At 36.7% G+C, this 72089-nt stretch overlaps 1 protein-coding gene across 1 annotated transcript; it reads left to right on the top strand.

The window, feature by feature from the left end:
* The first annotated feature begins 12449 nt into the window (after positions 1–12449).
* On the top strand, positions 12450–35144 carry LOC120083358 (uncharacterized). The gene is made up of 16 exons (XM_039039088.2): positions 12450–12764; positions 13031–13075; positions 13159–13199; positions 13291–13372; positions 16727–16771; positions 17311–17367; positions 19142–19201; positions 19291–19418; positions 20437–20701; positions 20799–20865; positions 22136–22206; positions 22286–22375; positions 22644–22752; positions 33915–34006; positions 34182–34287; positions 34735–35144. The coding sequence occupies exons 1-16, from the start codon at positions 12639–12641 to the stop codon at positions 34821–34823; spliced, it is 1473 nt and encodes a 490-aa protein (XP_038895016.1). The 5' UTR covers positions 12450–12638; the 3' UTR covers positions 34824–35144.
* The last annotated feature ends 36945 nt before the right edge of the window (positions 35145–72089 follow it).

The following is a 72089-nucleotide window of genomic DNA, read 5'->3' as shown; positions in this document are numbered from 1 at the left end:
TGTGTAGTGAATATGTGTTTTTAGGATTTGAGGTGGAAATGTAAGAGATAAAGTGCAAGTTGCAAGTGATAAGTTCGCTGCTACTCACGATGTGCAAGGTTCATATCTTGCAAAACATATTTCATGCACAAACACTATAGCTACACATTTTTCATTTTTTTTTTTTTGTTATCTTACATTCATTTAATGTCCTTGTTACAAGTGAAAGGGTTTGTATATGATGAATTGAAAATGATGTCACCTTTCAAGTCCTTTGCCAAAACAACTATAGTTCCCAATCTGATCCTGCATCATAATATAATTCTTATTACTCTTACTGTAAAGTAGATCGAGTTCATATCCAAACGAATGAGCCATTATTCTAGTCCCTACTTCAATCTCATTGCCCACCCTAAGTGATTTGTTATAGTCTCTTCAACCTTTACTCTAACTCAATCTCAAATGCCAAGTTTAAGAATGGATGCCAATCTAATCCCAAATCTCCTAAAGCCTACCAATCCAATTGTATTTCTTTTCAGTAGAAGCCATTCCCACCTATAATCCACCCATTACTATAAATCCTATTGAAACCCTTACTTAGATTCCTACGTTAGATCACAATCCAACCCCTACCTTGACTCTCACAATTGAAACTCCAACCATAATTCCAAGTCCAACTCTTACGACTCCTAACACACGAACAATCCAACCACCTCTCGTTGCCATTCAAGTAAGCTCTTATGCGCTCAAACATGAACAACTGCGGATGAGCATTAGACAACGTGTTGAGTTGTAGTAGTATACACCCCAATACACGTGGGTAAGAAAAGTAAGGTGGAGAAGGATATCACAAATTTTCCAATTGGACAAGCCTTGGGTGGATTGAGTTATTATAGCCTACCCAATGTTTTACTCTCCTATTATGATACTTGAACTTCCAATTATTATAACCCACACTTAGCTACAATAAAACTATTTGAAAACCTTCATTATTTATTGTGCTTATTGTAACCATCCTTTCTCCTTGATTGTGACTCCGATTAAAATAGTATGCACCTCAAAGACAAAATATTATAATTGACATGCTCGAAAAAGAGTGTCAAATCCTCTCTCTCGTCCTACTAAATAAAATTTATAAACTTTGGACACTAGCTAAAATAGTAGTAACAGTAGTCCAGGTTGATTCACATAGAGTGCTTGTATTTTCTTTTAATCGATATTCAAATTCCTTAAGGTAATGAGTGGGGGATTTTGTTGTGATAGCAAGTTGTGAATGTAAAAAGCCTGGAAAATAAATTGCAAGAATGTAAATGAGCGAGAACTGTAAAACAAACTACTACTTGAGAAAAAGCCTAGCCTAGGAAGTCGAATCCACCCATTTGATTAATTTATTATAGAAGAGTAGAGATTATTGCTTGTTAATTCATGTGCTCAATCTACTTGCCACAATTGCATTCACAAGTGCCCAACTTGATTACTAAATTCTTAATTAAACTGAAGGCTCGATTAATTAGGTTTAATAGTGTCTGTAAAAGTCAAACATCCGCATTAAGACTAGGAGATTTCACTAAGACGATTAGACTCGGGTAGCCTAAGTTCCTATTTGATTTTGTTCTTGAATTAAACCAATCATGCAATGTTGTAAATAAACCATTCGAAACATCCAATTTATCTATATATAAGCATGTTTTGATTTGTGCTACTTGACGATTCATACAAAGTTATATGTCACATACCAATAAGGAATCTCTAGCCTAACAATGAAAAGATGAAGGACGATCAAGTCATTCATAGATTTAAAGTGAAACACACCTAAAATGTGTGTTATTTATCTCTTATTTAGAGTAATTTTTATTGGATATAATGTATTTGCTAGTGTTTTTCAGAGATTTATCAAGAAAACGAGTATTGGAAGCCAAAATAACCAAATCGAGCCAAAACAACAAGAAAAAGATAAGAAAAAAGTAAAAAACCCTTAAACAGGGTAGTGTTGCAGCGCTGGACTGGCGCTGCAGCAGAATCTTGCACGAAGGGTTAGAAATTGAACAGCACTGCGATGCCAGTTTTCCTAATTTGGAAATTTGACATTTTTGGAAAAATTTTAGGCACCAAGTTTCAATTGTCTATATATTTGGAGGTTGATAAGCAGTTTAGACCATGAAATTTCGTAGCCCTAAAGTGTGTTTTTGTTACAAAAGAGAGTAGAGAGTTTGAGGAATAATTCTTGGAGGCTATTCGAGTTCCTGAGGTGAAGATCAAGGCGTTCTTGGACGATTAAAAAAGATGGAGGCTTCGATAATAGTTTCTCTTCAATTTCCTTTCTTTATTTACTGTCTATGCTTGAAATTATGTATGAAAATATGTTGTTGAAAGCCATAATTGGCTAAACTCGTTTGTTTTAGGGTGTTGTCAAAGTTGATTATGAAATCAAGTTAAGTTTTGGTGCTTTCATGGATGATTATTGAACTTTATGCTTTTCAATGATATTGTGTTTAATTCTTGTTGATTGGCCTTCAATGAATGTTAGATTAAATGCTTGAATCGATAAATTGAATGTTTAACCGAAGTTATATCATTGGATCATTATTAATCTCTCATAAAAATAGTTAGGTTAATAGTGAAGGTTGTTGCTTAATTTGACATCAAGAAATTGATTATCATTTAAGTTACATGAGAAAAGGTTCTTTTTTAGAGAAAGTGATCTTTATTTAAGTTTTTAGACTTAAGTATATTGTTGATACATGATCTCATGAACTGGCTAAAATAGATCTAATGAAGTAATGAATGAATTTGATACCTTAGAACACTATCTTGGATTTTCAAAACTCTTTTATTGCTTTAAACATTTACAAACTCAAACTCAATTTCATCTCTTTAATTAAAATTGACACGATTCTAAAGTAGATAAACGAGAATTGTTAATTTGATCCTTGAGGACGATATTCAGCCTTTTTTTAATTACTATAACTTGACCATGTACGCTTGCTTGTATCACATCACAAAGCATAGAAGTTATAATGCATTAAAAAACCACGAGAATTTAGCAAGTAATCCAGAAAATACAAGTTTTCCCAACCAAATCAATGAAGGAATCAAATTCCAGTAGAGGCGATTGATCGCCATGCCATTAATTTTGATTAAGAATTCCAAAATACAAAAAAGACAAACATAAAACTTAGGCATGTCTTTTATAGAGAAGAACTACAAGGAAAAAGGATTACCTTTGAAGATAATTCTTCAAATCTTCTTAAATTCTACAAAAACAACATGGTATCTCCTTCTCTTCTTGGATCTCGAACAGGACACCACCACAAGGCCTTTTCCAGCCAGGACTGGTTTATGAGAACCATTTTTTTTTTTAATTTTTAAAGATTAAGTTTTTTTTTTTTTTTTTTTTTTTTTTTGCTAAAAAACACTTTCTCTATGAGAGTATCGAGAAAGTGAGAGAGATAATTGAGAGAGAGCATGAGAATTGAATTTAAAAAAAAAATCAAAATGCATGGAGATTTCTATGTAACACGAGAGGGGAGTCTTCATTCTTTTATCTCACCTAATTACTAATTCATAAATGTCCCGAAACTAGTTAATTAAGCAAATCATTAGAACCCTTCATTATCAACCTTCATTGTTATCTTGTTACACTAATATGCATGATCTAGCCTAAAATCCTCCTATTAGAGCAATAAATCATGAAATCAATTAATTAATGATCAAACACTCAAACACAATAAGAAAAATCATATTAAAAAGTGTTTAATGATAATTGAAATCCAATATCGACAATTTAATTTATGAATAATCCACAACTAGGTCTAACCCTATAACAAAAAGAAAATTAGCGAAACATGGCTTCCATAGAAAGAAACATATTCATAGTACCAAAATTATATAAGAAAATTAAAGACAAGAAAGGGAGATAAAGCATTGTCCAATGATCTAACTCCGACTTTGAGGTAGAATTGACCTTCAATTGCTTCGTTATTGTCTCTAGCTTTAAATACTCGACCTTAAAGGCCCAAAACTCGATACCATAACTTAAGAAAATAAAAGAAATATATAGTTATGAATATGCCATAGCATCACGAATTAACCTAATGCATCATAGTGTCGCAGTGCTGCATGCTGACTGATCCTTGCAGCATTGTGATACTATATTATATTATAGTGTCGCGATGCAGTCTTGTTTTTGCTCAAGATTTACGATTTAACTTTTGGTTTATTGTTATCCTACTCTAGTAAATAAAGTCCCAGCAAAGACATAGTTTTTTGTATGGATGACCTCATTTGGGAGGCCTAAATGAAAAATGGCATCTTGTAGAGAAAGTAATGGAAAATGGCTTTCTGCTTACGTTATAAATATGTGATTTTACCAATTCGTCCCTAAGATGCACCCCTCGCACCTGCCAATATGAATTTACTCGATCTTTGATGGCTCGTCACATGTTCCTCGATGGATCGTCACACATACCTCGATGCACGACCACTCGATACCTAGCTTCATGGTCACTCGATACAGCTGCAATTGACACGTGTATACTCGATCTCCACATCATACTCGATGCTCGATTACTTTATACTAGATTATTTTGAATTCATAACCCGTTTGAAGGTCATTTGATACCCAACTTCATGGTCACTCGATACGGCTACAATTGACAGGTGTATACTCGATCATATCAAAATCATACTCGATGCTCGATTACTTTAGACTCGATTATTTTGAATTCATAACCCGTTTGAAGCCGTTTGAAATCCATTATTTCACCACTTCCCATGAGCTCAGACTATTCTCTATGTTCATCTGATTGTATATCCTTTGACGACAACACCTCTACACTCAAAACTCCATTATCTCTGTGTCAGGTAACATTCTTCTCCTTGTTTGTAGTTTGACATCATTTACTCGAAAGTCAACTATCATCAGGTAACATTCTTCTCGTCTTTTGCATTTTGACATCATTCACTCAAAACTCGACTATCTCTGCATCATGTTCCTTGATATGCGTTTGCATGTTACTCGATACTTGACTGACACGATTTTCATTTCTGTTTTCATATCTTGTATGTTTGATTGGACGTCGAGTTGTTTCGTTTCAGTTTTCAAATTTTTGTTATTTTGAACCGTCTGGAGTTTAGGGTTTGAGTTGGATAATACATGAAGGTGGAAAATCAAACCGAATGCTCGACAATCGACCATCTAGTCACTTATAATGTAGCGAGTAAGGGACACCATGAAACATGTATCGATTATAGAAAAATCGATTATCTTGTATCATACATCGAGGAACGTGCATCGTGTATTGAATATTGAACAGAATTCTTATTTTTTTTCTTGTTTTTTGTTATTTTGTGCATTATGGCTAGACAATTCAAGATTCCTCCCCATGATCGTTTCTCAAGACAAGCAACCAACCTATCCTCTCACATTGGAATGGCTAACGAGATTGTGAAAGAGAAGATTACTCCCACTCAGCTTGCTCTCAGGAAGACTGTATTTGGGTGATTTGTGAACATGGACATTATCTTCAATAGTCCATTGGTCCATTATATTTTATTGAGGGAAGTTGAAGACCATGGGAAGGATTCAATGACATTCAATTGGAATGGTACAGTTGTAACATTCACCAAAAAGACTTCTTATTGGTGACGAGATTGTAGTGGTCACCTAATCCAATAGTTGTGAAGAGGGCTGAAAGAACTGAATCTCTATGTAATAGGTACTTGCAGAATGATTTCACTGGGGACATCCATATTGGTACCTTAGAGACAATGTAGAAGAAGATGGAGTTTGAGAATGATATGGATGCTGTGAAGATGATATCGGTCTACTACACTGAATTGGCTATGATGGGAAGGGAGAAAACGAAGGTCGATGTCGATAAGACCTTATTAATTGACGTGGAGGATTTAGATTACTTCAACTCCATGGATTGGGGAAATGTTTTGTGGGAAAGGACGTTACTTGGACTACAAAGAGGATTGAGTGGCAAGTTCGAGAACTACCAAAAAAGGTCTAATATCAATAAGAACTACATCGTCAAGTACAACCTACTGGGGTTTCCTCATGCTTTTCAAGTAATATCCATTCATTGGTCATAGGAGATCTACTAATTTTAGTGTCAACGTCACTTACTACTTATGCTTATCTTATATTCGTTTATGAATTATGGTAGGTGTGGGCATATGAGATCATTTCAACGGTTTCCAGAAAAGTTGCAACCTTACTCAATGGATATGTCGTACCTCGATTCCTGAGGTGGGAGTGTACATACTCACTCCCAACTAAAATAATAGTGCGAGACGTGTTTGAGTCCATTGAGGTTAGTGTATTACATCATTTCACTTGGATTTAAGGTGAATGATATATATAACTAACAAATTATTCGTTGTTTTGTATAGACAAGATCACACCCATACCATCGATCATGTCCAATAGGGAGAGATGGTATAGGGATACTAGGGTCGATGAGCGACATGTATACGAGCGCATTGATGTTGAGACGACATCCTTAGAGACACATAAATCACACCATGATGAGGATGCTCGTAGTCACTCTAATGACTACAAGAGTCACGAGCATCACATCTACGAGCCAAAACTCGATGAGCTCAGTCTCACGAGCTCCCTATCGATAAGTGTGAGATTCACCCTCTTCATGACGAGTCTCACGAGCTCCCTACTAATGAGCTTGTGCCCCTAACTGAGGAGTGTGGGCCTCCTCGGTTGAATACAACACATTTTGAGCCCATGAGAGGTGTGGGCATTCGCACATCGCTCCGTGACATAGATCAGAGAGCGACTATGATGGAGCATAAATTGGACAATGTACAGTCATACTTGAAAAATGTGAAGTCTGACTTGAGTGTCCTTCAGAGCGAAGTACAGACAATCATAGCCTACTGTGGTCATTGTGTCGGGTACGTAATATCATCTTAAACTTATTCTAATATAAATCTATATCATGTTGTGTTTGACCTAACATACTTTGAAAATTATATAGGGTTTACGCATGTAGGGTTTACGCATGGAGTCCACCAAGACTATTGACCCTATGCCTCCACATTCCACTGAGACCCGTGACCCAACCCCTTTAGCAACCACTGAGTCTTGTAATCCAGAGTTCCAAGATCCCATTCCTCCACCCACCGAGACTAGTGACCCCATTTCTCCACCATCCACTGAGTCATGTGACCTCATTCCTCCATCAGTCATCAAGATCTAGAACTCCATTCCTTCACCTTCAACGGAGCCTGTGAACTGTGAGGGGGAATAGAGATGGACAAGTAGGAAGAGGAAGTCAACACAACCATATACCCCTTCAATTGACACAGTAAGGGTGATTGAAAAAAGAAAAAATACATTCAACTCAGTGAACGCTCGATTGACATCATCCCCTACGACCCGACACACGTTATTCCAGATAACTTGATGAATGAGTTCATAGTTTGGTTGAACAGCATGGACATAGGTCCTCACTGGCCAGGGAATGAAGTCCTATTCAGGACGAATTGAACGATGAAAGAATTGTTCCGGGAGCTGGCACGTGATAGTAATTGGGTTAAGAATGACGTAAGTTATCATCCCTTATTACATTTATATGCTTGCTAATTACTATTCCCATTCTTTGACTTAACTTTCCAACTACAGTTCTCGATTTTTTATTCATGTTTCTCCGATGAAAGTGTATTAACCGGTCGGAGATGTGTGCTCATCGGTTCACGAAATTGCCACATGGCATATTGGTATGTATTATAAAGTGTTTAAATTTGAATGTACAATTTTGCATTATTGATATACACTTGAATCTATTGTTATTTATTTTACAGAGTCACTTGAACCTCTAAGGTCCAGATAGCATGTTCGAGGCCATATGTGGGAAAACGATGGAAGAAGCTACTAAAGTATGAGAGAAAAAGCACATGTATATCTGATTACATGCTCGGATTGGTACTTGAACATCAACCCGAATAGGTAGATGTCGATTACATCTATAGCTCAGTCAACTACAAGTAGCATTGGTTTTCATTGGTCATGGACATGAATATCAGATGCATCCTTTTGTATGACTCATTGCCCAAGTACATCACAACGAAGGATCTACTAAAATTCTTGGTGCCCCTATGCTTTACTCTCCTCTCGCTAGCACAATTATGCGGCCTATATGATGCAAACCCGACCTTGCACCCAGTCCTTGGAAGTTGAGTCGTATCAAAACAGGGGTCTTATAGGGGAATACACTGGATTGTGGGATATTCAGACTCGAGTATTTTGAATACTTGGTGATCGGGTCGAGTATAGAGAGCTTACGATAGGATGAGATGCATGATTTCAGGTTGCAGTATGGTGCCGAGTTATGGGTAGATCAATTTTTTTTTATTAGGATAAATTAATTTTTCTATGTAAATTTTGACATTATTTATGTGAATTTTTACACCATCTATATGAATTTTGACATTATTTGTAAATCAAACCAAATCTGAACTGTATATAGTATGATATCGAGTTGTGGGCAGATCAATTTTTTTATTAGGGCTTTCCATGTAAATTTTTGCATTATTTGTAAATCCATACCATCTATGTAAATTTTGACATTATTTGTAAATCTGAGACATGTAAATCAACCATCTATATAGTCCATGCTTATCGAGTATTGTTGAGTATTGTGTAACATGCATCAAGTATATAGTAGTCAACCATCTATATAGTCAATGTTTATCGAGTATTGTCGATATCGTGTAACGAGTATATCTTCACAAGTATCGAGTATTTATCAAAATGTCTCTACATTTCACCGAGTATATAGTACATGTAAATCAACCATCTATATCGTCAATGTTTATCGACTATTGTCGAGTATCGTGTGACATGCACCGAGTATATAGTACATGTAAATCAACTATCTATATAGTCAGTTTTTATCGAGTATTGTCGAGTATCGTGTAACAAGTATATCTTAACGAGTATCGTGTATCGAGTGACTGTGTATCGAGTATTTATCAGAACATCTCTATATTATAGAATGAAAATCTATACAATATAGAGTTTGGAGGGTCCCATATGAACAATCTATATAATACAGAATGAACAATGAACAATTTATATTGGACGTTTGTTGGGTCCCTATGTAGTATTTGCCCATTTGTTGAGTTTGGATGTGTCAAGTGGTTCATTGCACTTTTGTCTGTTATATCTCGGTTGGCCACACCGTCCACGTTTCTTTAATGTGACATGTTCTCCATCAGACGGTATCCTGCTTACCCTTCATCTACCAACTTGTACCATTCTTTTTGGTGGGAGTATTTTTACCTCAATATACCCTGGTGGCTTTTTCCATTCGGATACATGCCCAAGCGGGTTTATTTGATTTCGCATATGCTAGTACTAGGGAATCAATACTATACAATCTGTTGCATAGAGTAAACAGATTAATATTGCGCTCTCTAGCTGCAGCAATAACGTGAGAACACGAAATCTCCAAACACTAACATTGTTTGCAACCACATTCTTGAGTGTTAGGGCTGACTATACCATCTAATCCATCGTCCTTGACATGAAATCTATTAACAATCGATTGGATTTACTCGGCATCGCCTAGCTTTTTCACACTATAAACCCATTATTTCCTCCACATAGATTAAGTGTGTCAATGTACTATTAGACCACATTGTTGGCCGCTCATGAAACCAACCTTGAAATAGACCTCCTATGTATTCTAGCAATAAAGTTATTGGTAACACTCTTGCTTCTTTAGTAATAGTATTGAAGCATTCGACACTATTACTGGTCATGTTATCATATCGATTCCTGGACTGGTAACATTGTGCCCAACACTGAATATCAGCATCTTCTAAATATCTAGCAAGCGAACCATTCTTGTAGTTCACCATTTAGACCTAATGATGCTTGAACTCTGATTCTCGATACGCTCTATAAGCATCGTGAAACAATTTTCTAACGACCTCGTCTTTGAAATATTTATCCACGTTCCTTTTCAAATGGAAGGTATAAAATACGTGGTAAGAATTGGGAAATAAGATATCAATAGCATTAGTTATACTCTGTCCACGGTCTGAGATGAATACGAGGACAGGGCATTATCCACTTGTTGATTTAAGGTTCGTCATGAATCACTTCAAGGCTTAGTCATTCTCACTATCAACAATTGCATATGCTAGTGAGTACAACTGCGTATTACCGTCCATTGCAACACCAACTATCATTGTTCCCTTATACTTACGCTTTAGATGAGTGCCATCTACAATGACCACGGGTCGACAACTCTTAAAACTTCTTAGACTTGCACCTAATGCCATGAACAAGTATTTGAAATATTTTGATTCTTCAAGCTCAATCTCAAATACGGTTCCAGGATTTTCTATCTTCAAAGCCTTACCATATGCATGCAAAATGACATATGATTCCTCTGGCGTCTCACTTGCAAGAGCAAAAACAGTTTCTCTCGCACGCCATGTCTTGTCATAACTAATATTGACACTGTATTGTTGTTGCATATCCTCAATAATATGGTGCGGTTTGTCTCCCCGACTAATGTCGAACTTGTCCTTGATTAGATGACCAATAATGAATGCGTTGGCTTGCTTGTGGTCATGATTCAATACTTCAATCGAGCATGTGTGAATGAGCGTGCATTTTGTGATCTTGAAAATATCACATCCATCCATTTTAATTGCTTGAACGACCCACTTACAAGTCTGGTGTAAACACCAAACATTATACAATTTTTTGTTCAATTTTTAACCTGCAGCTCAAAGTTGTTTTTAATGACCAACATTGCTAAACTCATCTTCACGTCACTCCTACTGAAGAAAATTTGACCTTCTTCAACTGTATCCACCAACCCTATAGACGACCGTGGTTACATAATCAAGTCCCCCGTTATGGCATTACTACTAGATGGTACATTAGTCGGATTTTGGCCAGGCACACTCCCAACAAAATGGCCAAAATCATTTGATAAAATCGGAGTTGGTTGTTCTTCATTCGCGACAGAAGGACCACTCCCTAAAAAAACTTGGGTTGGCTGTTCTTCATTCACAACAGAAGGATTACTCCCTAAAACAACCGGGGTTGTCTATTCTTCATTCCTAACCTCTTCCTCTTCTATCATCGCATTCTCATTTACACATGTCCCAACATCTTCTATTATCACATTTGGATGCAATACGTTTGCTATATTAACATCATGTTGTCGTTTTCCAGTGAGACACCCAATGGACAAATATCATGCTCATTTACATCACCTTCACACATGGGTTGATTTGATCTCTCTGGGTAATCAAATGTTGCTCCACGATGAAATTTTTCAATTTCTTCGAGACATATTTGCGGTCTAGTATGGTCATACTCTGAGAGGAGAAATTTAACATCAACATCGTCCATTAAGCATACTGGAGGAGAATCAACGTCTATCTTATATTTCACCCTCATCATAATCTTGAACTCTGCCGAACTAACTTGCATGATATCATATACAAGATTTACCAGCTCATTGTACGTCAATGTGCTTGGAACTAGCAAACCCTTCAAACGACCTCCAATATAACATTCTTCTGTGTCGTCCCATATACTACCATAACATAAGAATATATACTTATCCATCCTTCAAGAAAAACAATACAGAGCATTTAGGAAAATAAGTAACTGTTAAATACTCGCTACTCGCTACTCGATTCTTGTCACTTGATACTCGGTATTCTCAACTCGATGCTTATTGTTTCATAGCTCTCTCCTCTCATCCTCGCTCCACTGCGAACTACTTGCATGTATCAGTGCACACTCACAAACTCACACTCACTCGTTCTCTTTCCTATGTTTGTATGTCTCGCACATCATCGGAAAAGTAAAAAAAATTGCAAGAAAAAGCACATTTACTTACTTGAGGTGTGAGACAATATAGTGAAATGATTTCAATGCCTTTATAACTTGATATCCGTCAAGAAAAAATATGTTTTGTAAAGTGGATTTTTGAAGGGAAAGTGATCCTGGTTTTCTCTTTTGTGTTTCAGTTCTGTTTGTTCTTAGTTAATTAAAAAAATTACTTCTAATTTCAAGAAATTGATTTGAAAGAATCATGTATATGGTTAGAAAATTCCCCAATTTGTGTATATTCGTACATGAGCATTAACTACAGAGCAAGTTCTGTATCGAGTGATATGGATTCAAAATAATCGAGCATCGAGTATGACGTGGATATGATCAAGTATACACATGTCGATTGTAGCCGTGTCGAGTGACCATGAAGCTGGGTATTGAGTAACCGTGCATCGAGGAACGTGTGACGAGCCATCAAGGATAGAGTAAATTGATATTGACAAATGCGATGGATACATCTCAGGGACAAATCAGTAAAATCACATGCATGACGTATGTAGAAGATCACCTTCCATTACTTTTTCTATGAAGACCATTTTTCATTTGGGCTTTCAAATAGGACCATCCATACAAAAAAAAAAAAAAAAAAAAAAAACCCACAAAGAAAGAGCGAGGGAGAACTAGGAACTTTCGAGCCTCTTCTCATAAACTCATTTTGTACCACCATAACAACAACCGAGGAGCCCCGCCGGCCGTCAAACTCAGAGAAACCAAGTATCCCTCCTGCCGGCAAAAAGGAGTGAACGAATCCGTCCTGTTGATAGCAATGGCAGCAAAAGATGCAGAACAAGTCTTGGACGTGCAGTCGGTCGTCGAAGCAGTGGTTGCAAACGAAGACGCTGATGTTCCTAGCTACGAAGTAGAAAGCCTCTGCATGCGCTGCGGCGAAAACGTATTCGCTTTATTCCCGTTCTTCTACTTCTAGCAATTCTCTCGCTTACAATTACGAAATTCTGTTTCTGTTTTCTGCCGCATTCAGCAGCTTAATTCGAATTTTGATTTGTGACTGCCTGGTTTTTAGTTAGGAGAGAGAAGTTGAGAATCCTCTGATTCATTACATTAAAATGGAAGATATATGTGGTTTTCAGTGTCGTTTTGATGTGTTTCAGTTATTTTGTTTGTATATAACTTGTTAAGTTCTCTGCATTGCATTTACAGGGGATAACAAGATTTTTGTTAACTTTAATTCCGCACTTCAGAAAGGTAATATTCTAATTTTTTACGCGTTTTCAATTAGTGATTGGTCGTCTTTTTGAAGCCTCAATGAGACATGAACCTTACTGCAGATTTTGTTGTCAGCCTTTGAATGTCCACATTGTGGTGAGAGGTAATATGTTACTCATGAAATTTTCTCGGGGAATATGGTGGTTTCATCATCATGTGATAATTGATTATGAGTTGCCTTGGGTTTCTTTCAGGAACAATGAAGTCCAGTTTGCTGGTGAGATCCAGCCACGAGGCTGTTGCTACTGTTTGGAGGTTCATGCAGGCGACCAGAAGGTTATTTTGATGGAATTAAATCATGTTTGCTGTATATATTTCCTTTCCACTGTATATGTTTCCTTGAGGAGGCTTACAAGCAGCTACAACCCGATAGTTTAAGCATTCATGATATAATATATATCTGCTTATCGTCTCAATGCTTTCTTCTAGTTGTTATTTTGGTTCATAAGATTATTTTTAAAAAGATATTCTAATCCCGAAGAAGGATAAGGGGGTAAGGATTTTGAGCTTACTAGTCTTATCACCAGTGTCTATAAATTCTCGCCAAAATCCTGGTTAACTGTTTAAAAAGAGTGCTCCTGTCAATGATTTCTGAGTCGCAAGGGCTTTTTATTGTGGGGAGATAGATTTTGGACCATACCCTTATAGCTAATGGAAGCGAGTGAGGATTATAGAAAAAAAAAAGAAAGGACTGGTTTTTATAATGGATTTTGAGAAAAGCTTACGATATGTGGATTGGAATTTTCTGGATGGGCTTTGGCCTTTGGGTATAAATGGAAGATTGGATGTGAAGTTGCATGAGAATGTGAATTTTTCTTTCCTCATTAACATAAGCCCTAGGGATAAAGTTTTGGCCACGAGAGGTAGGGTGACACTTTATCCCCTTTTTGATCTTGCTTATGGTGGATGTTCTAAGCTGGATCGCTGCTATATGTGTTGATGGTAAAATCCTTGAGCCCTTTGAGGTTGGAAGAGAGAAGGTGACTCTTTCCCACCGTCAATTGCGGATAACACAATCTCTGTCTCTGTCTCTCTCTCTCTCTCTCTCTTTCCCTCTTCTCTAGTAATGAGGATATGTCTTTAATTTCGAATCACATCTTGTCCTTGTTTGAAGGGATATCAGGGTTGAAGATTAATAGGATGCTAGGTAATGGGGTCAATTGTGATGCTGAAAAACTTAGGTGGTGGGTTGTAAAGTTAGTTCTCTTCTTATCTTGGTTTGACTCTTGGATGTAATCCCAAATCTTTAATTTTTTGGACTCCTGTGGTGGATAAAGTTAGGAAAAGACTTTCCTCTTGGAAAAAAGGCTTCGTCTCTAAAGTAGGGAATCTTACGTTGATCGTTCCGTTCTTAGTGGTTCCCTATTTGTTTTTTTCTCCCTTTTTAAAGCTTGAGTGTGGGTTGTAAGAACGTTGAGAAGCTTATCTGCAATTTACTTTGGGAAGGGATCAAAGAATGAAAAGGGAAAGGGACGTACTTGGTCATATGTGAGATCATTGGGAGGCCGATTACCTGGGGGTTAGAAATTAGGAATCTAAGGTATCGTAACAAAGTGTTGCTAGCCAAATGGCTTTGGCATTTCTCCCTTAAGCCCAACTCTCTTTGGCATAGGATTATTGCTAGTTAGTAGTAAGTATGGTCCTCATCCTTGGGGGGTGGGGGTTGTTAAAGGCTCATAAGAAACTTATGGAAACATAATTTTTTGGAGGATTGGGGTGGGGGATAAACCCCTATGTTCTATGTTTCCATTTCTCCATCGGTTGTCTTCTTAAAATTGGTTGGTGTCTAAATTCCTTGTTTGGTTTGGGAGCTCTTTTTTTATTTGTATTTTTTATGTTTATTTTTTTTTTTTTGGAGGATTGGGGTGGGGGATACACCCCTATGTTCTATGTTTCCTTTTCTCCATCAGTTGTCTTCTTAAAATTGGTTGGTGTCTGAATTCCTTGTTTGGTTTGGGAGCTCTTTTTTTTATTTGTATTTTTTATGTTTATTTTTTTTTTTGGAGGATTGGGGTGGGGGATAAACCCCTATGTTCTATGTTTCCTTTTCTCCATTAGTTGTCTTCTTAAAATTGGTTGGTGTCTGAATTCCTTGTTTGGTTTGGGAGCTCTTTTTTTATTTGTATTTTTTATGTTTATTTTTATTTTTTGGGTTTATTTGTTTTTTATCCAATAGGGAAGTGACGGATGTTGTGTCTCTTTTGTTTTTGATTGAGGAGTACAAACTTTAGGTTGGGGAGAAAGGATATGCTGGTGTGGAGTCCCAACCCCTGGAGGGATGTAATTTTTTTCTTCTTAGTTTGATAGACCTTTCTCCCTTAGGCGAGTTGGTTTTTTCTGTTCTTTGGAGAATTAAGATCTCGAGGAAAGTGAAGTTCTTTTCCTGGCAAGTTTTACAAGGTCGTGTTGGCATGATGGATCGACTTGCAAGGAAGATGCCTTTGTTAGTTGGGTCATTTTGTTGTATGTTTTGTCGAAAAGCGAAGGAAGACTTGGATCATATTTTTTGGAAATGCGAGTTTGGGAGATCCGTTTGGGATAACTTCTTTCAAATGTTTGGTATCTTGCTTGTTTGGCATAGGGACACCAGCGATATGTTCGGGGAGTTCCTCCTCCATCCGCCCTTTAGAGACAAGGGTATTTTTTATGGCTAGTTGGGGTGTGTGCTATTTTATGGTATTGGGGTGAGCAGAATAACAAAGTGTTTAGGGTTGGAGAGGAATCCTAGTGATGCTTAGTAGGCTTCTATTTCGAAGACCTTTTGTAATCATTCTATAGGCACTATCTTGTGTGGCTGAAGTTGCTTACTATAGCTGTGCTTCCTTTTTTTATTGGCTTTTTTTTTTTACCATCGTATTCTTTCATTTATTCTCAATGAGTTGTTCTTTTCATTAGAGGGAGGGAGAGGGAGGGGGAGGGGGATCTTCTTGACCTTACTAAGTCCCTTCTCAACTACTTGTCATTTCCCATCATTTGATGGGTAAAAGTTGTTATGCTCTTCCATTGATTACCCCCTTATCTGTCCTTTTTCTTGAAGTATTATGTGAGTGACAGATTAGTCTTCATGGATTTGCTTGGCCCGCAATAGAAATCATCTTTCAATGATGGAGAAGGTTCTGTTGAATCCTTCCTTTCAGAAAAAGGAGAAACCTTTTTTTTTTTAAAGTTCATCATCATCATCATTATTTTTTGTGTGTTTTCGTCTTGGATTTGAGAGAAATAGTTGAATTTTTAGAGGGTTGAGAGATCTTGGGAAGAGTGGTAAGATGTTGTTACATTCAGCACCTCTTCGAAGGCATCAGCCAATTGGGCCCTTTGCACTTATCAACTATATCTTGCTATTTTGGATTGGAGGGCCTTCTTTTAGCTAGTTTCTGGTCCCCTTTCGTGGAGTTGGCTGTATCTTATTTCCCTTAATTTTTTGTGCCCTTGTATAGTAATTCAGTTCTCTCGATGAATTCTTGGTTTCTTTTACAAACAACGCAACAGAAATATTCTGAGCTTTGAAAATATTTTCTCGATCTTAGGCCATTGGTTCTTAATCCGTGCTTATTTAGGTGAGTCCTATGTTCAAACTTGCATGTTTTTTTGAGTTTACCCAGAGTTCTAATTCGGTCATTATTTATGCAGATGCTCAATCGACAAGTGGTTAAATCTGAATCTGCCATTATTAAGGTACTACATGCAGTGTTACACCTATTCATGCTGTTACAATGAATGAATTGCCAATTAAATTCATTTTTTTAGGCTTTCTAACTCTGCCCATGCTGGCCCCCGTTAAGTAGATAATATACTGATATTCAGCATTTTTTGGACATGTTTCAATTTTTGTTAAAGAAAACCTAATCTATTCAGTAATTTTGTAAAACAAATTTCTCTTGTTATATAATCTGATAAGCTTTTCAGAAAGTTGCATCTTATTCTAATATTTCCACTTTTTCTTTTATATATTAGCTTGGAACTGCAATATTTTGTAATTACTTTATATTTCAAAAAAGCTTAATGATTGCATTTGAAGAACTACTTTAGAAAACAATGAAAACAATAAAGATATACAATTACAAAGATGTCAAGATGTTTGGGGGGATTCGTGGGTTGGGTTGAAAGATGTTTTGGACAGCCCAGTTGATTTCTCTGACTAGTATAGATACACTCTTGAACTTTTCAGTAAGATTTTTCAGCTATATGACCATAATTATATATTCTGTGAGCAGATCCCAGAATTGGATTTCGAGATTCCAGCAGAGGCTCAACGTGGAACTCTATCAACTGTAACTCCTCAAAATCCTACTTCATATTGCTTATCTGTTTTAATATTTGCACGGCTCTCTGCTTGTTATGTCTTGAGCATCTGTGTTTGTGGAATGCTTCCCCTTTTGTAGCCTTGAGGTATTCTTTTGCGTGTTTTAATTATTATAAATTTGTGGTAATTCTTATGCTGTATTTGTACGAGGCTATGTAATTATGTCTTTTTACTTTTTTGTGCTTGTTTGCTGTAATGCCCCACATTTTCATGTGAGTTATGTCTTGCTGTAATGCCCCACATTTCGAGAGAGCTGGGATTCCCTCCCCAAGCCTTAGCTCAACATTCCACAAAAAATGACCTACACGCTCGTTCCCCAAAATAATAACATTCTCTTGGTGCTCGCATGAGCATAACTGACATAAACTTGTACTATCAACTTTGAGGTCAGAGGTTAGATCCTCCCTCCTCACATGTTGTCAAAAGAAAAGAAAAAAAAGGACATTCTCCTGACATAACCAACGCCCACTTCCTCATATGTCAATCCTTCTGTTTTCCCTTTTTACCCCGCCTACAGGTTTGAGTAATTTGGGGCCTTAGAGATTCTTGGCTAGGTACTACGAAGGCTTTTTCGTTTATCTACGAACCCCCACTGCTCTGTTGCACATGCTTGGGTCAGTTCTCAAGCAACATAGGATTTATGTCTGTGTCGGAATCTTAATGAATTTGAGTGGTTGAATGGTTTAGTCTATCCCATTTTCTTACATCAAGTGTTTTAGGTTCAGCTGATAACTCTTGGATTTGGCCCCTGGATTCCACTAAAGTGTTTTTGGTCAAATCTCTTATGAATGACTTAGTTCATACCATATGCTCTAATTCAAGCCACCTATATTCGGTGATATGGAAGGTTACTTATCCTAAGAAAATAGCAATGTTCTTATGGGCACTTAGTCATGGCGGAATTAATACCGTTGATTGCTTAGAGAGGAGAATGCCTCATCTCACCCTCTCTTTATCTTGTTATGTGATGTAATCCTTGCCATCTCTTTGTCTATTGTACCTTTGCTTATCGTTATTGGATAACAGTGAGAGCTTCTTTTGGTTGGTCTATGGTTTTGCCAAATAACATCTCTGGTATTCAAGCTTTAGTTAATGTGAGTCACCCTTTCCATGGTACAAAAAAGATTTTTTGGTTGGCTATAATCTGAGTTTTCTTTTGGTGCCTTTGGAGTGAAAGGAATGCTAGGATTTTCACCTTTTGGTGTTGGGAGGCTACAAGCTCCTGTCATTTCGTTCATCAATGATATTCCCTTAAAAAAAGACTCTAGGAATATACTGTGAAGGATGAACTTCTTTCTTTTGTTTTCTTCTTGACTGTATTGAAGACTTCTTCCAATTAATTGATTTATAATGCATGACTAATTACTTAGGACACCAATAAGTGAGAATGATGTGCTTACACGTGCATGATTTCAAACATCTGTTTAATTTTCTGGTTTTTATTTGCGACTTCTGATGAGTTCAATATTTTTTTAGTAAGCTATTGCACGTTTCCTACAACATTTATATTGATATTTGTTTCAACATTTTAGTCCTTTTGTCTTTTACTATAATTTTACAATATATTAGTTTAGGGCTCCTATACTATGCATGCCTATATGAGATTCTGGTGAATGGGAATATAGAGTTTCTTCTTTCATAACCATATCTTAGTTTACAATGTTGTACTTCCTCTCTCTTCAGGACAGAAAACCTACATTACAAATTGTGTAACCATCCTTTACGTGTGATGATTATTTTAGGTGGAAGGTATATTGGTACGAGCTGCAGATGGATTGGAAGCCCTTCAAGAGGAACGTAGGGTTTGTAATCGTGCTTTTATCCTTTGATTGTCAATTTGACATATGTATGGGCATCTCTATATTCACGTTGCATCTTCTGGGTTTTGTAGAAGGTGGATCCTCAGACTGCTGAAGCAATAGACCAGTTTCTTGTGAAACTGAAAGCTTGTGCCAAGGGAGATTCACCTTTCTCCTTCATCTTGGATGATCCAGCTGGAAACAGCTTCATTGAGAACCCGTAAGTGATGAACTTGAGCTATAATTTTCTGATTTTAATGTCATGTGTTTTGAGTTATAACATTCAGTTAACTGCTATGTTTAGTTTTTTGCAATACACATTGTACTCTTAATTTGTTTCACCTTGTAAGAAAACAAATTAAATAGATTTCATCAATTCAGTTACTAGTTATATAAAAGAAAATTAATATGTTATAAGTTTATCAAAGTTTTATATGCATTATATAAGTCAATTGATTTCCTTATTTAACAGTTAATCAAGTCAAACAAAAGTTGCTATCAAAGCCTCAAATGTAAATTAGTTAAGGATTTAATATCTTCGTTTCATCTGACTACAAATTTGTTAACTTGCTACTTTGATTCAGAAGTATCACTTTTCTATGTAATAAGTTCTGATGGAAATTAGAGTAGGTATCTTTTTTGAAAGACAATACACTTTCTTACTTTATCTCTATAATTTAGCTATGTACGTTTTTTCCCATCATCAAAATGAATAGATATCTATGACTAACCGATGTTTTTCAAAACCATCATCAGTTCAACTTCAAGTATACCCTATTCTTCAAAAAAAAAAAAAAAAACACAACAACAACAAACAAAAAAAATTGCATGTATACCCTACTCCTAAGCTCATAACTACATTATTTAAAAGTGGTCTAAAATATAATTTCTATTTTTTGTATTTTAGAATACGTAAAAATTTGTCCATAATTTTCAACACTTGCCAACAGCAGCTTAACCAATGTTAATACTAAACCAATTAAATGCACCTTGTTCAGAGAGAATAATTTAAACATCAGTACTAAAGCTAGGAAATGCACCGTGTAGACTGTAGAGTTAATTGGTACTATGCAATTCGTCAAATAAAAATAATATAATTGATTTTTTTTTCGATTTGAAAATTGGACTAAAGGGTGAAAATTAATTATTGCACATTCCTTCTTTTCAGTATATTAGAAACTTTATTTAAAAGTATTTCAGAATGCATATCTTATGAATGTGAGGATGATTACTTTTAGATTTGCACCATCCAAAGATCCATCATTAAGTATCAAGTTTTATGAGCGGACTCCAGAACAACAAGCATCGTTGGGTTATTACGTTGAACCATCACAACCAGCGGAAGCTCAGGGTGGAGCATCAACGGGTGGAGTTGATGCTTCTAATCAAGTTAGAGGAGAGGCACATGGATCTGTAGGAGCAATGGCTTGCCATCGGGCAATAGCTCAAAGTAACAGTGGAGAGATTGCTGAGGCCTTGTTTCGTTACACTGCACCAGAAGAAGTAATGGAATCGTTTAATTTTTTGTTTTGATGCTCTTTAGCATCTTTCGAAGTTCTACATCCATGATAAGTACTTGACGTGTGCTTTCATTTGATAGGTGATGACTTTCCCATCGACATGTGGAGCTTGTGCAGTTAGATGTGAGACTCGAATGTTTGTAACCAGTATCCTCATTGATGATCAATTGATGGAACTAAATCAACTCATTAACTCTTGGAACTAAGGATAAATTAAGTCTTTATGCATGAATGTTTTAATTTCATGATTATAACTATATGCTCAGCTGTTAATTACTCTTCCGACGATTTTTTGTGAATATAATCTTCAAACCTCATTTTATTATTATTATTTCATTTGCAAGTTTCAGTTGTGCTTGTAAGAAATCTGAAATCCTAGCCTATTCATCTCACAAAATATGAGATGAAGCAATGTTTACATTGTAATTTTGATAGTGTACCATAGTATCTTGGTGTTGAAACTTCGACTCCAAGCTGTTATCCTCTCATGCATCTGTTATAGAATCTCAATTGTACTGGGAAGGGCATGCTTGGGTATTATACTGAGGGAATTTGTTATTTTCTTTTTGAAGGAAAATTTTTCAGAAGTCTGACATGGTTTATTTTTAAAAAATTATTATTATTATTATTTTTTTAAAGCTAGAAATTGTGCTATCATTGAGAAAAATGAAAGAATATACAAGGAGATGCAAAAAACTAGGCCACGAAAAAATGCCACACTAGCTACAAGAATGGACCCCATTCCAAAAGTACACCTAGCTACAAGAATGGACTCCAATCCAAAAGTACACCTAGCTGAAAATTACAAAAAGTCCAATTAACGGAAGCCCACAGGGATGCATCAATCTCACCACCTGCTAAACTTACTCCATCGACTTCTCCAACCCTCTAAAAGTTTTACTATTCCTCCTAAGCCACATATCCCACAAAATAGCACAAAAATAAGAATGCCACATGACTCTTCCATTATCATGAAAGGGAGAACTCATCTGACTTTGATAGGTTAAGTAAATTTTTGGTTTAAGCTAGATGTTATGATTCATTGATGGGCCAAACAAAGACAATCCATTCTCAATTATAATTTAGAGCCTGAAAGCGCACTTGTATATGATATATTGTTGAGGTTCACCAATGAGGACCTCTAAAAAAAGATCTGCTACTGAACAACAGCAGTTGCATCCATTAATTGTGGTTTCTTAGTTATTGCTTTAATTCTTCACATATAAAATTTGAAAGAATAGGATTTTTAATTGTTATTGCCACCTCTCTTTCTCTATTATTTTTGAAATGGTTGATCTACTATGAGCATTCAACTTAACTAGGGGGAATCATCTGGTCTCTTCCAACTTTTTTATGGTTTTTATTTATTTAAATGAGAGGCTCCTGCACAAATACATTTAGACTTAACAAAACACAGAAATTCCCTACTTCCAAGAAGTGATTGTCATGGCAACTACTTGTGATGCTTGTGGTTACCGTAGTTCTGAGGTATGTCTTAACTTGCCTATGTTGTACCCTTTCACCTGCTTGTTTTAGTTGTGATGATTATTATGATCTTGTTATGCAGCTGAAGCCTGGAGGGCGAATCCCTGAAAAAGGAAAGATAATTAGTCTTTGTGTGAAGGATGTTAGAGATCTCAGTCGAGATGTGATAAAGGTTTGTTAACTGTTCACAAAATTGTTTAATTTGTATAGTTTGTTTTTGGGGGTGTTGCGTTGCTAAGCTCTTTTTAGGAGTTCGATAGTAACTCTCCAAATATCAATATAAATTAAGTTTTTCGTTTTTTTTGTTTTTTTTTTAATCAATAAGGTTCTGTTTCTTTAAAAGATAAAAAAAAAAAGAAAAAGGCAAATCAGGATTGAAGTTACCAGTGCTTGTATCATGTAAGTTGGAACATAGAGTTTGATGAATGTTCTTTTATCAGTCCGATACAGCAAGTGTAAAAGTCCCAGATCTTGAATTGGAGCTGACAAGTGGCACTCTTGGGGGAATTGTTACAACTGTTGAAGGTTTAATCACAAAGATAAGTGAAAGTAAGCACATTTAATCTGCTGTATTGTATGCTGTATTGTATACTTTTGTGTGATTTCTCATTTACTGCCTGCAAGTGTCAGTTTTAGAATCTTAAATGACAACAAATTCCCTCTGAATGTCTAATCAAACTCTAAACTCTCACTCTCTTATTGTCACACCCCTCCCAGACTACCTTCTTAACCTAGGAGAAGATGTGAGGACAATAGATGCCAACCCTTCTTCTTTGACATCCACTGCCCATCTCAGCCTTAGAAACCTGTACTCGAGAGCTTTGTGCACCTGATAAACAATTTAGAGACATACATTTGACTAAACATTTCCCAATAACAACACGTAGCCAACATAGATGCACAAGCGATATATATATATATATATAACAAAATAGTTTGTACACAAGATACACACAGTAGTGGGTCCCTCTTCAACTCTACCCTTAGCCCTAATATGTTCATGGAGGTATGCTTAAACAAAACAAGTTTAACCACCTGAGCTCCTTCTATTCCAGCTCCTCCAGGGTCCTTGATCTTTGTGTGGTAGATTGGCAGATCAACTAGGTTTCGAGGTGTTGACCGCTACTTGGGGAAAAATAAAATGAAAACATTGAAAAGGGTGAGTTAAACGCCCCGTAAGTGACTATTTGGAACATACTGCTATTTAAACATGATATGAAAGAATGCTCATGTTTAAAACATAAACTATTTAAATCTAGGGTTAAGCAATCAATAAGTGTAATAGAAACATAAAGTCTTGAAAAACCATCATTTTCCAGCCTCAGTTGAGGGAGGGCCCTTTTGCTCGATCGCTCAACGTCAATTTTCTTAGCTGATGTAGAGTAATCTTAATACAATCAACGTCGATAATATAGTACCTATGTGCACGTGGTCAAGCCCCAAAAGCTGCTCATATGCCTTGGATACCATCATCCCTTAGGTATCAGGGGACCCAGATACCTTCATACCTTTAGTATCGGGTTTCTCAGTAAAATATTGTAGAACTTAATTTAAGTAAGATTCAACATTCTCAAGTAATAGGCATCCAGTAGAAATACACTACTAGCGTGAAAATCATTGAGAAATGGTTTTAACTCATGGAATGCCAACTAATATATGGTCGCATTCATATGCTTCATGAATTCCTTGTAGGGTTTCACACGTATAGGTTTAAAAATTGGTTTAAAACTAGGAAAAACATTATGTGAAAACTCATGGTAAAACTCATTTAAGGCATGCTTAAAATTTGCCTAACTTTAAAGCTTTAAAAGAGTAGGGACCATGCGCCCACCTACTATGCTACCACTTCTCAATTTTTATTTAAGCATGTGTTGGAAAACAAATTAATGAAAATTAGTTCAATTCAGCTTACTAAAAGCTAGTTAGTCACAGTCTTATGTCTTCCCCAACGGCTGATAAGCTTCTCCTATTTGTGTTTGCCCTACGACAAGAGTGAGTACCTTGGGTTAATACTACGAGCTCCCTTTTGGACTTAATTTAATATTCGAGCTTAATATGACACTTACAATTCATGAATGCCTATCGTAGCTCGCCACAATGCCCATACTTAGTCAAATTACCTTGCCCCAAGGTTGGTGGGTGGCAACACGCACACGACGCTCTCTAGATGCTAGGACGCATCTTCCTACCTATGCGATGGGTGTTGGTTATCGTGACCCCTCAGAGCGCCTCACCCGCTGTGCATAGCCTCACGCTCACCCCGCGCGCACACCTTGGTCTACGACCACCAACACTAGCGCATACCCTCACCAATCACGGGCTTGCTTATGCGGCCAGCTGCTTGCTTATGCTTGGGTTGCAGTTGCTTGCTTGTTCATCCTATCAAAACTCTAGTTTCAACTTCCAGCTTAAATAACTTAAATTCCAGACATCATCTTACAAAATTTCCTTCTAAGAACTTGTTCCCAAACATCTTTAACTATCTTACCTTAAAATTTCAGCCTTTGATTCCTTGTGATGAGCTCGAAATCTTTCAATCTTTCCAACCTGCCAGCAATTCGAGAGCCATGAACACTTGTGGAATTCTTCAATTTTCAGCTCCAATCCATGTGAATTTCCTCTTGGCAGCCTAGGATCCTTTTCAGCACAGATCAAGCTTTTATTTGGCAACAGTTCTTCCCCTTTTGCATGAGTACTTTGTGCAAACCGAGTTCTTCTTTCTAAACTTCCTTTTATACTAAGTTTTGCATGATCAGAGGGTCTATTATGGTGACACCTAGGCCGCTATTTTTTTCTTTTTTGCTTAAGGCCCTAATCATGCCACTTAGCTCACTAACCGGGTGATTAAGCTGGGTGCTTAAGCCTCACTTCAACACATAGGCTTAGCCTTACTCGTTGCTCAGGCTAGTGTCCATCCAAGCCTTCTCTCTCGGTCATCGCATATACCAGCCACCGCACACTCGCCTTGTCTTAGGTGCTTGTGTCCAGGCTTGCTGCTCATCAATGCCTCAAATAACCTCTAAACACGCCTCAGTGCCCCTTGCACCATCGCATAGCCCCTAGATAGACACACATCCTAACCTCTAAGCCTTCTGGCCAATGCACTCCTTGTTGCCACCTAGCCCTTGGGCCATGCCTACTAACCTCCTTAGCATCACTTGGTGCCCTTCATCGCACAGCCTAGGCAAGCTTGGCTGTTTGCATGTCGCTTTCCTTAGCCTTTACTAGCCTCTTTGCGAAGTTAGCCCATCCTTGATATTGATAGCCACGGCCAAGTCCTTCCTTGTTAGGCATATAACCTCTATATGGGCTATCATCGCATGCCTCATGCCATATTCATCCAACTTCCTCCTTTAAATCCTTGGGCGCATAGCATGGCAAGGTCGCTCATCCCAAGCTCTCCTATTTCCTTTTAAGTATTAAAACTTCCCAATTCACCCGAGAGCATCCGTTCTCTATACTTAGAAAAATTTTCCTTCCCTTTTACGCTTTTACACTACTAACAACATGGCATGCAATTAAATTAACAACCATAGGCATCACACAATAGCTATACATACTTAGTAAAATAAATTTTAAGGTTTACAGCACCATATCTATAAATACTTAGTAAGATATGTTCTAGGGTTTACACTTATTGTGTTTGTTACTGTAACATTTTGTATTTTGTTATTTTATTTTATTGTGCACTTAAGAAAAAAGAAAGCCTTGCTTCTTTTCTTTCCTTCCCCCCACTTTTTGCTGAAGTCTGGAAGGGCTATTTTGTGTCTATGAGCTCCACAGTTCAAAAGCCATTGGAGTTAAATGAACTATGAAAAAAATCAAGTATAGCCAGAAAGGTCTGAACCGGCAAAATGAAGAGGACATAGTAATTAAGGAAGGAAGAGAAAATTCCAGGAAATATAAATTTAATGAAGAAATTAGTGGAAAAAATGGAGGAGAAAGGGGTAGTAGATACCACCGTTTAAGCTAAGGAAAAGATGCAAACAGAAAGAAGGAAATGGGTATAACTGGGCAGAATCATTGATATGCATCAAGAACTGTGAAAGAGAAGTTGTAGAAGTTTTCAGATGAAATAGAGCTTGGAGCAAGATGTCTTGGGGAGCTTTTGAAGGAAGTTGCCTGTTGCTCAAAGAAGATGCAAAACTTTGAGTTGTTTGTCTGACATTCTCAAAGAAACACGATCATAAATGTAAAACCAGAATAAAGCTCATACATAGTGTTATGTATGAGCTTTATTCTGGTTTTTTTTCTTCTGATAGAATCATAACTTGATGATGACGTGAAAAATCAAATGGAAAAAAGAGGGATTTTTACTTCAAAAAGATAAGAACGGGTTTGGATTTCATCAAACATGTATCTGCTTCTACCAGTGGATTTGCGGATGATTCAACTCATGATTCGAGGAGAGCAATTGATTATTGTGTTTCTATGGCTGAGTTCTTGAAGAAAAATTCATCTTTAGATGCTGAATGAAATTGTGGTGCTGGTGTAATTTACTCAATTGTCTTATGTTGAGAAATATGTTTGTAACTCTCCTTTTTGTAATCCTCCTTATCTATGATAAGGGCGCTATGGGTGTGTCAACCTAGTTGAGATAGCTTGGTGCGCTCGTTGATCCTCATTCTCTTAGTTTCAATTACCTCTTTTGTATCATTGTAATTGGAGCATTAGGTTGTTTTCATTTCATCAATGAAAAGTTCTAGTTCTGTTTTAAAAAAAAGAAATGTAAAGCCAAGATGGAAACCCAAAGAAAAGGTAGAAATAATGGGAGTTTTGAGCAAATCTCATAAGTTTACAAAAGGGGAAAACCTCTAACCCGAGCTAGAACTTACCTCTTAGCCTTTAATAGACTTCCTCTTTAGTGAGTAAGACTTTGAGGCATTAATATAGACCAAAATGGAGAAAGAACAGATAAACATGGTAGAGAATTAGGGGGGAAGATCAAGAAAACGGTTTGATAGATGTTCTATAAAGTAAAAGAGGCTACTTAAACCCCGTCAACGGCGTTACCCACAGCGTCATGTTTCAATGGGCTGTGTGTGACACTTTCTGTGATGCTGCTTGTAGCCGCAACGCCTTGTCTAAGGCAGCCTATTGCTTTAGGCATCGTGGGATGTGTGTGCGGACGCTGCAATGCCTGCATGTTGGGGCATTTTTGTAAATCTTTGCCTCCTCTTGACTTGGTTGATGATTTAAGCCTCCATTTGGTCCATTTGAGCCTGGTTTTCAACCTAATAGTCAATTCTACCTTCTCACGTCTGAGAACTATAAAATCATGAAATAAATACGTAAAACCAAGGTAAGCTGGCCTGAACACTCACAGATATTAAAAAAATGTAAAACCAAGGAACTAGTCCAAATAAGTTGAGCAAGATAGGACATTTTAGGTGCTGTCATATATGGAGCCTGTGCCTGCCGTGTGGGATGAAACTAAAGCTAAGGTAGTTGATGCGCTAAGAAGCTCTCTTTTTTCATTTATATTTTTACAAAAAAGATGGGTATGAAACTTGGACTCCCTCCATCAAGTAAAATTCCTTCATTAATTTGAACGACCTTTTGTCAATCTTTGAAGTTATTTATGGTCTGAAGATTAACGTGGCAAAGAGTTCCATCTGTGGCTAAATTTGTGAGGCTTATAAGTTGAGCTTTTGGGATTCTAGGGTGCCCTATGAGCATGAGGTTACTCATAGGGCCTCCCTTTGGTGATAATGCAAAGAAAGCAACTTTTTGGAACTTCGTGTTGAGAAAGTTAAAAAGCTGTTGTCCTCCTTGAGAATGGATTTTTCCTCCAAAGGTGGGTGACTTACCCTCATGCACCATATGCTGGTTGGGATGCTTGATTACTTCCTATTTTTGTTTTTTTGGGAAAAGAAACGATTCTATTGACAAATGAAATACTCCAAAAGGTAAGAAAAAAGGGCCTTTCATAGGGAGAACAAAAGGTGAATTAAAAAAGCAACAAGAAAGATTAAAATGTGATGAATATCAAGAGATTTATTCAAATGAATCAAAAGTTATCAAAACAAGAAGTCAATCTCTCTATTCATGGAGATTTGGAAAGCAAACTAATCCTAATCCTAATTAATCATAGAAACTAATCCTAATCCTAATAAACCAAGAAAACTAATCCCAATCCTGATCAATTAAGGATTTGTCCATAATACCCTAATTTACCCTAATCCTACTACACCATTCTATTCCTCTAAAAAAAAAAAAAAAAAGGTCATCGAGTTTTGAAACGAAGGTTTAAAAAGTTTTGAAGCGAAGGTTAAAAAAAATTCTAAGTAACAAAGTGAAAATTCTTGTCCTCAAGTTCGAGGTGATAAAGTGAAGCTTCCTTCTCTCGGCTCATTGAGTGTGATAGACTCCAACTGAAAATTCTTGGCATAAAATTTCCGAAATCCAAGTTGGAATTAAATTAATACTTCATGAAAATTTCTTCAACTTGAAATGGTATTTGATTCTTGAGCCATCATCTTTAAAATAAAACTTAAAATTCCTTGTGTGGCCCATTAGGCCTAATGTGGTAAAAGTGTCCATTAGGGTTATTTTGGAAGAAAAATACTAAAACTGCCCTTGTTTCTTTCCTTCTTCATCGTGTGTAACCACAACCCAACACTCCTTTTCTTCTTCATCGTTTACAAACCATTTTTTCTTCACGGACGAGGCATGAACAGTCAAAATCTGACGAGATGATGACGATAGTGGTCTCCAAACTGGCAATCTCCGCAACGCTGGACAAATCGGCGACGATCATGAGCGACATTGATGAAGGTACGACAATATCGTATGTGGAGGGCTTTTTTCCCTCCATCAAGCCCAGTGATCTTGGCGCTCTGGTACCAATTGACGATTATCAAGAGAACTTTATTTAAATGAATCAAAAGTTATCAAAATAAGAAGACGACCTCTATATTTATAGAGAATTGGGAAGCAAACTGATGGCTGCTAATTTCAATTGTAAAGCTGAGCAGCTCCCCCTCGTTTATCTCGGTCTCCCATTGGGTGGTTACCCAAAAAAGGTGGAATTCTGACAGCCAGTTATTGACAAACTTCAAGGTAATCTAGATAAATGGAGAAGATACAACCTATCAAGAGGAGGACGGACGACTCTTTGTAAGTCAGTTCTCTCAAATCTTCCTACTTACTATATGTCTTCTTTCTTGATACCAAGGAAGGTGTTATCCAATTTAGAAAAAATCTTGAGGAATTTCTTTTGGGAAGGCCACAAAGGGGGGAAAATAAACCATTTAGCTAAATGGGAGCAGGTGTCTAAAGCTCAGAGGAAGGAGGTCTTGGGCTGGGAGGTTTAAAAGAAAAAAATTTGGCTCTTTTAACAAAATGGGGCTGGAGATTTATGAATGAGAGCTCCTCCCTTTGGTGTAAAGTGGTCAAAAGCATTCATGGCAGCAACGAGTTTGGTAGGCACACTTCCGGTAAGGCAGGCGAAGCCCTTGGATTAACATATCAAGGTCATGGCAGAAAGTGGACAATCTGGCTGTTTTTGTTTTAGGCAATGTCCATAAAATTGCCTTTTGGTTGGATGCTTGGATAGGCAATCCTCCTTTTATGACCAGATTCCCTAGTTTATTACGTTTATCTATCCAACCAAATGGCTCAATGTCGGATCATTGGGATCAAAGCATTACCTCTTGGAGCATTTCTTTTAGAAGATTATTGAAAGAAGATGAAATTACTGACTTCCAAAAGTTGTTAAGCCTAGTTGTACAAATAAAAGTGAAGGATGCCCTTGACACACGGTCATGGTCACTGGAATCCAATGGACTTTTTTTGGTAAAATCTTTAGCCACACACCTTCGCAAAGCCCCTCCAATCGATAAACTCTTAAGTCAAGCTCTTTGGAAGTATAAAAGTCCGAGGAGAATAAATATAGTCCTTTGGATAATGATTTTTGGAACTCTAAACTGTTCAAGTGTGCTGCAAAAGAAGCTTGCCTCCCATTACATTTCTCCCAATAGATGTGCTTTGTGTAAAAGAAATTGGGAGGATCTCCAATACCTTCTTTTCGATTGCTTTTATGCTCAGAACTGCTGGGTATCACTCTTCAAGATCTTCAACTTAAGTTGGGCTTTTGGATTGCATTAAGAGATAATGTCCAGCAGCTGATAGTAGGTCCAAGCCTTAAGAAATCTCATCAAATTTTGTGGGTCAATGCTGTAAAGGCAGTGTTATCTGAGTTGTGGTTTGAACGGAACCAAAGAATCTTTTAAGACAAGGAAACTCCATGGTTTACAAGGTTTGAAGCAGCCAAGAAGTAGCCAAGCTTAAAGCCTCACTTTGGTGCTCTCTCACAAGAACCTTCGCAGACTACTCTAGTCAGGAAATCAGCTTGAATTGGCATGCCTTTCTTTCTCTGGCATTTTGAAGCCAAGGACTTTTTAGCTTCCATTGTTTTTATTTTGTTCTTAGGTCGTCTAGTTCTTATTTTGTCCCCCATTTGTAGATTGTCTCTCACTGTAATGTTATGAAACCGTGTATTTTCATTTGCTGCTAGTATTCGGAAGTGATGAGGATGCTAAGGGGGTGTCAACCTAGTTGAGATATTCTGGAGCACCTGCTGATCCTTTTTGTATCCATGTATTTTGAGCATTAGTCTCATTTCATTTTCTTAATGAATAAAGAGGCTTGTTTCCTTTAAAAAAGAAAAAAAAAAAAAGAATTGGGAAGCAAACTAATTCTAATCCTAATTAATCAAAGAAACTAATCCTAGTCCTAATAAACCAAGGAAACTAATTCTAACTCTAATCAATGGAAACTAATCCCAATCTTAATCATTTATGGATTTGACTCTAATACCCTAATTTACCCTAATCCTACTACATCCAAATGGATCTTTGAGGGATTGTCCATGTTTACAACAAAAGAGATTAGGAAAGGTATTTCTAATAATCCTTGGAGGATTTGAACAGTCCTTGAAGAATCTAGCACTCGTATCCTCACAAAGCTTAGATGAAACTGCACCAGTGTTGCTGGTCCAATAACTTCCTTTGTGTTGTGAGGGGAACCACGATCCAATTATATGTACTGAAAACAAGAAGGCGAGGGGAGGTTGATTTTTGTTGGAAGAAAATCGGTTGTATTGTTTTTTACCCTAAAGTTAATTTCCATGAGGTCCATCCTGTTGAGAGTCTTTTTAGCGACTTCCAGCATGCCTTCACAAGCAAGGCTATGAAGTTGAAGGTTTCCATGTCCCATCTATCCTTTATTCAACCTCCATAAAAGGGACAACTTGTTTGTTGAGGGATTCTTCATGATTCCATGGGGAATAATGAAGATGAAAGGAGCCAACTTTTTGACAATCTTTGTAGGAGCCAAGAATATTTTCTTTTTCATGATCTTCACAGCACATAATAGGCTCATTATGAATGCTCGAAGAATGTTGTACCAATCTTCATGAAATTTTTCCTCTTGAGAACAATAAATTGTTCTGTGGCAAAAAGTGACTGGGGTTGAGGGGTACCTTTGATTTGTGGGTTAGCAATAAAGAGGTGGTTTTTGGAGTAAAAGGATTCTCTTCCATAGTTGTCCTCTCTTTCAAACTAGTGTTGCTTGCTGCTTGGGCTCCATCGATAAGACAGGAAGTTGTTGGGGTTCCATCTGAGTTAGTGGCGAGGTTATAAGGGCATGCCAACCCTTTCTTTCTTCACCAGCAGATAGCAGCAAATAATTTTTTCCTGCATTGTAGTAATCTTGACGATTTCAGCAGAGAATCCTTTTTTGCTTGATATCTTTTCGATCCAAAAAATTTGGTCATCAACCCTGTTTTCCTTGAAGAATTTATGATTCAGAGAAGAGGTGAGGAGGGACTTGAAGGTTTTAGTGGACCAATGAAGAGTGCTCAAATGAATCGTTAAAAAAACGCGTTGCCTCTAGAGGTCTCTATTAGCTGGATGTGAGAGCCATGAGAAGAAGAGTCAATCTCTATCGAGCAAGCTTTTCGTTCAACTATAAACACACTGGTCAGTGGTGGCTGAGGCATGGTGGTGGATGACAAAGGAGTTAAGATGAAGCTCATGGTTGCAGGTTCAATGAGGAGGGAGGGTGTGGAGAGAGTAGGAGATAGAGTAGAGAGAGAAGGTCCCAATCTTTCCCATGATTACTTCCTTTCTTCTATTAGAACCGTAGATTTGGTTGGTAGAACCATCCAGAGATAGATGAAGAATTTCCTTATGGGAAGGAGTGGACGAAGGGTTAAGGTCCCGTCTGGTGGCGGGGGAGATATGGTCTGTAAGCCAGTGAAACTTGGAGGCTTGGGCATGGGTAACCTAAGAGTACAAAATGAAGCTTTGTTTTCCTAGTGGTTGTGGCAGTTCTTCATGGAACCTATGGTTTGTGGCATAGGATCATAGTGGGTAGATATGGTTTGCACCCTTATGATTGGGTTTTAGGTTGTGAGATTAACCTATGGATAGCTATTGCTTCACACTTTTGTAGGTTCTCCCAATTTGGTTGGGGATGGCTCAAAGGTTGCACTTTTGGGAGCATTGTTGGGTGAGAAATCAAACCTTTGTTCTTTGTTATAGTGGTTACATCTTCGTCCAGATAAGAGACTGCACTCGATGGTCTCTATATTACTCGCTCGATTATTCTTTTCGCTCTAGGCTTCTGTTGTCCTCTTGCTGGTCACAAGACGAAGAAGACGGTACCCTCATTCTTATCCTTTATGGTTGGTTTGTTGGTCTAGGGAAAAGGGATGTTAAGGCTTGGGCCCAGAATCCTTTTGAGGGGTCTTCCATATCTATTTGTCTGCCAAAAATCAGCCTGTCATGCAGCACTAGTCTTTGCCAATTAAAGAACTTTTTTATTTTCTATTTTCATTTATTTATTATTATTTTTTTTTATCAATAACGTCATCTTCAAAGTTATCAGTACTATGCACAATAATATGTGGTGGAAGGTAGAGTTAATGGTTCATGAAAACCCGAAGAAGATGGGAAAGATGGCTAGGATTACGAAAACTTTGGAAAAGTATAGACCTTGGGTGTAACATCCTAGGCCCAGGATTCGGAATCCGGATTTGGTACCTTATTTGTCCCGACATTTTCCTGCATCTCCTGCAACCTGACATGTTATCCTCTTGTCCTCTTGTGCTTCCAAGATTGAAGACTATCCCCACAAACCAACACTGGTCCTTTCAGCATGTTTTGTCCTCACTCACATGCATCCTAGGAAAATTCTCAGGAGGTTACCCAACATAGGATTGCTCAAAGCTAAACACCCTTAACTTCGGAGTTCTATGATTTGAGTTACCATAAAGGAAGATGCACTTTGTTGGTATAGGTAGTAGCTTTCAATTCTTTTAAGCCTTTCTCAACCGTACTTTCATGTTCTCAAGATCCTTCTCATTCAGATGTGATCTCGATTTATTCATGTATCCCTCCTAAACTCGGGTCGTTATATATATATATATATATATATTTCAACAAAAAGAAAAAGAAAACGTAGTGTCTACACCCATAAATAGGTTCACAACCTATGCTTGCCTTGTAAATGAATGGAAACCCACTTAGAAACTTTATTTTTATAGTTTCTAGAAGTTTCTTTTTAACTTAATATTTTTCTATCCAGTAGAAAGTTCTCAGCCAAGAGTAAATGCTTGAAATATGAGCTATGTGTTTTTACTTCGATCCTTTTAAATTAAATATGGACCCACAACTGGATATCATTATGGATCTCCATCAATGCAGGTCTTGAGAGAGTACATGGATTTACTTTTGGAGACAGTCTTGATGAAAATAAAAGAAACAAATGGTTGGACTTCAAAACAAGACTAACCAAGGTACATGATCATGATTTTGTGTATGTTATTTTATGCGTATCTAGAGCTATAATTTTGAGCCATTCACTGCAGTACTTATTTTAACAAATTTAACTACTAAGCTACACTATTTTCCATGTTTTGGGTATATTCACCATAACCTAATTTTTCTTTCTTCTTACTTCTCTTATTATAGCTCTTGAGTTTGGAACAGCCTTGGACTCTAATCCTTGATGATGCACTAGCAAATTCGTTTATTGCACCATTGACTGATGATATAAAAGATGACCATCAGTTAACATGTAAGTGACTTTCCCTGCCTTTTTCATTTTTTCAAATTCTGATTCGGAATAGCAATTGGAAACTAGTAATATATTTTTTAGGCATACGACCTCTTAATGAATCGACGGAAACTCCGTTGTAATTTCTAACTCTGACCCTGCTGCAAGTATTTCAACCGTTAAATTTCAGACAGTTTCCAGGTTCAATTAACTCTTTCAGTTATAATCTTTTGGTTTACGAGCTTGTGCTGTATCGGGTCCGCCTGGCCCTCGGTGGGTGTGGGTGCCCCCGAGTATAGGAGATGAAAGCGCCAACTCCCGGTTATCACATATATATAAATTGATTAGAACATTTTAAAGTTGAGATAGAAAACATGACTAGTAGATAATGAAAAATTATTACAAAAGAGAACTTAGATTTAATTTAGTTTTTTTCTTGTGGATACTTAATTTTTGTTCTGTTCACAGACGAGGAATATGAGCGATCCTGGGAACAAAATGAAGAACTCGGTTTGAACGACATGGACACCTCAGCTGCTGATGCTGCTTATAATTAACTAATCAAAAGAAATCCGCTACATTAGAAAATCTAGAAAGCTTTGGTACTCGAGTTTTTAGTTATCCTAAAGAGGTTGATTCCCCGGTTATAGGTTTTGCTTTATAAACTTGTAGATATCAAAATTTCATCCATTGTTGTATCTTATTATATTTATTCCTAATGGAACTGCATCCACAAATGTAGGCGATGTTCAGTGTGTTTACTCCATAAATGTCATTTAAAGCTGAACAAACTCAAACAGATGAAGGGTTTCTGTTGGCTTGATTTTGGAACTTTATTCCTAAATTTTAATTTTAGTTCCACATGGACCTTTCTTTTCCTTCTTGACCTTGCTTTCAATATAGCTTTTCATAAGTTATTGTTGAGTATAGTTCAATCATTGGTAGGAAAAATGTTCATATTGTTGGAGATAATTTGTAGGATTCTTTAACGTATCTTTTACATATTGAATGAATTAAGGCCATTTAAAAGGAATTTGGTTGAACTATTTTTTGCCAAGATTTTGTGAAAACGTAAGTAAATGATTTTTTTCCTCCAAGATTTTGGGCGATCTTTTATGGCTCTCATTATAGTTTCATACAATGAGAGATTGTTATTATATTTCAATTGGGAAAATTGTCCAAAACCAAAAATCTTGAAAACACATTTGTTTTCTACCCTTGTCACATGTGAAATACCATTTTTATTCTCAGTATTAAATATTTCTCCTCTATTTCCCAGGTTTCTTTTGTCTTTTCCTTTCAACAACCAAAAAATGAAAATTCAATGTCACTTAAAAGTAAAGATGTTTTAACATTTTGCTAGTTATAAGCATGGTTGAAAAGGATAAGAAAAAAACGTATGGAAATGAGTGGTCACTTAGTTGTAATGGAGTTGTTTTGATAAAGATATGACAAACAAAATTATCGTTTGCATAGAAATAATGGGTGATTGTTGACATCACATGTGCAACTGTTGACTTCATTGTACGCGATCCCCGACCTGACGTGTGCGATCACTCACCTTGAGTTGCACATGCACGATCGTCAAGTAAGAATTTAGCGATTGTGCAATTCGAGGTGAACGATCATACACGTGAGGTTAGCGATCGCACTTTTTCTGTGTAAACGATAGTTTTATTTTGGTCATGCTTATAAATTGACTACTCGTTTTTATATGTTTTTTCTCGTTCTTTCCGACCATGCTTATAAGTTGAGCAAAATGTTAAAGTATCTTTACTTTTAAGTGGCATTGAATTTTCGTTTTTGGTTGTTAAAAGGTAGAGCAAAATAGATGTAGGACATAGACGATAAGAGAAGTATTTAAGAATGAGGGTAAAAGTGGTATTTCACATCTGAAAAGAGTAAAATAAATATGTTTTCAAGAAGAGGTCAATCGTAGAGAAGCTTTTAGTTTTTGGATCAATTTAGGCCATTTTCTGTTCAATTGGCATAGTCTATTAAGAGAAGGGAGGTTTGATTTTTTCTATATTGGTGGACAAAAAAACAATAATAACAATAAGTGGAAATGAGAAAATAAAAGAAATGGAGTTGTCATTGGTTTGCCTTTATTTTAAAGGTTAAATGGAGAAGATCCAAAAGGTAGAGGAATATTTTGAGGAAGCGTGTGGAAAAGTGGCATGTCAGTTGTTTGATATGCAAGTTATTTTTTCAAGCGATTGTAGCCTTTATTATTTATTTATTTTGATGTATATAAGTTTGTACATCAAAATTTGGACGTGTACCATTTAAACATTAAAAATTTGTATAAAATTAAATTATATATATAAACTTAGTATTTATTATCTTTAAAGGTAGTAAAATAAAATATTCTAAACTATATAGAAGATAGACCCCAACATATTTTATTAGAAGAACTCTAAAATATAGTGGATTATATATGTCTAAATCTACTTTTTGTTAATCTTAAATTTTGTGTCTACTGTCTCTAACTTTCATCTCAATAAATTTACTCTTGTTTTTTCATTTCGATTTTTTTTATTACTTTCAATTAGCATTTTGTTTAAATTTTGTGGACAATTCTAACTTATTTTCTCTCTAAATTTTCTCTTTTCCCCCCCTCTCTAAATACTAAAACTTTGTTTTCTTTATGTCATTTTCTTTTAACATTATTTTTTTTGTTGTGTACCTCTCCAAGATATCATCAAAATTACGACGGATGTACTATAGAAATATATACTAACAACCATTCCAATTCAATACCAATCCCAAAATATACTTAAGAAGACTAAAATGAGATTCAGTAATTAAAAAAAATGCATGGTAAATAAATTTATGCAACAAGCTATATAATCATATGAAGTTAATGTAGGAGTATATCAATATGCAACGAAAATAACAAGGATTAATAAACATTCTAATTCATCAATTTTGGCTATAAATAAAGCATGCTCATACAATAATAAGAGGGTTTCAAGTTATACCTTTGTAGAACCTTTTGAATCTCGAATTTAGCTGCAAATCTTCTCCAAATCTTCTTATGAACCACCTCAAGGTCTTCCTTACTATTCTCTTGGCGTTTTAGATTGAGTTGCGGGACTTAAAATAAGCTTGAATGAAAGGAAATTTGGAGAAGAAACTCCCTACAGAAACTTGAAGAACACTTCTTCAACCTCTTGAGTTTTCAACAAATCTTCAGCAAGTACAAACAATTTGCATTAACGATTTCCACTTCAATCATCTCTATTTATTGCAAGACAATCATGCATAGACTGCATGAGGTGCAACTCATGCTTGGAGATTTGAATCAAGAAATGGTGGAGTTTGAGTGAGCTTGTCAATTAAGATAATGAAGTTTTCCAACTTTTCATTTTCCAATCTTTTTCCAATTTACAAAATGATTTCCAAAATCAATTTGATTTCAAAATTGAAAACATTATTAATTTTACAAAATCAATTTCATAAATTAATTTTCTAATAAAATTAATAATAAGTAATTAAATAATTTAATTAGTTCTAATTAATTTAATGTCAAATATTAAATTAATTTTACACAAATTCCACCTTCATGAATCTTTATTTATGAATTTAATATTTAAATCATATTTAAATATTAATTAAATTCTTCAATTTCATTTAATTCTAAAATTACACGTATAGATATATCACATATAATACTAATTCCCTTAATTCTAATTTGAACGTTTCAAATTAACTTATCATGCTACTCTAAGGCTAATTCATTTACAAGCTAGTAGGGGGACCTCGTGGACCTACAGATCATGGGTTTCAACGATTCCAGATTAATTGACTAAACTCTTTACACCGAATTAACCTCCATTCGTTAACTAATGGGTCACTCCACTAAAGCCCATAGTTGCACTCTCCTCACTGTAGATATATTATGTCCACTCGATATAACCATGATTAGTAAGTTAACCCTTCACAGGTTGTTTGTAATAATAGCTGAGTCAAATGTCTGTTTTACCCCCGAGATTACCTTTTGTTCCTTAAGTCTCACTGATCCTCTAATGAACAATTAGTTTGTGATCCAATCAACAAACCGAGTCTCTCTCGAGCCAATGAGAGGGTGGGGCTCCCTGTTCAAGATCCAGAGTCAGCACTTAAGGGAACAACCTCTATACTATCCCTAAAAGCGGGTAGGAGTGAATTCCATCTTACACCCTATGTCCCCAGCTATCTACCTGGTCTACCCTTGAAATTGAGGTTTAATGAGCCGGCGCTGTTGAGCCAACCCTAACCTATGCAAATCTAAGGATAATTTCGAATAAACAGGAGTTCATAGTTACCTCAGGATTAAGGTCAAGTTACCTAGGTCATTGCTTTGAAATAGTCAGTTTTAAATAGTAAACAGTGTTATAAAGTAAGAATGACTGATTTCTTGGTCCGATCTTATACAAACCCATTGCACAGGACGCCCCCACTCCTCATGTCATAACATGTACGAATTGGGATCACATCGTCTATAGCACTTTACAACTTCTTGTAACAACTACAGAGTGGGTCGCATCCAATAGCGTTACTAGAATAAGGCACCAAACTTTATTCATATACTATTGATGATTTTGACTATGTACTCGAACCTCCACTTTTATGTCTCCACATAAAGTTCAAGTACTCATATAATAGTCATGAATCTTTTTGTTTATTGAATTTATTTCTAAAACAAAATAAGAAATACATATATTCAATAACAACTCATTGAATTTTTAGAATAAGTTTTATTGTTTACAAACCACGAGTTTTAGGATATAAAACCCAACAAATTCCCACTTGGACTAAAACTCCAGTGGTAACTTTATATATCCGAATATATAATACTAAATTTTTGAGTTTTATGGAGAAATAAACTAGGGCATCCCATACCCTTGGTTTACCATTCAGTATCTCATACCCGATTTTTCTCCCACTTGCCCTAGGTTATTAACTTGGTATTCCTAGTCTTACTAGGAGATTCTCAAACACTTTAGCCGAGAGAATCTTTGTAAATTTGTTAATGTATAATAGACTTCTTATTAAACTATATGGGGAATGTATCTTATTCTCACAACACTTATTTCTCTATAATGGCTAGGAAGTCATACTTTCCTCCCACTACATTGAGGTCTCTCAATTCTTTGAGTTAGATGTATCTGACCTATCTAAATAATTTTTTTTATAGTGTTAATTCAATAACTCTTTATTGATATATGCAAGTTTTTATGGAAACAAATAATACAAGGTGATCTTGAACAATATTCCAATAATTGAAATGATGTTGAGAAAACAATCTAAGGCAACTAGAAAGTTTGTCACTGGATTTCATGTTCTATCAAATAGACCTAGAAATCTTAAATTTTCTATACTTTTGATCCAATCTAAACATTTCAGTTTTACCTAACAAGTTTTGTACACTCTGAACTTTTCAAGTGTTCTAAACTTATCACTTAGATTAAACATCTGAATATTTGCAAATGACTTTTAACTAGGTTGGTTCTTAACATAAGTTGCTATGCGATAAAACAAACATAATTTTCGCTAATGAAATTTCATTTACAATAAAAATATATAAAGTTTGTTCTTTTTAAGATAAACTAACTCTTATTACAAAAGCTGATAAGATTATCTTCAGACAGCAACATCTTCTATTGGTCATATTGAGGATAACATGCGATCTTCAGGAACTAGTTTGCCTGTTTTGCTTTCTTTGCTCTCTTCTCAGCAAGGTATTGAGGGCAGTTTCTTCCAGTGCCCTTCCTCGTTGTAGTGGAAATACCTTCCTTTGTCTGCAACGTTAGCCTTGCCTTTTCTTCCAACGGTTTTCTTCTTCCCTTTGCCCTTTTTCTTCTTAACAGGAATACTCTTACTCTGTGAAGAGGAAGCAACATCAAGTTTTCTGGAGAACGTTCCTCTCTTCTTAGAGGTAGTTACGTGTACTTCCGGTTCTAGACCTTTAGCTCTTATCATTTTCTGGTAAGCCTGTAGCTCATTCAGAAGAGTAGTCAAACTGTATTAAATTTTGTTCATGAGTGCGTTCGTGCAGAACTGCAGAAAACTCTTCGGAAGAGATTCTAGAATAAAAATGACTTGACTTCTCTTGTCAACGACAGCTCCATTTACTTCCACCACATTGAAATGGACCATCATGTCCAGGACATGGTCTCTAATAGATGCCCCCTCTTTTATACGGCAGTTGTAAACATACTTAATAGCATCATGTCTTAGGGAGAAGGACGGTTACCCGAACATCCCTCGTAGATATTCCATAATCTCTTTAGCAGTACCTATAATCTCATGTTTCTTCGCCAAAACATCATATATGCTGGTGAGGATATAGGCATGGGCTTTGTCATTCACCCTGAACCATCTATCATACGCATCCCGAATAGTTCGGTTTGCATTAGAGCTTGGAATGGGAGGACAATTCTCTGTTAAGACAAACTGTAAATCGTTTATCACCAGTATAGTATTCAAATTTGATTTCCAAGTTACATAATTATCCCCAATTAGTTTATTAGACACCAAAAATTGTACTAGTGAACTTGTCATTCTGAAAAATATGAACAAATTTTATAAGTGAATTGCTTTTCAAATCCAATTACGTTTTAGGAAAGTAATAATATACCCAAGATTATTTTTTGCAACTATAGTATAACAAGACATTCTTGACTAAGTACTTTCTCCAGAATAACTCATATTTCGATAGTCATTTAGCTACCATTTTTGGTCTGAAATTACTAACTCTTTAGTAATCCTGTAAATGTAACCTTCTGTTTTTAGACCTCAGAAATCCGATCCCAACGATGCTCCCGAAGTTGGACAGTCAAAGTGGAAATCGACTTTATAAATCCTATCTATTTCTAGAGTTTGAGTTGTTCCGAATCCTATGTTAAAACTCTCGAGGGGATAGCCGTCGTTAAACAACCAGCGAGGCCGACTTAAAGACGACAAGCAGACGCAACATAGGAATCTCACGGTGATAAACTAGTTTTAAAATCTCACATCGCTCACGTATTGCTCATAAAACCGGTTAACAACGCTCAATAATTTGGCTATAATCCCTAGATAGGAGGTGTTCCGTAGATCATCAAATTAAATCCCCCTGCCTTCGATAGGATTATATATTGGTTGAGTTTGTAACCCGAGTTTTACACGTTTAACGACCTATTTTAATTATTAAAACGAGTGGTTAACCTACATGAGCATGTATTGTTCTTTGTTATGGATTTTAAATGTCTAACCTAATTTTATAACAACTTACAAAATTTTAGACATGATAAACATCCACAACATACATCAAAGGCATTCAATATTTAATATAACATTTATATTAAATAAAAGAAACCCTAAACATGCATACTATATATTATAACATTTTATAACATACTTTCAATGCATGTAACATGCTTCCTATGGTGGGATTATAAATCTACATGATATACTGTATGCACATACAAGGTTTATTTAATTATAACATATATCACATGCATAAATAATTAAACACATACTGATATGGTTTTAGTTTTGGAATTTTCAAGCAAAGGCCTAATTACTACAAAAAAACAGTAAGAAACAGCTCCAAACCACTTTCGGACTGCTCGAACCGCTCCAAACTGAACCCAAACAGCTTGAACCAGATGTGAACCACCTGAACCGAACCAATTAAAACACTTCTGAAGATGAATCGGGTCAAGTCAATCCTCGATGGTCCTCGCTCAGTCAACGGGTCTAAAGGATCTCTTAACAAAGAGCATCCATGAGCGTGTTCAGATCTTTCCAATTTCATTGTGACCGAAATACAATATATACATTCTAACATACAGTTATGTAAATTAATACTAATTAAAGCCATGCTTCGAACAATAAAAATACGAAGGAAAAAAGTTCTCATACCAGTTGAAGACCCTCTTCAAGTGATGAACTCTGATGCAGCGGAAGACCTCTACACAATCTCTATCGCCCAGTAAACAAGTCGTCTGTAGCAGCACGAACTATCACGAATAAGTGAACAATAGTAGGAACGACACCACCAAAAAGGAATCCTTGGTATTCTCGGAGTGAAAACCTAAAGTGTGGTCTTTGGTGAGTTTGGTAGAGGTAGAAGGAAGAACAAATTATGTAGACGATAAGCAAGTGAGAAAGAAAAAGAAGCTATCGTATAGCTAAATATTTATCGTTTAGAAGAAGCTATACGATCGTGTAGGTTTTACTAAGCGATCGTTTAGAAAAACACGACACACTATGTGATCGTTTAGGAAAGCTAAGCGATCGTTTAAGGACTAGCGTGTGATCGTTTAGGCGTGAGATGTGCGATCGTTTAGGCGCTGAGCAACTATCGTATAGGCTCTCGACTATGTGATCGTTTATGTTTCCACACTGATGCCAATATTTCCGAACTTTTGCAAAATGAAACAATTTTTCATTTTATTCTTCGGTTACCATAACCAAAGCGGCTGCTCCCACTAACACACGTCCGAGAGAAATTTTAGGCCAATTATCATATAATTTTCCAATTAAATAATTAATAAATATAATCATATTATATTCTTACCGTAAAGTTTGACATTACATATCTACTATAGTAATTTCCCCTCTACTTGATATAAATCATATTTATATCTAATTTCCTCCAAAATAATGTATCTCATACATATATCATATATAATTAACCAGTCCAATTATATCATATATAATTGAACTTCCTCTTTGTTGGGTTTTATGTCCTAAAAACTCGCAGTTTGTAAAATAATAAACATCTTCTATAATCAATATACTTGTTATTGATTTCATAAATTGTACGAAAGTTTAAATCCATTAAACTAAGACCCATGACTATTGTATGAGTACTTGAACTTTATGTGGAGACATAAGAGTGGATCGGGTTCGAGTAAATAGTCAAAATGATCTATGGTACATGAATGAGATTGAGTACCTTATTCTGGTAACACCATTGGATGCAGCCTACTCTGTAGTTGTTACAAAGAGTTGTAAAGTGCTATATACGATGTGATCCTAATTCGTACATGTTATGACATGAGGAGTGTGGGCGTCCTATGCAATGAGTTTGAATAAGATTCGGACCAAGAAATAAGTCACTCTTACTTTGTAACACTGTTTATTGTTTAAGACTGACTAATTCATCTAGATGACGTAGGTAACTCGATCTTAATCCTGAGCTAACTATGAACTCCTGTTTATTTAAGATTACCCTTAGATTTGCATAGTTGAGGGTTGGCTCAATAGCGCTGGCTCAATAAGACTCCGATTTCAGGGGTAAGACCGGATAGATAACCTAGAACATAGAGTGCAAGAAGAAGTTCATGCCTACCCGATTTAGAAATAGGAGAAAGGTTATTCTCTCAAGTACTGAATCCATGTTTTGAACAAGGGGCCCACCCTCTCACTGGGTTGAGAGAGTTTGGTTTAATGATTGGATCACAAACTAGTTTTTCATTAGAGGATCAGTAGGGACTTGAGGAATAAGACGTAATCTCGGGGGTAAAACAGATATTTGACCCAACCATTATTACGAACAACTTGTGAAGGGTCGACTTGCTGATTATGGTTAATCATGTGGACATAATATATCTGCAGTGAGGGAAGTGCAACTATGGGCTTTAGTGTAGTGACCCATTATTAACGAACTAGGATTAATTTGGTCTAATGAGTTTAGCCAATTAATCTCGGATCGTTAGAACCCATGATCTGTAGGTCCGCGAGGTCCCCCTACTAGCTCGTAACAGACTAGCTCTAGAATAGTGTGATAAGTTTATTTGAAACGTTCAAATTCGAATTAAGGGAATTAGTAATTAATTGAGATATAATTATAGTTTAATTTTAGAATTAAACGGAATAGGAGAATTGATATATTTAAATATGATTTAAATATATAAAGATGGATATGTGTTAAAATTAATTTAATATTTGATAATAAATTAATTAAGTTTTATTTAATACTTAATTTATGTAATTAATTAAATTTTACATTTTAAAATCAAAATAGATTTAATAAAATCAAAATTTTATTTTTTGAGATAAAATTGAAAAAGAAAAAGAAAACAAAACACTTAATGAAAAATCTCATCTTTTGAAGTAGCTCACACAAGAAGCAATATCTTTGCCTTGTCTTCTCCAAGCATGAGCGACAACTCATGCAACTATTTTATTTGCATGTTGATCTGCAATATAACGAAAAGATTGGAGTGAAAATCAAGTATGCAATCTATAGAGCTTTTGAGAGAAAAATTGGTTTGAAGAAAGAGTTCTTCAGCTGATTTTTTGCAGTGAGTATTTCTCTTTCTACCCTTGATTCAAGCTTGTTTTGAGTCCCACAACTCAATCTGGAGCACTAAGAGAATAGTGGGGAAGAACTTGAGGTGGTCTACAACAAGATTTGGAGAAGATAGCAGCTGGTGAAGAAGCTTTGAAGAAGTTCTATAAGAGGTATGTCTTGAAACTCACTTGTTTTTGCAAAAGCATGCTTTATATTTGGCCAAAATTAATGAATTTGAGTGCTTAGATGATCCTTGTGCTTCCACTACTTTTGATACAATCCTACTCTTGTCAATTTGAACATTTCAAATTAACCCAAATACTGATTCTTGACTTTATCCAATCTACCCAGGGGACCTAATGAATATGTGGCTCGAAGCTCCAACAGTTCGTGAATAGCTGACTAAACTCTTTAGCCATGAGATCCACTATCCGTTAATTGTCAGACATTCCACTAAAGACCAATAGATGAACTCTTCTTACCATAGATATATTTCTGCGTCCATCGTACATAACCAATCATGAGTATGATAACCCTTCACAGATGCTCTTAAGTACAGTTGGGCCAATTTACCGTTTTGCCTTTGTAGTTACATCTCACTCCTTAAGTACCACTGATTCCTCTAATGAACAATACAACATAGTCCAACTATGTGTGAACACCTCTTGGGCCAAGAGAACATGTGTGGCGCCACATCGTTCAAGCCCTGTAATCAACCCTTAAGGGAGCTATCTATCTACTTGCCCCTGCCTCAGGGAAGAAGTGAATTCCATCTTGTGTAGCTGAGTTCCCAGCTCCCAAATTAGACGAATCCCCAAAGTGGTAGGTTTGAATCGGCGACCTAGCCACTCGCACCCATATAAATCAAAGGACCACCCTCAATGGCAGGAGTTCCCAACTCACTCAGGATTGAGGTCGTGTTACCTATGGTCATCCTAGTGAAGTGAAGTCTCTATCAGGAACGGTGTTATATAACGAGATGTTAACACTTCATGGTCAGGTCTTATACAAACTCTTTGTATAGGACGCCCCCGCTCGTATGTCCTTAACATGAATGATCAGGATTAGACCATCTGTGACAAGTCACAACACTTGTGACCATTCCACAAAGCGGGTCGCATCTGTAGCGTTACCAGGATAAGGTTTCCCTCATATATCCATATACTACAGACCATTTGGTTAGCACTCAAGACATGATCCACTTGTATGTCACCACATACATGCTTAAGTTAAATATAACATGTAACTAAGCAAAAAACAAGATGTGAAGTAAATATCATATATTATACAACACAAGCGTTCGTACAAACTATTTACAAACTACAAGACACGAGACTTTAGGGCATCAACCCTAACAATCTCCCACTTGTCCTAAAGCGAAGTGGGGTGTACATAAAATTAATACAAAACAATAAACTAAGGCATAAAAGCCGACAAGAAAATATCCCACTTGCCCTAGTCTAGCCACGGGTGATCCTGTAGTCCCATGCTCTGTAGGTGACCCTCAAACACTATAACCATGAGAGCCTTCGTAAATGGGTCAGCAACATTGTCCTCCGAAGCGATCTTCGTGATAATCACGTCCCGTTGATGCACTATCTCGCTGATCAAATGATACTTCTGCTCTATGTGTTTGCTGCGCCTGTTACTCCTCGGCTCCTTAAAGTTCGCCACTGCCCCACTATTATCACAATATAGGGTAATGAGCCTAGACACATTTGGAACAACTTCCAGTTCTGTCAAGAACTTCCCGAGCCAGACGGCCTCTTTAGCAGCTTTGCAAGCCGCTACGTATTCCGCCTCCATAGTGGAGTCGACGATGCACCCCTGCTTAGTGTTTCACCACACTACAACTCCTCCGTTAAGAGTAAAGACTGACCCTGATGTGGACTTGCGAGAGTCTTTATCAGTCTGAAAGTCAGAATCTATATATCCAGTAAGGATCAAATCCCTAGAACCGTACACGAGCATATAGTCCCTCGTTCTCCGAAGATACTTGAGGATGTTCTTCACTGTGGTCCAGTGACCCTAGCCTGGGTTTGACTGATACCTATTCACTATGCCCACAGTGTAGCAGATGTTTGGACGAGTACAGAGCATCGCGTACATCAAACTGCCAATGGCAGACGCATATGAGACCCATCTCATCTTCTCAACCTCTTGAGGCGTCTTAGGACACATGTCCTTAGACAAAGTGACTCCATGCCTGAACGGTAGTAGGCCCCTCTTGGAGTCCTGCATCGAGTACTTGAGCAACATCTTATTAATGTACGATGCCTAAGACAGTGTTATCACTTCGTTCTTACGATCCCGAAAGATCTGTATGCCTAGAACAAACTGAGCCTCTCCCAATTCTTTCATTTGGAATTGAGTCGCTAGCCAGTTCTTAACTACAGTCAGTAGACCTACATCATTCCCAATGAGTAGTATATCATCTACATACAATACTAAGAAGACTACTGAAGCGTTGATGATCTTCTTGTATACACAAGGTTCATCAACGTTTTGGTCAAAGCCATACGACTTGATCGCAGTATCAAATCATATGTTCCAAGATCGAGATGCCTGTTTCAGCCCATAAATGAACCGATTTAGTTTGCAAACTTTTTGCTCTTGACCTTGGGCTATGAATCCCTCAGGTTGCACCATGTAAATGGTCTCCTCAAGATTACCATTCAGAAAGACTGTTTTGATACCCATTTGCTAGATCTCATAATTATAATAAGCTGCAATGGACAGGAGGATGAAAATCGATTTTAACATGACAGCAGGCGAGAAAGTCTCCTCATAGTCGATTCTCTCTACCTGGGTATAACCTTTTGCCACAAGTTGAGCCTTGAAGGTCTGTACCTTCCCATCAGCACCCCGTTTGTGCTTGTAGATCCATTTACAACCTATAGATCTCACCCCATCAGGTTAATCTATAAAGTTCCATACTGAGTTTAAGTACATTGACTCCATCTCGAGATCCATGGCCTTAACCTATTCATCCTGGTCAACATCCTCCATTGCCTTCTGATAAGACAATGGATCCTCAACGTCGCCATCTGCTACCATAGCAAGGATTTCCGTGAAACCCAGGTAGCGAACGGGTAGGTTCACAACCCTCCCACTACGTTGAGGTTCCCTCAACTCTTGTAGTGGAACCAACCTGCTAGATGAACTCCCATTAACAACTCTTGTTGATGTAGCAGGCTCTTCAACAACTTTTGTTGAAGTTTCAATCATAAAAATAACCCCCTCGTGTACCTTTGGGGTAGCCTACAAAGAGGCATAACCTCGATTGTGGTTCCAACTTCTTGGGATTAGCCTCAAGCACATGTGCAGGGCAACCTAAAATGCGGAAGTGATGTAAACTAGCTTTACGCCCGTTTTACAACTCCAGAGGTGTTCTCGCAACACTCTTGGAGGGAACACAGTTGAGTATGTATACCTATGAGCTCTCTTAGCATGGGAGAAAAATTGTCCTATTACGTATGACAAAGGCAAATACTTTTTGTTCTTCGAAAGACTCTAAAGGGCGACCATTTACCATCCTTAATGGAAAACAATTCATTAGATGATGTGAAGAAGTTATGTGGGGATTAATTGTTAAAGGAGAGGCTAAGGCAATTGAGGCCACCCAATTTTTATAGACCTTTCAAGAATTATTCAAGCAATTTCCAAATTTACTTAAACCACCACCAAGCCTCCTACCTCTTCGTGACATCCAACATCAGTTCGATTTTTTCCAGAAGCAACTCTTCCAAACCTTCCTCATTACAAAATGGGTCCTTAAGAATACAAAATTTTACATGATCATGTTCAGGAGCTATTAGCGAAAGGATTCATTTAGACAAACATTAACCTTTGTGCTATTCTCGCTCTTTTGACACCCAAAAAAGATGGTAATTGGCATATGTGTGTTGATAATCGAGCTATCAATCAAATCATAGTTAAGTACAGATTCTCTATTTCTTAAGTTGGTAACCTACTTGACCAATTTCATAGTGCAAACATCTTCTTCAAACTAAACCTTCATAGTGGTTACCATCAAATTTAGATTAAACTAAGGGACGAATGGAAAACTACCTTCAAAACGAATGAATTCTTATTCGAGTGGCTGGTCATGCCCTTTGACCTTTCAAATGCACCTAGTACATTCATGTGGCTTATGAATAAGGTTTTTTCTTCCTTTTCTTAACAAGTTTGTTATGATTTACTTTGATGATATACTTGTGTATAGTACTACATTAGAAGAACACATGAAACACTTGCACACTATTTGGTCTACTTTGTCTAAACATCAACTACATATAAATGCAAAAAAAAAAAAAAATGCATTTAGTAACAGAAATATCTTTCCTTGGTTTTGTTATTGGACATAATGAGATCAAAGTGAAGGAACCTGTGAAGGTGCTTGAGCGGAAGCGTGGAGATCGATCCAAGTTTTATTTTCATAGAATCAAAATTACAGAATACAAACATTATGCATCGTCACAAATTTACAACATGCAATCATAAATGGAAAAGAGAGAATTAGGGTGAGAAAAGACTTACCCTTGAAGAACATTTGTTCTCGATTTTGCATGAACAATCTATTGAGATTGGTGCCCTAAATCTCGTAGGGTTCTATAGTTTGAAATTTATTGTACAAATGTTTTATTTATTTAATAAAATATGAGATGTTTTATTTGACATTTAGTAACATTAAACCTAGAAACCAATAAACGACATCCAAGGTTATCTTTTGTAGCTTAAACATGTATGTAGAGACGTACATGTGGATCACGTTTAAGTGATAACCTAAATGGTCTGTAGTAGATGTATAAGGCTGGATACCTTATCTTGGTGATACTACAAGTACGACCCGCTTTGTAGATATTACAATTGTTGTAAAGTACTACAAATGATCTGATCCTGATCATTCATGTGGAGACATGTGAGCGAGGATATTCTATACAAAAGACTTTATATAAGATCGGACCACGAAATGACTAGTCTCATTATATAACGACGTTCATAATAGAGACTTACATTTCACTAGGATGACCATAGGTGACATGATCTAAATCCTGATGGAGTTGTGAACTCCTAGCCATGAAGGCGGTTCTTTGATTTGTATGTGTGAGAGTGACCAGTTCGCCGTCTTAACAAGCCTACCATTTTGGGGTTTCGTCTGATTAGGGAGTTGGGAACATTACTACATAAGATGAAATTCACTCCTTCCTCGAGATAGGGGAAAGTAAATAAATTGCCCCCTTAAGGGCTGATTCCGGGGCTTGAACAATGTGGCATCACACCCTCTCCTGGCCCGAGAGGGGTTTAGTTTATAATTTATTGTTCATTAGAGGGATCAATGGTACTTAAGGAGTTAGATGTAACTACAATGGGCAAAACGGTAATTTTGGCCTAGTTGTATTTATGAGCAATTTGTGAAGGGTCATTAAACTGTTGATTAGTTATATCCAATGGACGCAGAAATATATCTGTAGTGCGAAGAGTGCAACTATCGGTTTTTAATGGAGTGCTCGATAGTTAATGGATGTTGAATAAATTAATTAAAGAGTTTAAGTAATTATTCAAGTACCGTTGGAGCTTCAAGCTACAAGTCCATGAGGTCCCTCTGTAGCTCAAGGGGGATTTATGAGAATCAATTTTGGATTAATATGAATTGTTCATATTAAGTGAGGGAATTAATTATATGCGATATAATTAATTTAATTTAATTATATATGGTATAATTACTATAATTATTTGATACATTATAATATAAAGTTTATTTGAGAGGAAATAAATATTTGAATATGATTCAAATATTAATTATGTGAATTGGATTCATATAATTAAATATCGTTGTTGAGGGAATTAAACTATAGGTTATATTGTATTGGATACAATATTAAACTATAAGTTATATGTTATATTTGATATAACATATAGTTTAATATATATTATATGATAAAGTGGTTATCATATAAATATATATTAATGTTTGTATTAAAATCAATTTTATTTATTATTATTTTTTTGAAAAATAATTTTAGGGAGGGAGTTATAACTTTCTCTCATTTTTCTCCCTACTACGTGCTAGTGGGAAGCTAAAGGGGTTGTTTTTTGTTTTCTTCATTTCTTCCCCTTTTAGCCTTTTTTTAAAAAAATAATTTATTTATTTGTTTGTTTTTTTAGTTTTACAGAAAGAGTTATGTAAAATTTTTGATCTCTTCCTATCTCTTAAATCTCTAATATTTCCCCTTACCAAAAAGCCAGAGCCCACACACTCCTAAATTCTCATCCCAAAGAATACAGAGGCAACCAATTGATAATGGCCATTCGGGATAAATTAGGGTTTCAAGTACGTTGTTGTTCGTGACATTTTGGAGAAGAAGATACACGAAGAAGATCGGATGATCTTCAAGGATGAGTTCCTAATATCCTTTTCTCAATTTCTATAAACATGTTGTATTTTAAAATTTGATGCATAATTTTAATTTCTTCTGTAAAATTATGGTTTCTGTAAAATTTGGGATTTAGGACCGGTCCCGTTTCCGCTTAAGGACCTTCAATGGTTCGTTCACAATCATGAACGAAAAAGTGATCCAAATGAACACCACCACAATAAGAACCTCCTGTATTATCTTTTGGGATGAGAATCACTAAGGAGTTGTGGGCTCTTAGATTTTTGGAAGAAAGTAAGGGATTGAGAAGAAAATTGTGTTTTTATAGAGAAAAACTTTTGTTTGGAATTGAAAGAGCACATCTTCCAAACCACCACACACATGCATTAATAGAGAGAAATAGGGGAAGGGAGTTATAACTCCCTCCCAAAAACATTTTCAAAATAAATTGAAAATTATTTCAAAAGCCATTTAATATATATTTTTATGATAACTACCTTATCATATAATATATATTAAACTATATGTTATATCAAATTTAACATATAACCTATAGTTTAATATTGTATCAATATAGCCTATAGTTTTCATTCTCTCAATAATGCATGATATTAATATAAATCCCATTTATACTATAATTAGTTATATGAATCCAACTTACATAATTAATATTTGAATCAAATTCAAATATTTATTTCCTCTCAAATAATTTATCAAATATATTATAGTAATTATATCATATATAATTAAGTAAAAATTTAATTATATCATATATAATTAATTCCCTCAATTAATTTGAACAATTCAAATTAATCCAAAAATTATTCTCATTAAATCCCTGTTGAGCTACAGAAGAAACCTCATGGACCTGTAGATTGAAGCTCCAATGGTACTTGAATAATTAATTAAATTTCTTTAATTAAATTATTCAACATCCATTATCTGGTGGACACTCCACTAAATATCGACAACTGCACTCTTTACACTACATATATATTTCTATGTCTATTGGATATAACCAGTCAACAATGCAATGACCTTTCACAAATTGCTCGTAAGTACAACTGTGCCAAAATTGTCGTTTTGCCCTTGTAGTTACATCCAACTCCTTAAGTACCACCGATTCCTCTAATGAATAATAAGTCATAGTCCAACTATGACCAAACCTCTCTCGGGTCAGGAGAGGGTGTGGTGCCACATTATTCAAACCCTTACGTACTACTGATCCCTCTAATGAACAATCTATTTATGGTCTTACCATAAACCACGTCCCGTTCGGGCCAGTGAGAGGGTGGATATCCTTTATTCAAGACTTGGAATCAACACTTTAGGCAACTACTCATCTACTTACCCTAAAGATAGGAAGAAGTGAATTCCATCTTATGCAACTATGATCCCAATTCTTTACTTAGACATGTCCCCAAAATGGTAGGCTTATTGAATCAGTGACTTGGGCCACTCTCACTTATACAAATCAAAGAACAACTCTCATAGACAGGAGTCCATAACTCACTTAGGATTGAGATCGAATTACATGATTATTTTATGAAATATTAATTTCTTCAGTCAACGGTATTACAAAGAGGGATTAAGAATTTTTCGGTCCAGAAAAATCTTTGTTGAGTAATAACATAGTTCTTTACTAAAATACTATTTATTATAATTAAATATCAATAACCCATTGTTTTTAGTTTTACAATCTTATTGTATAGGATACCTCTACTCGCATGTCTCCACATGAACGATTTGAATCACATCGTTTGTAATACTTATAACATTTGTAACACTTACAAAGTGGGTCGTATCCATATTGTTACTAAGAAAAGGCAACCAACCTTATCCATATACTATAAACCCTTTAGTTTATTACTTGAACATTATCTACCTGTATTGTTGGGATTAATGTCCTAATTCTCTCGGAGTATCGTTGTTTTGTAAAGATACACATTATTCAATGAATAAAATAAGTGTTATTTAATTCTGGCATTTACTCATATCTAATAAACAAAGCTCCTTGGTTATCTTATGTGAACTTAAGCATGTATATGTGATATACAAGTGAATCATGCCTTAAGTGATAACCTAAATAAGTCTGTAGTATAAGGATTAAGGTGGGATACCTGATCCTGGTGACACTATGAATACAGCCCGCTTTATAGAGGTTTGCAAGTGTTGTAAACTACTACAGATGGTAGATCCTGACCATTCATGTGGAGACGTGGAGCGGGGGTGTCCTATACAAAGAGTTTGTATAAGAACTGGACCACGAGATGACTAGACTCTATATATAATTCCGTTGATACTAGAGACTTTCATCTCAACTAAATGACCATAGGTGACACGACCTCAATCCTGAGTGTTTTGGGAACTCTTGCATTTGAGGGCGGTCCTTTGATTAGTATGGGTGAGAGTGGCCAGATTGCCAACTCAACATGCCTACCTTTTTGGGGACTTGTCTGATCAGCTGGGAGCTGAGAACTCAATCCACAAGATGGAATTCACTCCTTTCCCGAAGCAGGGATAAGTAGAGAGATTACTCCTTTAAGGGCTAATTCCGGGGCATGAACATAGTGGCCACAGCTTCTCTTTGGAAGAGAAGACTCAGTCATAGTAGGATTATGCCTTATGTTCATTAGAGGGATCAGTAGTACTTAAGGAGACAGATGTAACTACAGGGGCATAACGGTTATTGGCCCAGCTGTACTAGGAGCGATCTGTGAAGGGTTGTCGCACTGTTGATTGGTTAAGATGAACACATAATATATCTGTGGTAAGAGAGTTCAGCTGTCGGTATTTAGTAGTGTGCCTGGAAATTAACGAATGGTGGATCCTGTGGCTAAAGACTTTAGTCAGTTATTCATGTACCGTTGGAGCTTCAAGCTACAGGTCCATGAGGTCCCCTTGGTAGCTCAATGGATTTAGTTGAGGATCAGTTCTTAGTGTTGATTTGAAATTTTCAAATTGACAAGAGGTGTTTTGATTATATATGATATAATCGGTATGATGTATGAGATACATCTAGTGGAGGATTGATGTAAATGAGATTTACATTAAGTACCATGGAATAGAAAAATAACTATGATTTATATGTTTCATGAGATGAAATATTAAGACTATAGGTTATAAATATAGTATGATAAGTTGGTTATCATTTATGTTTATAATAATATTAATTATTAGATAATTAATTCTTTTTTCTTTTAATAACCATATGAGTAGGTGGTTATTGGATCATGGTAATCATGAGTTTAAAAGGAAAGTGGTTTCCTATTTTCAAAAAGAAGTTTTTTTTTTCTTACAAATGCTAAAAAGTTTTGAGTTTTCTCTCTCACGCAAAAGAAAATGACGAAGTCGTTAAGTAAATTTGGATTTACTAAATGACGGCTGGGCCAGCCAAACGATTATGCAGAGTAGAGCTAAACGATCGTGCAGTATTTACTAAACGATTGCATAGTTTTGCTAAACGATCGTTGGTCCAAGGTAAACGATAGTGTAGTGTCTGTAGGCGATAGACCGAGCTAAACGATAGACTCAACGATCGCATAGCTTTTTCTAGACGATCATATAGCTTTATCTAAATGATTATGCATCGACCACTACAAGAATTTTGGGCTTTAATGTCGATTGGAAAAAGTGAAATCGGATGTATAATGTCGATTTTGTTTTTTTTTTTTTAAAAGTGGATCTTTAATGTCGGTTTTAAATCGACATTGTAGGGGCACCTTTAACATTTTTTCCTCATTTTCTATTTTCCCCCCATTTTTTTTCATTTCCCTCTTTCTTTCTCAAGATTTTCTTCCAAGCCCCGTGAAATTCTTTTTTTTTTTTTTTTTTTTTTTTTCATTTTTTTCATTTTTTCCCAAGACATTAAAGACACTTCCAAAAAATGCTTCCCCTTCCTAGAAAACCCATATTCTTCCAAGCCCTAGACCATCTTACCTTCTTATCTCCCTTAGTCTCACTCCCCTGTCCCTCCTCGTTCTTGTGAGGCCTATTTCAGCAATGGGTTCACCCACCACTACCAGGACTACCTTATCCTCTGAGATTGTTCCCAGCGATGGCTTCCAATCGGCGGTTAGTTTCGCCGCTTGAGGCAACAACGTGCTTCGTTTTCTCCGCTGGTGTTTTCTGGTGGTAATTGGAGCTAGAGATCTCAACTCCTTGATGCCTAATGCTTTCGTTTCCTCCGGATTCTCTATGCGTGACATGTTCACCGGCACGCAGCAATAAACAAACTCGAAAAGGAATTTCATTGGAAAATTAACCGCTCAGTGAGTCTCTCGATGGAATAAAAGTGGTCAGAAGGAAACGACAGCTCTGATTCGTCTTCGTAGAAGAAGCGAGGTTGAAAGTACAACATAGTTACAATCGCTACCATTGACTAATACAGTAGAAGTCCATTTTTCGCTCTATCGTCCGTCGTAGAATTTCGGTAAATGTCCCTCCCCGTTCTTGGGAGAGTGCGAATGTGGCCAGAGAGGAATTACATGTCCAGAGGAGGCGATCAGATTGAAGAAGTTATTGGAAAAAAGAAAGAGATGGAGTTGCAACTGAGGTCAAGGATCGGAAGAACCGTTCAAGCTCTATTTTTCAGCACCGTCGAAGCCAAGGTTTTTCTGATTCGTTCATGTTTTTCATTTCTCTCTTAGATCTGTCCATGAAATCTGCTCAAGCTCCGTGCCAATACATTTAAACATGTTTTTTTAGGTCTGGTTTGTCTAATTTGTTCATTGTTCAAGCTTCATTCTAGCAATTTTTTTTGTTCGTTCCAGTGTCGTCGTAGCTGAGGTCCGTTCAAAGTTTGTTTTAGATCTGTCAAAGCAGCTATTTTTAATGGGTTGTTTGGATCTTAAGGAGTTTAGCATATTGTTTAGATCTGAGTGGAAGCCTCTTAGGTTTACTCTCGTTTTCAATCCAAGTCATTTGTTGTTCAAAAGGTGAAATATTCTTTTAATATTTATTTGACATTTAGTAATTTGAAGTTATTTCAATCTTTCAGTTTTTATTCCAATGATTATGTTTCTTTTTTGTGAAATTATAAATTGGAAAACTTTTTTTCTTCATGAAGAGTTGAACCATAAACTAAGGTTTTTTTTATTCAATTTCATTTTCGTAAGGCACTGCATAGTTTTGTCACAATGATTATTTATTTATTTATTTTTTTTTATAAATTATGAAGAAGATGAAAATGCTAAAGTTAGAAGGATAAAACTAGAAACTAACTTGGTCAAGAACAAAAAGATGAAGTTATGAACAACGAAAATTTTATCATTTTTTTATTTTCTACATAACTTCAGCATATTTTAGTTTATTTTCATTATTTACATTAACATTTTTTTCATTTTCACCATCTGGAAGTCATTGAAGAAAAGGCTGGCAATCAACATAGGAAGATAGGAAGATTGAGGAAGTAGAGAGAGATTCCAATGTAAAGTCATAAAGAATTTCATGGATGTTGACAACTCCAAACCATTGCTTCAGGTACTCCACACCACAATTATTGTTGAGCCAGGGTATATATTTTTGTAGATAAAGGAAGTCCAAGATGAAAAAGGGAAAAAAAGGGCAAAAGAGGAGTTTTGTTTAGAGTATAAACTGACAAACTCCTATTCAAAATCGTTTTAATTCAATGCAGCAATGTAATGAGTTGCTACATACAATTTCATCGTTTTAACATATTTCTCTCTTATTGTGCCTCTTTTGGTGGTTAAATCTCTACAGAAGACTACAATCAATGCAATGGTTGTTTATCAGGGAGGGTGTTATGGTGGTTGGAGGTATTATTTTACCGTGTTGATTAAACATAGGATGGAAGTGTTGTTGGATATAAACAAATTCATTCCCTAGTGCTTGTATGCAAAATTAAATTTGTTTGCCTATCGTTAGATTCTCTAAAACTTCCATCTTACTTATTGATAATGACACTCACATGCCGTTGTGGAAATGGCATGTGAGTGTCATTATCAATAAGTGATGCCATTGTGGAAAAAGAGGTAAGACTTTTATAATCTTCCTTTGTCTGCTTCCATAACTATGACACTCACATGCTTTGAGGGTACTTTCTTGAGAAATTTCTGTCTCTGTTTATTTTCATATGTCATTATCACTGAGGTACATGTGAGAATTTGATTGAAGTATCAGTCTTGGAAGCTTAAATCGTAGTCTGTTATTTGGGCATTTCTATTATATCACATAGATAAGTGGATTATACTTCGTAGTATGTTAACATTTAACACATACAAAGAAAATCCTGATTCCCCACTCAGATGCATATCTTTTTTTTTAAAGATTTATTTTTGTGGCTTCTTCTAACTTGTATTGTTTAAGTTCGTTTCAAGTAATGGACATATTAAGTGCTGAAGAAGAATTGATTGGTAGGAGAATTAAAGGTTTGGTGGCCCCTGGACAGGATTTGAGTACTTTATGAACTTGTTGATTGGACATTTTATACATTAGTAACTCTTTATTTATTTCTCTATTTCTATCAAATTTTTTTATGACTTGCTCTGTTAAAGTAACCAAACTAAACCCTCGAGAGTTTATTACCAACTTGAAAATGAAATGTTAAGGAATAATCACTTGCTTGCTGAGCTGAATGAGTACTGAGGATAGGACACCATAGTTGAAAATTAACAGCATTCCTCAGAAGGTCTTGCAATTTTCTATGTTTATAGGAGAATGGTGTTATGTTGTATTTTTCAGTGCTGATTATAGGTGAGAGTCATGTGCCATGATGGTGCACGGTCTATGACAGTCGATATATTGGAAAAATATAGCAATCGATTATTATCTTTATCATATTTCTTTGTGGCTGAATTGACGACTCTGATATGCTTTAGTGGGTATAGACATTGTTGAACTACTCTAACAATGCCTATAAGATAGGCACAATTTTTCTCGATTCTTGGTAACTGGCTAAACGATCTTTGGACTCTGACATCTTATACACCATTTTTTTGTGTGATATTGAAAATTTTATCTTCATCAATTATTATCTTCATCATCTTTCTTTGTGTGTTTTTTTTTTTTTTTTGTAAAAATCAACATGATTTGAAATTATTGCAGGCATTTGTTCTAGAGCTGGTATCATGTATAATTTAGATACCGGTGAGCCAGACCAAAAACTGAAATCCAACATGTTCTCCTTGAGTGGGGATGGTTTTTTAGATTTGTTTTCCCAAATGCGTTTTAGATTTATTTTTGGTTTGATTTTCTTCTATTGGAAGGCAATAAATTAGAGTCTCTAATGCGCTTCTAATATTTCATAGCGTTTTCAGCATTGTACATTACCTACAATGATCTTTGGGAGATGAGATTCTGGCATTTGCATCCTTTATGATGCTTATGCATTCAGATTTCCTACATTCTATATTCTCTTTTATTGTTTTTTTCTTTGATTTTTCTTATTGATTTGTATGATGATTTGGTAATGAGTCTGTGATGATACATTTAAGGCTTGTTTCTCAAAACATTCGCAGTGGCCACCTGAGAGCTTTCGTCTTCGCTAGGCTTGAGTTGTCGGAATTTCATAGCGGTGCTTTTGAGCTTGACGACGGCGAGGGGAGGGTTCTTGCCGATGAGAAGTTAAGCATGACCAGATCCCTAAATCTGTTTTTTTTAACCGGTATCACTCTTCTCTTTCTAGATTACGAATATCTACTGTGGAGATTGCCCGAAGGGAGTGATGAGAGGGAAAAAGTTAAGCATGAAGTTCACTTTAGATCTGCACGTAGAATTCAAGAATTATGCTTTAAAAATGGAGGAATATATATCAAGCTTGGTCAACATATTGGTCAGTTGGTACGCCTTTTATCCACATCTCTGAGCATGTGATGAAAAAGAAGATGGGCCTGCAGTCCTTAATTTACCTTACCTCGTTTTTCGTGTAGGAGTATTTGGTGCCTCAAGAATATGTCCAGATAATGAGAGAATATATGTTGAACAAATGTCCAGTATCCCCGTACAATCAAGTGTGTGAAGTGTTCAAGAGAGAGCTTGGCATGACACCGGATAAGGTATATTTACTTGGCTAAACCTGTTTCATATAATCAGATTATGCATTCATTCTATTGAATGGAGATTACTTTTGCAATCTGATAGAAGCTGGTTATCTTGATTGTGTTACTGTTACATATGAGTTGGCACTTGTGTTTTCTATATCCTGATCACATTATAGCATGTTTCAATGTACGTGACAAATTGAAGTTTCATTAACATTTGGCCTTTCATATGATTATATAAATGTGATTATGGTTATAATATTAATTTTTCTCCTTGGATTAGAGTCTGCCTGAGGTTCATGTAAATGCAGTAGAAACATTATGTGCTATAGCCCGTAATGCCCCATCTGCTCTTGTTGCCAAACTTTCTAGCTCCAGGTTGACCAAGAACCGTTTCTTTATTTTTCAGTTTTTATGGTAGTATGTAGATAAGTCATCGTTGTTTTGACTTATCACTCACTTCTTATGCAGTTTTGTTGTAAGGATATTTGATCATGCTTTGGAAGATTCACATTCAAAGTCTGGCCTTGTGCATTCATTTTCTATATGCATTTCTTTGTTGGATCCAAAGAGATCATCAGCATATTCTCCTTTGTTTCACTCTTTCCGAAATCAACATATGTATGAATGTCTAGTTCCTGTTGATTCAGAGACTGTTGGTGCAATGCTCCCTAAACTTGGTTAGTGTATGATGCTAGTTTCATTTATTTGATGGCGCCTTAGTTCACACTTGTGCTCTCTATATTCTCTAAATCAATGGGCTAGATGTATAAAAGAAACCATAGAAGGCATACAACTATCAATATCAGGTCAATAATCATCAAAGTTTCAGAGAAATATTTAATTTTTATTGATATGATATTGATAGGTGTGTGCGTTTTGTGGTTTCTCTTATACATCTAGCCCATTGATTTGGCATGCATGTACACAGTAGGAAAGCAGCATTGTGAGTAGCACTATGAATACAACTGCATGGTCTCCATAATTGCAAATATTTGATTTACTTGTGGGAAGTAAAATTCTTCTATTAGTTGCTGATAGTACTTGTCTCACAGGTGATTTGTTAAAACTCTTAAACTTGTCATTTGATGATAAAGTATTACCCACATATGGAGAATTATGGCCTCCTCTTGGAAAATATCGTTTGATGGTAGGTGCTTAATTTGTGTTGTATAAATTTATATGTTCAAGGTATGGCTCTCTACTAGAAGTTAGGTTTAAGAGAATTTTGTTTTAGAACTTGATATTGTTCTTGTGTGTTGTGATGCGTGTTTTCTTAACTCATATCCTAACTTTAATTTTTCTTCTTTGCAATAAACTTTCAGGAACTATTGACATGGATCTGATTACACGGGAGTATCGGCAAGCGAAAGGATGCAAAGGGAGAGTTTATTATCGACAACTCGTAACATTATTATGGAGAAAATGCAGCTTGGAGGACCCTCTATGCGCCTGGCCGAGGTCTGCTGCTAACTTTTACTGTGTGCAGTAACTTTACTTGTTAAGTTGAAGTTAAATTCTAAATCTTTCCAATTCTTCTGTATTTGCTGGATGAGCTGAAGAAGAAGAATTCTGATAATGAAGTCCATCTCAATAACGTATATTACATCTCTTAATCTCTCAAACCCTCCCAAATTTGTAGACAAATAAAATTGTGTTGCCCTTACACAAAAGATTCTGTTGCCCTTGTAAAATCATAATCTTTGTATTACCTGTAATTTGTGTTTTCAAGGCCTGAATTAATGTACGCCTTTTAAATTATAATTCTATAGCAGAATTTGCAGATTAAATGTAATAGATTTACAATCCATACATGAATAATATGTCATAACCATAGCACTCGATGATGATGTGTCATGTTATACTTTTTTTTACCGAAAAATGGATTTGGCAAGGGAACTTTAAAAAATGGACAATAATTGATAAAACGGACAGATTCGGACTTTAATGTCGATTAACTTTAATGTCGGTTGCAACCGATAGGCTTTAATCACTAAAGACCTTTAATGTCGGTTGCAACCGACATTGAAGGCTGTGTTATTGGTGTTATTGAAGCCCTTTAATGTCGATTTAAAACTGACATTAAAGGAAACCAACATTAAAGGGATTTAATAACACTATCTTTAATGTCGGTTGCCGACATTAAAGCCCTTTAATGTAGGTTTAAAACCGACATTAAAGCCCGAATTTCGTCTAGTGGACCTATATGATCCGCCATCTCCCACTTGCCCAGTCGTGTACGCGATCGGTGTTTCCTTTGTCATCTGCCTCATACCAAGTCCGAACGGAGCCCACCCTCTGGATTCTCACACTGAGAACACCAAGGTCGCCTCATTGGTGGTGTCAGACTCAACTCGACACCGTTAAGGTTTTCTGGAGGAGTTCGTGATCGAGGCGATCCTTGAGGACGAACATGAATTGTTTGTGTTGTGTTCGTTCCTGTGTTGCGGTCGTGTAGATCGAGCGTTCGAGATTGTTGATTGTTTGAGCGGTCGCGCAACGGAGCATGGAGACACATCTTCATATGTGCGTAGAGTTGCTTTCTGTTTATTGTAGTTTTTCATGATGTAATTTCTACATTTGAATTGTATAACCGCTTGTTTGAAGTCAACTGTAAACATATGTTCATTCATGATTGTAATTTGGAATAGTCTTGTTTTATTGCTCATGGAAATCTCGGTTTCGATTTCCTTCAATTGGTATCAGAGCTAGGTTATCTGATATTCTAAATTACAGATCTGAATTGAACGCATTTTTCAGTCGCGGTGGGTTTCTACATTTGTGGTTAACCGTTTTCTTCATTTGTGGATGAATTTGATAAACATTTCGGGTTTAAATTGCCTTTTTGTTAAAGCTTTAGTTATTACAAAGTGTTAATTGTAAGGGCCCTTGTGTTTTTGGTTGAAATTAACTTTGCAATCAAGTCTATAATTCGAAATGTTCGAGTTTGTTGAGTTGGTCATGATGAAGCTTCAGCGCATGGCGATGCAGTTTTCAACGAAGAAGAAGACCAAGCATTGGTTGGATTGTGTAGCCTCAGGTAAACGATCGCTGGGATTTAACTAAGCGATCATTTAGATATTTTTATTCTAGATGATTGTATAGTAAATTCTAAACGATCATGTAGCTAATGCTAAGCAATGGGGTAAATCGTTTACTATATTGCGTGGCATTGGTTGCGCGATCGCAGAGGCGCTAGAGGTAAGAGATCGTAGTGGGAGCATGCGATGCTCGTTGTTTAGATGAAGGCGCGCGCTAGACGATCGCGTAGTTAGCAAGCTTCATCGCTTAGTTACTACCTATGCCACGCGTATGCGATACAGAGATGCTAGCTAAATGATCGCTTAGGCGATGGTGCTTCGCAGCATCGTGGTTGCTTAGATGATCGCAGATTGCGGACGCTGTGCAGAGCGTGCTAACCGATCGTGTACTTCAAGCTTCATCGCTTAGTAAAGGTACACGATCGTGTAGTAATAGTTAAATGATCATTTGGATTTTTCTAGACGATCGTATAGTAAATGCTAAATGATCGTTTAACTCTGGAGCGCTGGTAAGCGATAGAACAAAGAGTTTATTTTATCGTGTAGGCGATCGCGGGGTGCTTAGTACACAATGGTTGGAGAGGCGATGCTTTGCTGAGCGGTTCAAGACCCGGTTCGCTTGTTTGAACCGGAGACTTCTTGTCTTTGTAAAAGTTAGCTTTCCTTTTTGTGTTTTAAGGCAATTTTACCCAGTTCATCAACTTTTATTGCTTATACATGTGAGGTATGGTACTTATATGTCAAAGTGTTTGTCATATTGTTAAAACCCACCTTAGGTTGTACAATTATTCATAGATCATGTATTATAAATGTTATAATATTGCATGAAGAAATTACTTGAAAGCATGCACATGCATCATGAAATATAAGAGTTATATTTTACATGCATTGAGCATTATCATGCATCATCCTTTTATTATAATTTTTATAGTCTAAGGGTGAATGGAAGCATGTTTTGCTTGTTTCATTGCTATTTTGTATAAGTGTTATATAAAAGAAGTAGCAATGAATGGACAATGCATTGAGCATGACACTTAGGTTGTTTATAAGCGTTATGAATGCCTTGCATGTGTTAGCTTCGCATTGTGGTGGTTGTTTTCGTTTATAAGTGTTATAAAGGAAATTAGACCTAAAATCAATAATTTAGAGTTGCAAATCAATAATTTAGAGTTGCATGCGGACTTAGGGTGAACTTAAGTTTTTAAAAGGGTTTTAAAATTGGATTGAGATAGACCTAAGTTCAAGTGGTTCTAAAGAGTTTAGTAACCTAGATTAATTTTTTTAAATCGGTTTAATAGGATTAAATTGGTTAGAATAAAAGATTAAATTTGTTGTAAACCTATCTATAAGAGACCTTTTGTCTAATGCAGGTTTTGGCTAGGCTGGGGTTCTTAAGTTGACAGAAATGTAACACCCCTACCTGGGAACCTACCTGGAAAGATGAATTGGATAGATTTTCAACAAGCATGCGACGATTTGGTCAAAGATTCCATTAAAGAGTTTAATGGATAATGATCAAAAGTTGTTTAACTATCCAAGGTAAAAGTTACTCTTGGGGAAACCCAAAAGTAACTTAGTTAAAATCCTTAGCCGTGTTTTTTCTAAGTAAGCTAACTTGTAGGTTATAAAATACTCAGTGGTAGGAAGAGGCATATCAGATATGTTTATGATTCCACTCACGTTTCACCCTGTATATTCACACTGTGTGATTCATGCTTGGCTTCGAGATGCCCGGGATGCATCCTCTTTCGGATGGTGTTTGCATGAGTCAATATCAAGGTGAACGGAGAGAGTATTTATAGTAAGTGGGTGAAGGGTGTGTGTCAACATGTACTATGGTCTCTGTCATTGGTTCACACCATGAGATCATTCTGTATGGCCTCGTGTCGCCTTCGGAGCATCCCCCTTCGGATGGGTTTTGTACAGTTGGTCAATATCAAGGTGAACTCCAGAAATGGATAGGGTCGCTTTAGGTTTTACCCCAATCGGATTTTTCCCCTTTAGATTGGCCTTTTGTGACGGACCTCTAGGGCTTAAAATGGCGGGGCACACTTACGGGAGATTGTTAAGTAAGTTAATGATCTCTTGGCCAAATCAATGATGGCTTATCGTTATAGGAACAAGAGTTGTTCTGGTATTAAGGACTGATAGAGAACTTCTCAATTCAGAGGAGAGATAACTGACCTCCCTTCGACAGCTTTTGTCCTAAACCTTTGAAGCGTCATTAAAAAACTAGATGTCACATGGGGTTTATGTTAGTTTTGCTAAAACCTTATTGGATGTTGTTTTGTTTTACAACGGGTATTTGCTTAAAACCTAACGTAGGTCAATGTGTTTTTCTTTTTAGCAATTCGTTAGTATTTCCGTTTAAGCTTTTAAAAATGACTGATAACTTACAATGGAAAGAATCGTGTGAAACGAATTTTGTGGCAAACGACCTCCATCCCACTACTCTCCAAAAGAGGAGACGGGACAGTAAATATGATTTATTGATTTTGGAGACGTGTTTAGTAGAGAATGATGATTCTGCCTGAATTCTCGATTCAGGTGCTACCAATCATATCAGTTCCTCTTACCAAGAATTTAGTTCTTGGCAAACGTTGCCACACGGAGAGATGACTCTTCAAGTCGGTACTGGTGAGGTTGTTTCAGCTATTGCTGTAGGCAGGCTGAAGTTATTTGGTAACAAGAAACATTATTTGTTACTGGATAATATTTTTGTAGTTCTTCATATTAAGAGGAACTTAATCTCGGTTTCTTGTCTCATTGAACAAGGCTACACCGTCTCCTTTTCTGAGAATAAAGTGTTTATTTTCAAGAATAGAATGGAGATTGGTTATGGTTCAATGGAAAATAACTAATATGTACTAAGGCCGTTAGTCATAAAAGCCTTGTATAACACTGAAATGTTAAGTACGATAACAACAGCTAAAAGACCAATGGTTTCTCCAAAAGAAAACATCCATCTTTGGCATCTTAGGTTATGTCACATCAACCTCAATAGGATTGAGAAGTTGGTGAAAAGTGAACTTCTAAAGAGTTTAGAAGAAAACTCCTTGCCGGTATGTGATGACATGCAAAAATGCATATCATCTTAGGCCTTTTACTTAGAATTATGAGGGTTGTTAAGCAGAATACGCGGCAATTTTGCTAAGAATTCATGAGAAAAGTGAGCTTGCGTCATTCAGAATGATGAATCTCGGCTAACCCGTCATTACGCATTATTATGCGTTCAATGTTCTCTTTTTATAGCTAATACAAGAAGTGTAAATAAACACAGAAACTGGACTACCGCATAGATGACCGTATATGGAAAAAACTCTCCATCACAAAGGTGAACGCATTTGATCAACACATGGGTGTTGCGGTAATCAGCCACATGCGTCCATCGTATGGGAGTTGTGCTCATCAAGCAATTGTGGTTATCGTGTAGAGTTGCGGTATTAATCTAATACGGTCACTGAATGATTGCAGCTACGTGATAACGCATACTAATGGGATCAATGCAAGGTTGGTGGAATTAACACATCAACGCATTTGCCTTGGAAAAATCAAAAGCTGATGTTGACATTTCTCCTACCACGCAATTAGTAGCAGAGGTTCAGAAAGGACTAAACATGCCGAATGTCAGAATCAGAGCAGTCCATTAATGTTGTCGGCAATCCGGGCTCTATATAAAGAAGCAGATGAGTAGGAATTCAAGTTATCCAAGGTCTTCGCCTGAGGTTTGCCTAGGGCGGATCCTTGTGATCCAGAAAAAATGTGTGAGAAGACGCTTGAGAGTTCTTCACCTCCTTCATCCATTCCGAGTGATGACTGGAGCTAGATCTCGAGAGAGTCAGCTCCACCGCCCATCCATGGGACCACCGGCAGCCTTGACGCACATCCGCTGGAAGCAAGTTTTTGCTTCCATCCGGTCATTTCATTTTTCTTTCTTTTCTAATATTGTATTGTACTACATTTTGGAAGTAAGGAATTAATACATTTTGTGTTCAATACATTTCTATATTTCCTTCAATTCCATCTTCATCTTCTTTACTAAGCATCTTTACCTTCATTGTATCACTTAGTGAGATTGCTTGAGTGCATACTTAGTCATGTGGATTAGGGATATGAAGTATGTAGCAATCCACTGAGAGGTATGCATTGTGCGAGTATGTGAGGAAACCTGATTTGTTCAGTGTAAAGCTGTGGCAACGCCTGTCTATAGGCCAACGTAATGTTTGTCTATGAGTAAAGTCAGCAACAATCAACTACCTGGGAGGGTAAGTGGTTGGTCGCATTAAGCAATGTGAGTCATTGTTCACTAGAGATAGGAACAATCTTAGGTCAACAAAGTTCATGCAGTTACCTTGTCCTATGAATGCTCCATTCATCATTTAGGCATACTTGGGAGAGTAGTCTAAAACCCAAATCTAAGACTCGAGAGAGTGGATTGGAATGCATAGGCAAGAATGGGAAACTTAGGGATAAGCTTCATTTGCTATCACACAACGTATGCGCCCTATAGATAGGATATTGCATGCATCCAGGAAGTAGGATACGGTGGTATGCGGCTAGAACACTCATGCGATGAGAGTTCGTGAGCGGGTTATTGAGGTTTAGGCAGGCATAGCTTCCCGGTAATATCGCAAATACACCGCATACGTCCTAGAGTTAGGCTCAAGTGTGTGTAGCATGATTGCATGGCTTGCATTGACTAAGGTTGCCCTTGAGGTCACTCTTAAGGGTTGCAATGAAGACATCTCCGTATTTTATCTATTTTTCCATTCATTTGTTCCATGTCAAGAGTTGTCATGTCTCTACCTCTCATGCATATTCTCATTGCGTTGTCTGTTAGCTAGAAGTAGGAGTAGTGTTAATGTAGAACCCCTTCCATCATTCTTTTATTCAAACCACCGCATGCACATTACCGCATTCATTTTGCTACAAGTCCCTGAGTTCGACCTCGGATCACCCGAGAAACATGCGTTCGCGTTATACTTAGTGTGAGCACAAGAAAACTTGTGACAGGATGCACGGTCATCGCATACATTTGTTAACGCATTGTCATTCCAATGCATGACCATTGACGCATGATTATCAACGCATACCTTAAGAACATGCACGCATATTGCGTCAAAGGGATTTTAGTTGTCGAGTAATTGACATCTAATTTCCTGTCATCAGTATGTAAATCATGCCTCAGAGGCAAGATGACCAAATGATCTTTTACTTGAAAAGGTTACAGAGCCAAGGAAGCCTTGGAGCTTGTACGTTTAGACCTATGTGGTCCGATGAATATTAGAGCTCGAGGTGGGTATGAATACTTCATCTCTTTCATAGATGATTATTTAAGGTTTGGGTATCTCTTCCTAATGAAATGTAAGTCTGAAGCCCTTGACATGTTCAAGAAGTTTGAGACTGAAGTTGAAAACTTATTAGGTAAGAAAATAAAAACACTATGATCTGATCGTGGTGGAGAGTATATGGACCTCCAATTCCAGAACTATATGATAGAACATGGGATTGCGTCCCAACTCTTTACCCCTAGTACACCTCAGTAAAATGGTGTAGCAGAAAGGAGAAACAGGACCTTGTTGGACATGATTCGGTCTATGATGAGTTATGCTCATCTTCCAAACTCGTTTTGGGGTTATGCAGTGCAGACTACATGTTATATCCTGAACAACGTTCCCTCAAAAAGATTTTTTGAAACACCTTTTGAGTTATGAAGATGCCGTAAAGATAGTTTATGCCACTTCAGGATTTGGGGCTGTCCGACACATGTGCTAGCGACTAACCCAAAGAAGTTGGAACTGCATTCGAAGGTTTGCCTCTTTATAGGCAACCCCAAGGAAACGAGAGGAGGTTACTTCTATGATCCAAGTGAGAACAAAGTGTTTGTTTCCACTAATGCTATCTTCTTGGAAGAAGATCACATGAGAGATCATAAGCCACAAAGTAAGCTCGTTTTACGTGAGGCCTCTAGTGGGCTGAGACTGCTGAGGGTTCAATAAGAGTTGTTGAATAGGCCGACAGATCAAAACGAGTTGTTGAGGTCAGAACGTCTAGTCAACCAGCTCAAGAATTGAGACTGCCTCGATGTAGTGGGAGGGTTATGAACCCACCAGATCACTACATGGGTTTAACTGAAGGCCATAATGTCATTACGAATGATGGGGTTGAGGATCCATTTTCTTTTAAGAAAGTAATGGAAGATGTTGACAAAGATGAATGGGTTACGGCCATGAACCAGGAAATGGAGTCTATGAACTTTAATAACATCTGAGAGCTTGTTGATCCACCTGAAGGGGTAAGACCTATTGGGTATAAGTGGATCTATAAGCGAAAGAGAGGTGTAGATGGAAAGGTACAAACCTTTAAGGCTAGACTCGTGGCAAAGGGTTATAACCAGGTTGAGGGTGTTGACTATGAGGAAACTTTCTCACCTGTTGTCATGCTGAAGTCTATCAGGATTCTCCTATCCATAGCCACATTTTATGATTATGAAATATGGAAAATGGACATCAAGACTACCTTTCTTAATGGTAATCTTGAGAAGACCATCTATATGACTCAACCAGAGGGGTTCATAGTTCCAAATCAAGAGTAAAGAGTTTGCAAGCTTAATAGGTCCATTTATGAGCTGAAAGAAGCATCTAGATCTTGAAACATCAGATTTGACACTGCTGTCAAGTCGTTTGGCTTTGACCAAAACGTTGATAAGCTTTGTGTTTACAAGAAGATCATCAACAGCTCAGTAGCTTTCCTGGTACAGTATGTGGATGATATCCTACTCATTAAGAATGATGTAGGGTACTGACTGACATTAAGAGTTGGCTAGCTGCACAGTTCTAAATGAAAGATTTGGGTGAGGTATAGTATGTTCTCGGGATCCAGATCATTCGGGATCGCAAGAACAGATGGTTAACCCTTTCTCAGGCATCGTACATTAATCAAATGTTGATCAGGTACAGGATGCAGGATTCCAAGAGGGATTTATTACCCTTCAGGCATGGAATTGTTTTGTCTAAGGATTAATGTCATAAGACACCTCAAGAGGTTGAGGAGATGAGACGGATTCCCTATGCTTCTACCGTTGGAAGCTTGATGTATGCAATGTTGTGTACTCGACCCGACATTTGCTATATAGTAGGGATTTCCAGTCGGTATCAGTTCAATTCAGGATTTGATCACTGGATGGTGGTCAAGATGATCCTCAAGTATCTTCGAAGAACGAGGGTCTACATGCTTGTGTATGGAGATAAGAATATGATCCTTACGGGATACAACGTTGCTGATCCCTTTACAAAGGCCCTCACGGCTAAAGTGTTTGAGGGTCACCTGGAAAGTCTGGGTCTGCGGGACATGCGACATCTTGTCTAGGGCAAGTGGGAGATGATACTGGGGTATATCCTAGTTTATTGTATATTGTACATTTTTATTTTGTATTGTATATTAGTCTCCCTAGTCATTAGGAAAAGTGGGAGATTGTTGGGATTAGTGTCCTAATTCTCCCGAAGTCTCGTTGTTTTATAAAAGTACACATTGTTCAATGAATAAAATAAGTGTTATTTAATTCTGGCATTTACTCATATCCAATAGCTCCTTGGTTATCTTATGTGAACTTAAGCATGTATATGTGATATACAAGTAGATCATTCCTTAAGTGATAACGTAAATAGGTCTGTAGAATAAGGATTAAGGTGGGATACCTGATCCTGGTGACACTACGGATACAGCCCGCTTTGTAGAGGTTTACAAGTGTTGTAAACTACTACAAATGGTAGATCTTGACTATTCATGTGGAGACATGGTGTGGGGGTGTCCTATACAAAGAGTTTGTACAAGACCTGGACCACGAGATGACTAGACTTTGTATATAATGCTGTTGATACTAGAGACTTGCATCTCAACTAAACGACCATAGGTGACACGACCTCAATCTTGATTGTTTTGGGAACTCCTGCCTTTGAGAGCGGTCCTTTGATTAGTATGGGTGAGAGTGGCCAGATTGCCAACTTAACATGCCTACCTTTTTGGGGACGTGTCTGATCTGGAAGCTGGGAACTCAATCCACAAGATGGAATTCACTCCTTTCCCGAAACAGGGATAAGTAGAGAGATTGCTCCTTTAAGGGCTGATTCCGAGGCTTGAGCATAGTGGCCACAAATTTTCTTTGGAAGAGAAAACTCAGTCATAGTAAGACTATGCCTTATGTTCATTAGAGGGGTCAATGGTACTTAAGGAGACAGATGTAACTATAGGGGCATAACGGTTATTGGCCCAGTTGTACTTACGAGCGATCTGTAAAGGGTTGTCGCACTGTTGATTGGTTAAGATAGACACATAATATATCTGTGGTAAGGAGAGTTCAGCTGTCGATTTGTAGTGGAGTGCCTAGCAGTTAACGGATGGTGGATCCCGTGACTAAAGAGTTTAGTCAGTTATTCACGTACCGTTGGAGCTTCGAGCTACAGGTCCATGAGGTCCCCTTGGTAGCTCAATGGATTTAGTTGAGGATCAGTTCTTGGTGTTGATTTGAAATATTCAAATTGACAAGAGGTATTTTGATTATATGTGATATAATCGGTATGATGTATGAGACATATCTAGTGAATGATTTATGTAAATGAGATTTACATTAAGTACCATGGAATAGGAAAAGAACTATGGTTTATATGTTTCATGAGATGAAATATTAAAACTATAGGTTATAAATCTTATGATAAGTTGGTTATCATTTATGTTTATAATAATATTAATCATTAGATAATTAATTCTTTTTCTTTTAATAACCATATGAGTGGATGGTTATTGGATCATGGTTACCGTGAGTTTAAAAGGAAAGTGGTTTCCTATTTTCAAAAAGAAGTTTTTTTTTACAAACACTAAAAAGTTTTGAGTTTTCTCTCTCGCGCAAAAGAAACTCACGAAGTCGTCAAGTAAATTTAGATTTAATAAACGACGGCTTGGCGAGCTAAACAATCGTGCAAAGTAGAGCTAAACGATCATGCAGTATTTATTAAACGATCACATAGTTTTGTTAAATACCGCTGTCCCAAGGTAAACGATCGTGTAGTGTCTGTAGGCGACAGACCGAGCTAAACGATATACTAAACGATCGCATAGCTTTTGCTAACGATCATATAGCTTTATCTAAACGATTGGGCATCGACTTATACGATAGGTCTCTGCCGTCTCCCACTTGCCCAGTCATGTGCGCGATCGGTGTTTCCTTCTTCGTCTGCCTCATACCAAGTTCGAACAGAGCCCACCCTCTGGATTCTCTCACCAGGAATACCAAGGTCGGCTTGTTGGTGGTGTCAGACTCAACTCGACACCATCGAGATTTTCTGGAGGAGTTCGTTCGTGTTGTAGAGGTGTTTCTGATCGAGGCGATCGTTGAGGACGAGTGCAAAGTGTTTATTCTGTGTTCGTTGCTTTGTTGCAGTCGTGTAGATCGACTATTCGAGGTTGCTGATTGTTTGAGTGGTCATGCAACGGAGCGTGGAGATGCATCTTCATAAGTGCGCAAAGTTGCTTTCTGTGTATTGTAGTTTTTCATGCTGTAATTTCTGCATTTGAATTGTATAACCGCTTGTTTGAAGTCGACTGTAAACATATGTTCATTCATGATTGTAATTTGGAATAGTCTTGTTCCGCTGCTCATGGAAATCTCGGTTTCAATTTCCTTCATGTATGTCACTACATACTATTCAAATCTCATGAAATAAGCTTGGATTTTCCTGTAATGGACAACTAATTGTTGTATATTTAAAATAATCAATATTTAAAATAATAAACTATTATATCAAATAAAAAATTAACTACGAGACTTTAGGGCATTAATTTCAACAATTGGAGCATCTATGAGCAGGAATTTTATGCTTTATTTCGAGCTCTTAAATAACGGGAGCACTATTTACTTTATAAAGAGTTTATACTTCTCATTGACCATTTTTCGTTGAAGTATCTACAATATCAAAAACAAGTTAACAGGATGCATGCCCGATGGTTATCATTCCTTCAAATATTTGATTTTGTAAAAAGAAAATAAGTAGGTAAAAATAGTAAAGTTGCAGATGCCCTCAGTAGAAAAAGTGAACTACTAACCGTGTTGGCTGGAGAGGTTAATGCTTTTCATCATATT

The sequence above is a fragment of the Benincasa hispida genome, chromosome 8 (genome assembly GCF_027475165.1).
Source record: "Benincasa hispida cultivar pf3 chromosome 8, pf3_genome.v1.1, whole genome shotgun sequence".
Lineage (NCBI taxonomy): Eukaryota > Viridiplantae > Streptophyta > Magnoliopsida > Cucurbitales > Cucurbitaceae > Benincasa > Benincasa hispida.
Note: the sequence above shows the minus strand (reverse complement) of the source record. Positions and strands in the feature narration are given on the sequence as shown.

Bases quoted from the DNA above. Each gene is read 5' to 3' on its own strand.
- LOC120083358 (XM_039039088.2), top strand. From the start codon at position 12,639: ATGGCAGCAAAAGATGCAGAACAAGTCTTGGACGTGCAGTCGGTCGTC. The intron at 13,076-13,158 runs GTAATATTCTAA...ACCTTACTGCAG, and splicing joins TAATTCCGCACTTCAGAAAG to ATTTTGTTGTCAGCCTTTGA. The intron at 20,866-22,135 runs GTATCCTCATTG...AACAAAACACAG, and splicing joins GACTCGAATGTTTGTAACCA to AAATTCCCTACTTCCAAGAA.